Source organism: Rhinoraja longicauda, chromosome 32, assembly GCF_053455715.1.
Source record: "Rhinoraja longicauda isolate Sanriku21f chromosome 32, sRhiLon1.1, whole genome shotgun sequence".
Classification (NCBI taxonomy): domain Eukaryota; kingdom Metazoa; phylum Chordata; class Chondrichthyes; order Rajiformes; family Arhynchobatidae; genus Rhinoraja; species Rhinoraja longicauda.
The window spans coordinates 13,102,935-13,161,226 of NC_135984.1; the positions used below are offsets into that span (position 1 = coordinate 13,102,935).

A 58,292-nucleotide genomic window follows, 5' to 3' on the forward strand; every position below is an offset into this window, starting at 1 on the left:
TGGAAGTCACAGTGGCGCAGTGGCAGAGATGCTGACTTACAGCGCCAGAGAACCAGGTTCGATCCTGACTATGGGTGCTGTCTGTGCAGAGTTTGTACGTTCTCCTTGTGACCGTGTGAGTTTTTTCCGAGTGCTCCGGTTTCCTCCTAGATTCCAAAGACGTATAGGTTGTAATTGGCTTCTGTAAATTGTAATTTGTCTCTCGAGTGTAGGATAGTGCTAGTTTACGGATTGATCGCTGGTCGGCATGGACTCAGTAAGCCGAAGGGCCTGTTTCAATGCTGTATCTCTAAAGTGAAGTCCAAAGTCAGGATTGAATCTGGGGTTACTGCAGGCATGAGACAGTAGCCTGTACACTACTGCTCACTATGCTACTGAGAACTCTGCACAAAACAAACTTTTAAACTGTTGGGTCTATGAGAATGTGAGCACAATTCTATGTAAACATATAATGGATGTTAATAGACTCTGCAGATTTACTTTGGGAGCAATGTGAAGTGTTGCAGTAAATTCTCATTTGTTTTAATATACAGAGTATTTTAGTCCCTTGACTTTGATTAGTGCCTTGGACACTTATCTCTCGTTTCCACACCCCTTGTTTCCTTATCCCTTTGCCCGTCTCCCCTCCTGATCCTACTTTTCTTCCACACCTCTCTCATAGTTACCATATCAATACACCCAGTTCTCTTTACAAATCTTTCCACAAATATTAACTCTGCAAGAAACACAATGATCATCCCTTGATGCAATCATAAATCTGATGCGTTTTGTTTTGCTGGACTCTACATTGTTGTGTTGACAGATACCAGAGGTCATTCAACAAATAAATAATGCCTAAATCAGTCATTCCCATCGAGATACCTAGCATCTGCCGACCCAGCACAGTGGAGCAAGCACTAATGCTGACAGAGATTTTATCCTTTATATTTCATGTTAAATTGAGGCTGATACAGATTGCATGGCACCAGTCAGTAATCAGGAAACCTCCCTGGTCAATGTCTGTTCCAAAACAGCTTTGCTGGTCTTTTACCGAACTGTTGTGTTTGGGAACTTGCTATGTGGTTCTCCAGTAGTCTTGCTCTTCATCTTGAATAACTGGGATGTTTCTGAGAGATATGCTCTGATCCTTCACAATGGACAGGAACAGAATGAACAGACAATTTGTGCTAATCAGCCCATTCTCTCATGAGCATAAACCGTAGTCTGAATTGCATATTCCAGATCTATTTCCACAATTTGTCATTTTTGCCCTCTCTTTTATCTTTGCGTCACTTGGAAAGCATTCTGGATTTCATTTCCTTCCGGCCAAAGGTTAAAATAAACAAAGCTCTTCCTGCAGGAAGACGGAAATGTTCAGGAGCTGGTGTAAAGGCGTGCCATCCACATAACAAGGCATCTGTTGTTTGCTGTCAAACTCCTAGACCAGAATCGGCCATGAAGGAAGTGAAATATAGAACAATCAGCAGTTCTGTCACAGACAAGAGGTTCAGACATACCCATTGTGCCAAGAAAAATAAAACTGCCTTCAGCTGGACATTAAAAAATGTCATGGCACCATTTTGAAGAAGATCATTGTTCTATATTTCCAAACTAATATTTATCTCCGATAACATCACGAAAAACATAATCCGATCGCTTTGCTTTTTGTGGGAGTCTGCTATGTACAAATCAGCTGCTGCAGCATTGAATAAAATGTTTAAAAGTTACTTTCAAAGATCTTTGATGAGTCCTGAGAACACGAAACTCATTACGTATAAGCAACGTATTTATTTAATTAAGTACACGGAGGTATTGTAAACCACTGTGGATTTTGGGGATGCGTTGACCTCTGAACACTCTGAACAATCATGTGTCAAATTTCAACAGACACAGTTTCTTAATCTTCCTCCGAAACCTGAAAACGCAGAGGAAAAATAAGGATGTGTAGAGCAAGCAAAAAACCATTTGAGTCATTAATCTCGTTCCCTCCATACCACATGTCTGTTTATTTTCTCAAGGATTTTCCACCAATTTTACCACCAGATTTATACCAATGCAACGTAATTTCTTTCTTTGCCTTCTTTGGGAAAATAATCCAGTTATTCTGTTATCATTTTTGTGATCCTTGCTCACTTCTCAACAAATCTATATACTAAAACTCTTGTTTGTTTGTTTGTTTGTTCCTGAACTACAGCCAAAACGGTACACAATAGCGCGACAATTTTAGGCCCACCTTACTCACCATCGTTCCTTTGGTGCTAATGGAAGAAGATTAGTTGAAATCAGTGTTGTATTTTTTAAGTTATTCACATTTTAAAGTTTAAATCTATCTCCTAGGGAGGGAGGGGGGGGGGAGGATAAGGGGGTTGAGGGGGATGGAGTGCGAGGGAAGGGGGAGAGGAGGGGAAGGGTGGTAGAGGGAGGGAGGGAGGGGGAGGGGGGTCTTCCTATTGTTGGTTGGGGTCAGAGGACCATTCCCTCTTAGTTTTTGGTGGTTACTCCTTTAAAGGAATGCATATGGGAAAGGATTATCCTGTTTCAAAATGTAACTGGAGGGTGGAGGGGACTTGGTTAAGACTCATACCCCTGATAATTCATCAGGCCTTATAAACCCCTCGCAAGGATTTTTGCAGCATGGAGGTGCTGCACTGTTGACAGTACCCTCAGTTATTGTTAAATTGGAGAGTCACAGTTCACAAATGATCCCACGGGTCTATTCAAAGAAGAACAAGGGAATTCACCTCAACATCTGGCCAATTTTGCACATTTCCTTACTGTAATGGCAACTTCCAGACTTTTCCAATAAATTATTTTCGGCAGCGGTAGAGTTGCTGCTTTACAGCGAATGCAGCGCCGGAGACACAGGTTCGATCCTGACTACGGGTGCTGCACTGTAAGGAGTTTGTACGTTCTCCCCGTGACCTGCGTGGGTTTTCTCCGAGATCTTCGGTTTCCTCCCACACTCCAAAGACGTACAGGTATGTAGGTTAATTGGCTGGGTAAATGTAAAAATTGTCCCTAGTGGGTGTAGGATAGTGTTAATGTACGGGGATCACTGGGCGGCACGGACTTGGAGGGCCGAAAAGGCCTGTTTCCGGCTGTAGATATATGATATGATATGATATGAATTGCCATTACTACACAGGGAGTCGGAGTGAACTTACGCAGACCCAATAGAACAGATCTTCCAGTTCTTTTTCCAGTTTCATTAGTTGTTTATTGAAGTAGTTGTACCAACAAGGAGATGAACATACCGGGCTATACTTATTTCGCATACAAGTCGTAGCTGGCTGCTCTGTCCCAGTCTCCAGGTTTTTCCAGTCGCAGGTCTGTCCCCAGGTTTAGTCGCAGGTCTTGGTAAGAACTGTATACTCTCCCTCCCTGTATCTGACCACTCCCAGTCCCTTATGCCCATATATACACCGCCCTATTCATCTAATGACCGCCCCAAGTGTCCAAAATAATACAGCAAGATATATCTAGACAAAATAATATAATATGCCAACAGCAGCTAGCCTAAACATAAATGGCTCTGACATTTACAATATAGAAGGAAGCCATTTGGCCCATCAAGTCCATGCCATCTTGCAAAGCAACTCCATTCCCCTGCTAATATTTAATGGTCAATCAACTTCACTGAAGCAGATTACTTGGCTATTCAATAGGGAATTGGATAGGCAACAAAACACTACGGGTAAAAGAATCAAGGAAGCCCAGAATGGTTATTGTACAGAAGGAGGCCATTCAACCCATGGTGATTGCACTGGTTCTCTTCCGGAGGAGCTAACTAGTGCCACACTCAAACCCTATCTTTGTAGCTTTGCAACATTTTCCTCACCATACTGTATATTTATCCCTCTTGAATGGAACCTTCCTTGACCATATCTGAAGGCTGTACATTCTGGAGTCCAACCAAACATTGAGTGAAAAAGTTCCTTCTCATGTCACACATCTTTCTCTTTATGTATCTGTCTCCTAGTCTTGAACCCAAAGGGTCCAATTTTCTACTCACCACTCTGTACTGACCCCTCTTCATTTTATATGTTTAGTTTAGTAGAGTTTAGTTTTGAGACATGCCGTGGAAACAGGTCCTTCGGCACACCGAGTCCCGCCGACCAATGATCACCCTTGCACACTAGTTCTATCCTACACACCAGGGGCAATTTACAGAAGCCAACAAACCTATAAACCTGCACATTTTTGGAATGTGGGAGAAAACCAGAGCACCCAGTGAAAACCCACTCGATCATAGGGAGAACGTACAAAATCTGAACCCAGGTCTCTGGCGCCATAATTCAGCAACTCCACCACTGTGCCACAATGCTGCCGTATCTTCTATGCTTCTATCAAATCTCCCCTCTGCTTTCTCCAAAAGCAGCCCCGGTATCTCAACCCATTCTCGTAAGTGTAGTCCTCATCCTGGAATTCATTCTTGTAAATCTTTTCTGGACCTCTCTAATATCTTCACATCCTCTTAAAGAGGTGATCAAACTTGAACACCATACTCCACCATCCATATTTTCTAAAGGTTCACCAAGACAGCCTTGATTTTATACTCAGTATATTATTTTCTCAGCTCCACCACTATCAATGACTTGTGCCCCAGTATTCTATATTTTCTATATTATTAAATTATTATAATATTATTATAATATAGAACATATTATTCTATATTGCTTTTTCTCATTCTTCCTACAAAAACATCCACATTAAACTTCATCTGATGCATAATTAATTCAATAGGCTAAATGATGTCCATTTGTGCTGAAACAATTGTTTCATTCTGTAATCTTACACCTACTTGTGGGGCCTTGCTGTCCACAAAGTTGGCCACTATGCTCGCCTACAAATCAATATCAATGCTCAAATTAATTACATTTTGAAAATTGGCTTTGAAGCATATATTAGAATATGCCGAAGATGTAAAAGTTCAAAATAAATATAATATATTCCTTTCTTTAAATGAATCTCATTTTAAACATGTTCATAGTCCCGAAGCCAGGAAGTAATACACCCCTTTAAGTATTAGCTAATGTTTATCCACATTAAAATCTGTCTGCTGTATCTCATTCGATCGATGCAATTTGTCCAAGTATCCCTGAAGATAATGAATCTCTTTTATTTGTTATCTACCCACATTGCTTCACGTCACCAGCAATGGTAATGCTTTTACTGCCAGTCTGAGGGATGTTGCATTGCCCTGCTCTGTGCTTACAGACATCCTTCTCCATCCTGCTCATGTCACTGAAAAGAATGGAATAGCCCCAGAACACAAAGTGATGGAGTAACTCAGCAGGTCAGGCATGATCTCTGGAGGACATACATAGGTGATATTTTGGGTTGGGACCCTTCTTCAGACTGATTGGAGTAGGGACGAAAATGCTGGAAAAGGGGGTGGGATAAAATCTTGATGGGGGAGTATTGATTATTTAATGTTAGGCAGAACACTTTCCATCCATCATCATCTTCTTCATTTGTTAATTTCAATCCATATGGATCATTTACCATGTACTGTATGAACTTTGATAGCATGCAATGGGGCACAGTGGCACAGCAGTACAGATGCTGCCTTACAGCACCAGAGATCCGGGTTCAATCCTGACGATGGGTACTGTGTATGGAGTTTATATGTTTTTCCTGTGACCACGTGGGTTTTCTCTGGATGCTCTGGTTTCCTCCCCATTCCAATGATGTGCAGGTTTGTAGGTTAATTGGCCTCTGTTAATTGTCACTAGTGTGAATGATAAAACTAGTGTATGGGTGATCACTGGTCGGTACGGACTCGATGGGCTGAAGGGCCTGCTTCCACACTGTATCTATAAGCTAAACTGAACATGAAGATCTTGGGCTCGATCATTCCATACACAAGCGATCATAGATACTGGAATCTTGAGCAAAAAAACAATGTGGTGGATGAACTCAGCAAGTTAGGGGGGGGGGGGGGGAATGTGGAGAGAAATGGACAATAACGTTTCAGGTTGGGATCCTTCTTCAGACTTTGGGACCCTTTCCCTCCACAGGTGCTGCCTGGTCTGCTGAGTTCCTCCAGCACATTGTTTTTTGGACTCAATCAGTCCTACTTTTGCCTTTTTGTCTAATTGATGGTGAAATGTTAGGGAACCTTTAACATCATAATACATTGGCCTAACAAGTGAAAAATAAATGTGTTGGTGATGGGATATACTAAGCAATACCCCAAGAGACAAGCGGACAATATAGCAAAATGTTCTTTAGAAGCACTTTCATCTGTCACCATAAACTTAAAATCATCCAAAACTCTATCTTCCATTTCCTAAATCGCATGGAGCATCATCCTTCCTGCCCTCACCGCCCGTACCTCTGGTTCCCTGACTTCACATACCTTCATTCTAAAATTCTCTTTCGGGTTTACAAAACCTCCTTAGCTCTGCAATCTTCTGAGATCTCGGCCCTCCTCCCTACAGCTGTCTAAGACCCAAGCTTCGAATACGTTCCCTCAAAATCCTTCTCCTCCTCCTAAGTTGCACCATAAATATTACATTTTTGGTCATTTGTCATCTATCCTCAAGAACTGTTTCTCAAGTAGAATAGTCCAGAGGGTCAGTCACTGAAAAGAGAGACTGACTTATTGCTCGGATAGGAAGAACACCAGGTTGAAGAACAGCTTTTACTGCAGCAACCATCAGGCTCTTGAACACAGCACAACACTTACCTCAGCAACTAAGTTCTGATGGACTGATTTGCATTGCACTACAGACTTTGGTTTTTGTGCTTTTATAGTTACCTAGTGTAATGGTTATTATATTTTTATTAAATATTATCAATGTATTATTGCATTTACAAGCCTGTTAAACTGTAGCAATCAAGAATTTCATTGCTCCATTGTTGGGACATATAACAATTAAGCTCTCTTGACTTGTCTTGAGAACTGCGAATCTTTGAAATTCTCTTCACCAGAAAACGTCAGATACTCCATCTTGAAGACAGAGATCAATAGAGTTTTGAACCTACAAGATGTGTAGGAAGGAACTGCAGATGCTGGTTTAAACCGAAGAAAGACGCAAAAAGCGTAACTTCTTACTGATTCTGACGATCACTATCTATCTCCCAGTTAAGGTTACTCAATGCATGATCTCTGTGTGATCCCTGCCTCCAAGTGTCATCAGCCCTCCGGGATTGCCCTTATGTCTTCTTGCACCGTGACGCACACTGGGTGCCGCTCCAGAGGCCGTACGAGGGCCCATTCCGGGTGCTGCAACATGGGCCAACCACCCATGTGCTGGACATGGGGGGCCGGTGTGAGACTGTGTCGGTCGATCGCCTGAAGCCGGCCCATCTGGACATCGACCAGCCGGTGCAGGTTGCCCAGCCTCGGCCGTGTGGGCATCCTCCTTCTCGGCTTCCTCCACCATCGCCTTCGCCGGCCCCTGCGTCGGCTGACCAGCGCACGCGATCAGGTCGGGTTGTGCGCCCGCCAGTCCGTTTCATGCCTCCGGTTCTGGGGGGGGGGGGGGGGGGTCCTGTGGTGGCTCCCAAGGGTCAGACCACTCCCATATCGAAGCTTCCAGCACGGTGATGGACAGGTCTGGGGGCGGCTCCCAGCTGCAGAGATAATCCCGGGGCGGCTCCCAGCTACACAGATAGCAAAGATTTTGGCGTGAGCCCAGTCTTCAGTCTCTCACTGGAGCGGAGAGTAGTGTGCTGTGCTCATTAAAGCCTCTACAGAATTTGCCTGGCTCCTCGCCTTCATTCCGGGCTTTCTCACGCACCCGCTACAATATAACTATTATTTTCTGTATGAGTGACCCACTCTCGTGGTTATTCTATACGCAACTTCACTGGGTGTGGATTATTCAGTCTGTTTTGCTCTCTCGTTATCAGTCAGTCTATTGTGACACAGTTGTGGTTTTTAATTATTCTATGTGTGACCATTTCTATATTATAGATCAGTCGGCAAATAACCGAGACACAGCAGAGCAGCAAAAGATGTTTCTGCCTTTAAGATCTAGGGACTTTGCTCTGAGCTCTACCTCATTGTTGTTGCATAGGATTTCATGTTCCCCCGTTGACTGTGGATACCAGCTGAGTTATTTCCTGTGTCCAAAAGATGTATTTGTTATCCCTTAGGTGTGGATATGTAACCAAAGAATCAAAGGGCATTTGAGAGAGAATAATTTCAGGGAAATAAGATGGGCAGTAGGACTAATGGGATTGTTCAATTGAGTGCTGTCATGGGCCAAATGGTCTCCCCCTGTGCCATATTAAGCAAGTGACTCCTGGATATTTCTGAGTGATCCTCTCTTGGATATTTGTTACTGCCAAAATGGCTTGCAAACTTTGCTTTAAACATTCATGCTAAATACTATAAATGGGTCACATTTGTGTACATGTTTATATATTTATGTTTTTGAGTGATGTTTAGAATGTTCCTCTTGGGAATACTGTGCATAAATCTAATTAAACTGTTGTACTTCATTGATGGAATGAGTGTAATATTTAATTATGACGATGCAACTGGAGCTTAATCTGCTTGCATAAGCTCTGTGCTTTATAGCAGCGTCCCCAGAGAATGGGAAGAAATATTACTGACATGCCGAGCAGCCCAGAAGTTTATGGATCCTCTCCAAATGCTACCATTAGTTTCCACTCTGATTTGCATTGCTACCAGAGTAGGAAGATGCAACATCTCATTTCAACGTGGGTGGTAAGTGCACCTCTCAGGCAGAATCTGCTACCTACTGTGATTTCTCTGTTTGAAAACTTGCTCTCAATAGTACGCACAACATTTTTTTGCTTACTAATTCCTTTCCCCACATGATCAGCCCAAATTCTTTCCAAAAGAAGGGAGGTCATAAAAAGTGTCCTTCTTTCCCAGTTGGATACTGTTCCCCAAGAACCTACACTGTACATTTGGGGACATCCCATTGAAGTTCTCTGCAACAAACCTTGCTCAGAAATGGGAGCATTATGTTCAAGATAACAATCTATCTCTTCTGCTTATATCCAAGATAACCAATAACTAGATATATATTACATACAGGACAACTGAAAGCTAGATGCATACTATATACAGATAAACAATATCCAAATAATATAATCTATAGTCAGATGCATTGTACAGAGCAGCTGATAACTAAATGAATGTTATACACATGACAACTGATTACAGCCAATAACTTGAATTGATAACCAGGTCCATATTATATACAGGGTAATCACCAGATTGCACACAGAGGTACTTCCACCCTCTCAATTAAAATATTATGATACAGGAGAAAGCTATACAGATTAATGTGCCTGTGGTGGCTCATTTATAAAGCGATTAAATATGTTGCTCAATTCAATCCCCATAGGTTGAAAATGTTGCTCCTTTATATACTTAGCAATTTCCCTTCTGAATATTGCTAGTTTATTTGCCTCTACCACCCTCACTGTTCATTCACAGGTGATAGTGTTTCTGACATGGACAGCATTTCTTGTTCCTCCCGAATTTCGAGAAAAAGGGATACAGTAGGCAATTATAATTCATGTCGAACAACTAATGTGGCTTCCGCAGCGTAAATGGAGAAGTACAGTTGCTGTCAAAAAGTGAAGCAGGGTTAGGAATTTAACTTTGGCTGAATGGTACATAAAATGGCAGGTATGATACCCATGGAAAAAAAATAGTCAGTTACTGGAAAGCTCTGCAGATCAAGCAGCATCTCTGGAGGGAAATGTACAGGCGATGCGTCATGCCATGAAAGAAATGGACAGTCGATATTTTGTGTCACAGACTCCTGGATCTGCAGTCTCTTGTGCCAGATATTGTACCCTCATCATTTTAATAACTCGTGTAATAGTCTCCTTTGTGGTTTGCAACTATCTGATGTTAATTTAAATTATGCCGCAGTTATTTTCCACCATTCACCGTTGGTAGTCCAGGAATTGAACATTATCTTTCATCTTGTGTTTTGAAGCTAATTCAGTTTAGGAAATTCAGAAATGAAATGAATATTTACAAATATATCTGCACCCTATCTCTGTGCACAATTCAAAGACAGTTGTTGGCGGAACTCAGCAGGTCAGGCAGCATCTGTGAAGGGAATAGACAGACAACGTTTCAGGTTGAGATCCTTCAAGAAGAGTACTCACTAGAAATGTCGTCTGTTCATTTCCTTCACAGATGCTGCCTGACCCACTGAGTTTCTCCATCACTTTGTGTTTTGTTCAAGATTCCAGCATCTCCAGTTAAACATGCCACCAACAGCCTCTTACTGCTCCCCAGTGCATCTCACGATTGGCAGGATTCCCAAAAGGTTTTTGTTCCCAGCTGTAAATTAATATGTAATTATATCTGTAATTATGGCTTGGTTTTTGTATGACTAATGTATCCCACTTGAGAACATCTATTTTGTAGAACCAACAGAGGCTGCAGCACTATCAACGACGAGAGACTTGCTGAATGGTTATCCTGGGAAACCTAAGGTTATTTGAGAGTTGGGCAGAGGAAATCAGTAAGGAAGGAAGAAAATATATTTTTATGCAGCTCTATTGACATCCCAAAGCAACACAGTGAGTTGCTTTCAAGAACAAAAGCATTTGTTAAATAGGTGAACATGGCTGTCAGTTTGAACATGGGCTTGTCCCACTTACAGCAGGGTGATAACTGAACAGCGATTGGTTTTAATGTTGGTATTGGTTGAGAAATGAATTCCGACTCTAATAAAGGTATTTATCAAGAGATATAGGCAGGAATTTAAATACTAGCATATTGAAGATGTTCCAGTATGTTCCAGAATCACAAAATGCTTGAGTAACCCAGTGGGACAGGCAGCATCTCTGGAGAGAAGGAATGGGTGACTTTTCGGATCAAGACGCTTCTTCACACCTGAAACGTCATCCATTCCTTCTCTCCAGAGATGCTCCCTTTCCTGCTGAGTTACTCCAGCATTTTGTGTCTACCTTCGATTTAATCCAGCATCTGCAGTTCTTTCTTACACATGTTCCACAGTCAGTTAAGTTCTTTCAAAGTATAAACATTGGTGTTTTGTGGACAAACAAGACATGCTACTTAGTGAAACTAGGTCCAAGAAGCAAGATACATGATCAGGTAATCTGGCTTTTGGTGCTGCTGGTTGAAAAAAACAATTATCCGGCATATGGGGGGAATTCCCTTGGGTACTCTGGACACTAAAATATTATTCACTCCAGGGTGCAGAGAGGGTGTCTGTCTAACGTTTCATCAAACAACTTCATTTCTGAATGTGCAACTCAGCCACAGCACTTTGAAGAGAATGGGATTGGTCTAGGGACCAGCATAGACTCGATGGACAGAGTGGCTTTCATCCAGTAGGCAGACATTTAACAGCTTAAAGTTGGCATCTTTAACACTCCCACGGTACAGCACTGAGGGGGAGCCTAAATTATGGAGCCAAGTTCTAAAACAATCTCAAATCTGCCACTTTACCGCTCAGAGGTGGGTGAAGAACCACTGAATCATATCCACACACCCGGATGTCAGTCATAAAGGGATCACAAATGTTGAAAGTATTTTGCAATACAGTTACATTATCCCTGTTCTTATTATTCATGATCTTCAAGCTCCCGGGAGTTAAAACTCAAATGTTGTTAGCTATCAATCCCTGGGTCTTTCCTTAGGGTTATTAATATGGTCTCCAAGCAGGGTACTGACAGAGATGCAATTTTCCTTGTTGCTTTCCAGAAAGCAATACCAGCTCTTAAAATAAAACACTTCTCCAAAGTTCCACATTCTTAATCACTAGTACTGAAAAATGACTCAGAGCTTCACTGAGTAGACCTGGATATGAAGTTAAAAATGTCACACCAATTTCCAAGCTGGAAACATAATCGGACTGTTTACAGCCTGATAAGAAACAGACATTGCAGCAAGTCCAACCAACACATCTTTTTAAATAACTTTTTTGCACACTGGTTTTGAGACATAAAACTAGGTTTCACACCTTGAGGGGTACTGCAATGTCATTAGTTCAATGGGCAGATATAGATGGCAAACCATGGGAATATAAGTAAGGATTGATAGTGATGTGAAATAAATGCAAATTTGCTGTGATTGCAAGTAATTGCAGCATGTGGCTCAGATATAATTTCCAAAGAAAGACTGTAAACACTGGTGACCATCACTGACATAAGATACCACATGCTGTCCACTGAAAAGTGAGTCAGAACCACACAGAATCTGCCAGTCGTGTTCATTCAAAAGAGATTGATAAGATTTCTGGACATTAAGCGTATCAAAGGATATGGGGATAGTGATGGAAAAGTAGAATCTCAGCCGTGATTTTGTTTAATGGTGGACCAGGCTCAAAGGGTTAATAACCTATCCCTACACCTAGTGTCCTTTTGTAAAATACATCCATGTGATAGTGCAGAGGCCTCAGACTCCATGCTGAGACTTGCACTCCTAATGGTTTTGTGAGTGATCATCAATGATCATAAGATATGCTCAAAAGCTCAAATTTTAATGAACGAAATGTAAGATGCAAGACCCGTGATGACATTACATTCATGACTCAAGCTGTTGATAATCAAACCTTGGGAAACCATATTTGTATTAAATTTGCAGGTGAAGATTTCACAATCTGATCTGATTTGTAGGCCGTGTTGACCTTACCTCTGGAAGCAGTAGGCTTCAATGAATCATATAATTTACTCAGACATAAATATCACTGCATCACTAGCTGGACAATGAAAATAGGAATTGCCGACTATAGAAAAGTTACAAAATAGAGAATTATAAAGACAAATTAGGTATAGGTTAAGGAAACAACAATTTATTGACTCCAAGCAAGTTATTTGTCTTTTCCCAAAGGTTTCTGTGTTTCCAAAGGATTTTCTTACTATTCAGTCAAACTGCCTCAGGGCTTGGTAAGTCTCCTGAGCCTCGTTGCTGAAATCTGGACTGGCAGGCTCTCTGGAAATAAACAAATATGGATAGTAAAACAATTGTGCGGGTTCTGTACTTAATCCGTTTTCTGCCTGGGCCCATCATCTGTCCAATGTGCAGTTCTGTATCTCTTGCCCCTCACACTGATATTGGGAAATATAGAACATAAAACAATACTGCACAGCAACAGGCCTTTTGTCCCACAATGTTCATGCCAAATGTAATACCAAGTTAAAATAATCTCCTCTGTCTGCACATGATCCACATCTCTACATTCCCTGCACATCCACGTGCTTATTTAAAAGCCTCTTAAATGCCACCATTGTATCTGCCTTCACCACCATTCCCTCAGCACATTCCAGGCATCCATCACTCTCTGTATAAAAACCCTGTCCCGCACATCTCCTTTAAACTTTTCCCCTCTCATCTAATATTAATTTAGATTTTTGTTTAAGAGATATTGCATGGAAACAAGCCCTTTTTGTCCACTGAGTCCACGCTGATCATTGATCACTTGTTCATACTAGTTCTGTTATCCCACTTTCGTATCTACTTTCTCCATACTTGAGGCAATTTACAGAGGCTAATTAACCTCCGACCCTGCACGTCCTTCGGATGTGGGATGAAAGCAGAGCACCTGGAGGAGACCCATCCAGTCACAGAGAATGTCAAAATCCACTCAAGGTAAGGATCGAATCAAAGTCTCTGGTGCTGTGAGACAGCAGCTCTATCAGCTGTGCCACTGTGCTGCCCAGCTTAAAGCTATGTCGCCTTTGACACTTTCATGCTGTGAAAAAGGTACCATCGACCCTATCCATGTCTCATAATTTGATAAACATCTATTAGGTCGCCCCTCCACTTCCAACACTCCAAAGAAAACAATGCATGTTTCTCTAACCTCTCCTCATAACTAATGCCTTTCAATCCACGCAGTATTCTGGTAAACCTCTTCTGTACCCTCTCCAAAACTTTCACATCCTTCTTGCAATGGGATGATCAGAACTGCACACAGTACTCCAAATGCAGCCTAACAAAGTTCTGCAAAGGTGCACATGACTTCCTGACTCTTATACTCAATGGCCCGACCGATGAAGGGAAGCATACCATACAACTTCTTTACCGCCCTATCTACTTGTGTTGCCACTTACAGGCAGCTGCGGACTAAGACATCAAGATCCCTCTGTTGATCAATGCTGTTAAGGGTCTGGCCATTATCTATATTACTTGCCTCTTACATTTGACCTCCAAGTGCAACACTGCACACTTGCTCAGATTAAACTTCAATCGCTGTTTCTCTCCTGCTTCTGTAGCTTATCTATATCCTGCTGTATACTTTGACAACTTTTTTCACTGTCTGCAACTCCACCAATTTTGTTGTGTGCAAACCAACCTCTCTATATTTACGTCCAAGTTGCTTATATACTGTATATCACTATATAGCGGAGGCCCCAGCAGAGATCCCTGCAGAACTCCACTAGCAACAGACCTCCAGCCAGAATAACACCCTTCCACCACAACCCTCTGTCTTCTATAAGTCAGTTCTGAATGTATATGACCAAGTCACCATAGATCTCATGCATCATAAACATATAGATCATCTTAGCACGAGGGACTTTATCAATTACCTGACTAAAATCCTTGTGGAAAACATAGACTGCCTTCCCCTTATCAATCACCTTTAGTATGTGTGTGCAATACTATGTCACACAGTTCTAAACCATACATTTCCCTGACAATATATTATAGAAATTGAAAAATGGACACACGTTTTTGAAGATGGCTATGAGGCCTGGAAAACAACAGCCCCCTCTACAAGATGGTGGCGTGTGGTAGAGTTGCTGCCTTACAACGCCAGAGACTCGAGTTCGATCCTGACCTTGGGTGCTGTTGGTACAGAGTTTGTATGTTCTCCCTGTGAGTGTATGCATTTTCTCCGGGTGCTTGGGTTTCCTCCACATTCCAAAGATTAGTTAATTGGTTAATTGGCTTCTGTAAATTACCCCTGGGATAACATAGAACCAGTGCACGGGTGATCGTTGATCAGCGCGGATACTCGGTGGGCTCAACCGTCTGTTTCCACGCTGTATCTCTAAACTAATCTAAGACGAAGAATCGCATTGTATTCGACTAATTTTTTTTAAACATATTACAGGGTCTCTGGGTTAGCAATTGTAAATTCCCTCATGGTAGAACAGAGTTATCCAGACCAGAATTCCTACATTCCCAGATAATCTTGTCCAAGTAAGTATTTTTCGCATATGAACTGAGTCGGTGGATCTCAATAGGCTGCTTAATTTTGACTATCTGTCTCATCCAACAATCAAACATTCCCAGTTAAGGGAGGGAATTTGAATTTTTCTCCTGCATTGGGAATGGAGGTGGGTAGATTGTTTTCCGAATTAAAATAGTTTGTCCGAGCAGCTCTTGTTTAATTATAACACCTTCCTGGTTAGTACACTTGAGATGTCACAACAACCGTGAGGTGATTGATCCACACCTTTCAGGAAAGACAGTGAAATGAAACAAAAAGTGTTACAATTTATATCACTGGTGCAGGCTGCAGAGAGAATCCATAGCAAATCTATTGAAATATCTAACCACAGACAATCATGATTTTGATCAATGTAAAACTGTTACTAATCCAAAAAAGCTCACCACTGCCCTAGGTATATCAATCATACCATCAATTCAATGTGGTTTCTGATCCATGGCCAATGCAGAGTTAGTGAAAGGTAAGATGATACCCATATTAATATGTGTTTTGTATCTAGCTGGTTGCTTTGTATGAATTTCCTTGACATGAGGTGCCTGGACTGCCCAATGAGCTTATGATGGATGTGTTCTGAATTGGTTATGGTCTGATGTATACACATTAATTTTTCATTATGGGTCATTCAAGAAAAATCAAAACCACATCTGGTTTATTACCATATAACCATATAACCATATAACAACTACAGCACGGAAACAGGCCCGTTCGGCCCTACCAGTCCACGCCGACCACTCTCTCTGACCTAGTCTCATCTACCTGCTCTCAGACCATAACCCTCTAATCCCCTCTTATCCATATACCTATCCAATTTACTCTTAAATAATAAAATCGAGCCTGCCTCCACCACTTCCACCGGAAGCCCATTCCATACAGCCACCACCCTCTGAGTAAAGAAGTTACCCCTCATGTTACCCCTAAACTTTTGTCCCTCAATTCTGAAGCTATGTCCCCTTGTTGGAATCTTCCCCACTCTCAAAGGGAAAAGCCTACCCACGTCAACTCTGTCCGTCCCTCTTAAAATTTAAAAAACCTCTATCAAGTCCCCCCTCAACCTTCTACGCTCCAAAGAATAAAGACCCAACCTATTCAACCTCTCTCTGTAGCTTAAGTGCTGAAACCCAGGCAACATTCTAGTAAATCTCCTCTGTACCCTCTCCATTTTGTCGACATCCTTCCTATAATTTGGCGACCAGAACTGCACACCATACTCCAGATTCGGCCTCACCAATGCCCTGTACAATTTTAACATTACATCCCAACTTCTATATTCGATGCTCTGATTTATAAGTGGTCAGTGCTGAGGTTGCGGCTAGGCAGTGTGTTCCTCGTGATACATCAACTGAAGTAAGCACTGGGCAAGGAAACAAAAAGAGGAATTTGGTTTTGAGTCATTTCATAGCACACACTGCTACATTTACCCACTGGGGCTTTTAAAAAAGCTAATGCTATTAGATATTTGTTCTGCTTTGGCGAGTCTGCCGTTCCTGAATCTGATTGAAGATATATAATGCTCAAGGGAGAGTTGAGAATCCCAAAGCTGCTCTTTCAATGGGACCTGGTGCAAATACTATTGTTCACCTGAGACTCATTCTTAGGGAAATTATTGAACTGAGTTTATTTGGCATACTAATTAAATTAATGGAATGTGCAAAGCTATTCTCTGAAACATTAGTAACTGTAGGTCTATAAAGCAATTCTGACATTCTCCTTATGAGTACATTCCTCTGAAAAGGAAAAAGGAAATATTTTTTAAAAACCTAATCTCCAAAAATAGAAAGTTTGGCAATGGATTAGGCAATTTCCCATTCCCATGCACGGTAGCGCAGCGGTAGAGTTGCTGCTTTACAGCGAATGCAGCGCCGGAGACTCAGGTTCCATCCTGACTACGGGTGCTGCACTGTAAGGAGTTTGTACGTTCTCCCCGTGACCTGCGTGGGTTTTCTCCGAGATCTTCGGTTTCCTCCCACACTCCAAAGACATACAGGTATGTAGGTTAATTGGCTGGGTAAATGTAAAAATTGTCCCTAGTGTTAATGTACGGGGATCGCTGGGCGGCACGGACTTGGTGGGCCGAAAAGGCCTGTTTCCGGCTGTATATATATGATATGATATGATATGATAAATGGAAGGCCTTGAATTAAACTCGCCACTTTTTCTGAGGACCCAAAAAAAGGCTGCCTGATCTCACAATATCGTGCAAACAAATGACAGCAGTTGCAGAGGACTGGCTGGCAACCTGATATTAACAGTTTATGTACATTGAGATTCGGTAGATTAAAACCCTTATTGTCAGAATGAAGCATGATAGCAGTGAAAATCTTGAGATGGGTAGAGTGGATGGAAAATCAGATGGACAGGTGCAGGCAAGGAGAGCAATATGCACAGAGCAAGATGCACATTAACACTGGGATGGTGATCTGTTCACACTGACACAGAATCAGAAATATGGACTGACATAGAAATAAGTACATACAGCACAGAGAATGTCCATAAACTGCTGCCTTACTTGGAAAGAGTATTTGAGGCTGTGGACAGTAGAAAAGGAAGAGAAGGAGGGAAAATGTGTTGCATCTCCAATGGCTGCACGAAAAGCTGCCATAGAAAGAGGACAGCAAAATGATGGAGAAGCATGTATGAATCAGAATAATTAGTAAATCAGTGTGGAACCTGTCTTGCAGTACCTTTAAGAGATGGATGGACAATGTAGCTGGTGATTGCATTATGCTGTTGTGTCAGAATTTGGAAGTGATGATTTTAAGAAGTGTGGCTGGTGGGGTGAAAGACGAGGACAAGGGAAATCCTATCCTGATTCTGGGATTGGTGAGAATTGCGCAAAATGGAATGAGTTTGACCAACAGTCCTGTCAAACCAGGAGGAAGAGGAATCAACAATTCAAGACCTATTGAAGGCACTGATATAAATCATAGCATCATCAGCAGAGATGCAACTGGGAGAATGGAATGGCCGCTACAGGATCGAAGGAAATCTAGTCAACTTATCTGTGGACTGGCAGATGGAAAGCCATGGAAAGGAAAAGAAGAGTCAGAGATGGATTATGTGAAGATGCAATCAGGGTGGAAGTTGGATGATTACTTTTTTTAAGTTCAGTGAGATGATAGCACAATGGATCAGCAAACATACAATTCTATGTGATGACCATTATCAACCGATAGGAAAATATGGGGAAAAAATACATCCTCATTTGTTAGCGCAGAATGCATAATAACGTGGTGACTGTGTGGTACTCTTGAACTTCACTTCCACTGTATTTCAGATGTGTAGAACAATGTGGAAACACTGCTACACCACATGCATGTACAAGCCATCGAGGATGAACTTCCAACTACTGCCCTCTTTCTTCTCAAATGAAATGGGATGTAAAATGAACTGAGTAAATATCTAATTTGTCAATACCAGTGACAGCACACTGGAATTAAATCAATTCAATGTTTATTTATTGTAACATCAATATACACTTACGGTTGTGATTGCATGATTTTCTTTGGTTTGTATGGAAGAGCCACTAGCTCTTTCTGGAAAAGAAAATGATTAAATGTTTTGAGCCACTTGTGTTCAACCCTCTGGAGAAAGACCAATAATTTGATGCTTCATCAGAATAATGGGTGGGGATCTTTAAGTGAAGGCAAATTTCATTATAGCCCTGCCTTCTTGTATTGAGCAACCAGAGTGGAGAGGAAATGCCTGTTACATAGGTTCATAAGTTCATAAGTGGTCGGAGCATCAAGTCTAATCGACCATTCATTCATGGCTGATCTATCCTAACCCCATTCTCCTGCCTTCTACCCGTAATCCGTGACACCCGTACTAATCAAGAATCTATCTCTGCATTAAAAACTCATAGACAATAGACAATAGGTGCAGGAGTAGGCCATTCGGCCCTTTGAGCCAGCACCACCATTCAATGTGATCATGGCTGATCATTCTCAATCAGTACCCCGTTCCTGCCTTCTCCCCATACCCCCTGACTCTGCTATCCTTAAGAGCTCTATCTAGCTCTCCCTTGAATGCATTCAGAGAATTGGCCTCCTCTGCCTTCTGAGGCAGAGAATTCCACAGATTTACAACTCTCTGATTGAAAAAGCTTTTCCTCATCTCCGTTCTAAATGGCCTACCCCTTATTCTTAAACTGTGGCCCCTGGTTCTGGACTCCCCCATCATTGGGAACATGTTTCCTGCCTTCTAACATGTCCAACCCCTTAATAATCTTATATGTTTCAATAAGATCCCCTCTCATCCTTCTAAATTCCAGTGTATACAAGCCTAGTCGCTCCAGTCTTTCAACATATGACAGTCCCGCCATTCCGGGAATTAACCTAGTAAACCAACGCTGCACGCCCTCAATAGCAAGAATATCCTTCCTCAAATTTGGAGACCAAAACTGCACACAGTACTCCAGGTGCGGTCTCACTAGGGCCCTGTACAACTGCAGAAGGGCCTCTTTGCTCCTATACTCAACTCCTCTTGTTATGAAGGCCAACATTCCATTGGTTTTCTTCACTGCCTGCTGTACCTGCATGCTTCCTTTCAGTGACTGATGCACTAGGACACCCAGATCTTGTTGTACGTCCCCTTTTCCTAACTTGACACCATTCAGATAATAATCTGCCTTCCTATTCTTACCACCAAAGTGGATAACCTCGCACTTATCCACATTAAACTGCATCTGCCATGCATCCGCCCACGCACACAACCTGTCCAAGTCACCGTGCAACCTCATAGCATCTTCCTCACAGTTCACACTACCACCCAGCTTTATATCATCTGCAAATTTGCTAATGGTACTTTTAATCCCTTCATCTAAGTGATTAATGTATATTGTAAATAGCTGCGGTCCCAGCACCGGGCCTTGCGGTACCCCACTAGTCACTGCCTGCCATTCTGAATTGATGGCCTCCACAGCCTTCTGTGGCAATGAATTCCACAGATTTACCACCCGCTGACTAAAGAAATTCCTCCTCATCTCCTTCCTAAAGGAATGTCCTTTTATTCTGAGGCTACGACCTCTGGCCCCAGATTCTCCAATTAGTAGAAACATCCTCTCCACATCCACTCTATCCAGGCCTTTCACTATTCGGTAAGTGTCAATGAGGTCCGTCCCCCCATCCTTCTAAACTCCAGTGAGTAGAGGCCCAGTGCTGTCAAACGCTCATTATATGTTATAAGAAAATAACTGCAGATGCTGGTACAAATCGATTTATTCACAAAATGCTGGAGTAACTCAACAGGTCAGGCAGCATCTCGGGAGAGAAGGAATGGATGACGTTTCGGGTCGAGACCCTTCTTCAGACTGATGTCGGGGGTGGGACAAAGGAAGGATATAGGTGGAGACAGGAAGATAGAGGGAGCTCTGGGAAGGAGGAGGGGAAGGGAGGGACAGAGGAGCTATCTGAAGTTGGAGAAGTCGACGTTCATACCACCGGGCTGCAAACTGCCCAGGCGAAATATGAGGTGCTGCTCCTCCAATTTCCGGCGGGCCTCACTATGGCACTGGAGGAGGCCCATGACAGAGAGGTCAGACTGGGAATGGGAGGGGGAGTTAAAGTGCTGGGCCACCGGGAGATCAGTTGCGTTAATGCGGACCGAGCGCAGGTGTTCAGCGAAGCGATCGCCGAGCCTGCGCTTGGTTTTGCCGATATAGATAAGTTGACATCTAGAGCAGCGGATGCAATAGATGAGGTTGGAGGAGGTGCAGGTGAACCTCTGTCTCATCTGCAAAGAATGTTTGGGTCCTTTGATGGAGTTGAGGGGGGAGGTAAAGGGACAGGTGTTGCATCTCGTGCGGTTGCAAGGGAAAGTGCCCGGGGTTAGGGTGGTTTGGGTAGGAAGGGACGAGTGGACCAGGGAGTTGCGGAGGGAACGGTCTCTGCGGAACGCAGAGAGGGGAGGGGATGGGAAGATATGGCCAGTGGTGGGGTCCTGTTGTAGGTGACGGAAATGTTGGTGGATGATATGTTGGATCCGCTGGCTGGTGGGGTGGAAGGTGAGAACGAGGGGGATCCTGTCCTTGTTGCGAGTGGGGGGATGGGGAGCAAGAGCGGAGCTGCGGGATGTAGAAGAGACCCTAGTGAGAGCCTCATCTATAATGGAGGAGGGGAAGCCCCGTTTTCTGAAAAACGAGGACATCTCGGAAGCCCTAGTCTGAAACACCTCATCCCGGGCGCAGATGCGGCGTAGACGGAGGAATTGGGAGTAGGGAATAGACTTTTTGCAGGGGACCGGGTGGGAAGAAGTGTAGTCCAGATAGCTGTGCGAGTCGGTGGGCTTGTAATAAATGTCCGTCACTAGTTTTTCTCCTGTGATGGAGATGGTGAGGTCCAGAAACGGGAGGGAGATGTCAGAGATAGTCCAGGTATATTTAAGGGCAGGATGGAAATTGGAGGTGAAGTGTATAAAGTCAGTGAGTTCTGCATGGGTGCAAGAGGTAGCACCAATGCAGTCGTCAATGTAGCGGAGGTAGAGTTCGGGGATGGGGCCAGTGTACGTCTGGAACAAGGATTGTTCGACGTACCCGACAAAGAGGCAGGCGTAGCTAGGGCCCATGCGAGTGCCCATAGCTACGCCTCTGGTTTGGAGGAAGTGGGAGGAGTCAAAGGAGAAGTTGTTGAGGGTACCGCACTCATTCCTGGGATCACATATATGCACATTTTAACACCATATGAAGCCATTTTGTAAAGCAATTATTAATGCTACACTAATTGGCAGAATTAAAGACAAAGGTGGTAAGTTGACCAGATGATGCTTTTGAGGTGACGGACTTTAGCTGGATAGACACAAAAATGTATGGCAATGTGCTCCTGAGCCCGACGGTATGGGAACAATATGACAATGGACTCATTGGGCTTAGAAATGGAATGACACATCCCATACACAGAATTCAGGGCACGGATTTTATGTAACTCCGGATGGAAATTGACCACATTTCCTTTATGCAGATACTGATTAGTTAGCTGGGAAAGAAAATGCACAAAAGGTGGTTTTGCAGGAAACATGGCACTGGCAGATCTAGGCATGGGATTGGGATTTTAGTTCTGGGACTGTTGGACATTAGTTAAAAGGATTTACTGATCTTCATATTAAGTATCCGCAGCTAGGGTTTTAGTAGAGCAGGAAATTTCCTGACTGGAAGCAGATAAAATAATGGAAAATAAAAATATGTTGTTTTCGTAGGGGACTTCAGAACTAGAATAATAGTCCTGCCCTGGAGGTCTAAGAAATTTTATCATTGAAAGAGCTAAACTATTTGGAATTTTCAACCCGTGATCTGCAGATAGGCAAATATTGAATATGCTTATCGCAGAAATTGATAGATTTTGGGATAATAAAGCCTTAAGAGGAAATTGGGGTAGGTCAGCCAAGATACTGAATAGCAGAGTAGGGTTGAAAGACCAAATGGCCCGCTCTTACTATTTTGAAGTCTTTTTTGGAAAGAAAGAAATTTATAAAGGTGTTTCTTAGGAGAAAGTTAAGAGAAGTTGAAAGGTGGTAAAGGGAAAGTGACCAATAGGGACTGGACAACTGGCAGATATTAAGGAGGCTTTTTAAAGATGAGAGACTCAGATGGGTTCAGGGGCAAATTTAGCTCAGGTGAAGATAACTGATATATACAGTAAATAATAGCTGATAGAGCAAAGGGTGGAAGAAGAGAAAAGGCTCCATTCTGCATGAAAGCAAGAACTCAAAGGAGAAATTTGAAATGAGGGTTATCAAATAGGACCACAGTGGTACAGGGCGCTAATGGAAGTAGGAAAACATGATGGGATTGTAGGAGTTTGGTTATTTTGGAACAAGTGTTGAATGAAATTGAGGAGACTAAAGGGGAATCCTGGAAAACCAACAAAGTACTTCTGCAAAAAAAAAAGAACTCAGTCAGGACAAACTCTCCCCAAAATATTAATACAGATTTACGAAGTGTATATGTTCTATTTACAGCAAAAGGGTACATTATGCATTTCCACAGCTTCTTGTAGTTCAAATGTAAGAAATATTTTTGCACCAGAGCAAATTATAAATTATGCACCCCAATATTGCTACAGCTTTTGAGGCTGCATTATTATGTGTATCACAGAATGCTTATTTAATTATAGGGGCTATATAATGTATGAAATAAATTCACAAGCTTTGTGGCTGTAAATAGTGCATTCAAAGAGCGGTGGCAGCTGTTTGTCCTCATATTTTCAGTCAGAAGGGCTTTCCCTAGCCAATGAGCACCATTGGAGAGTAGTTAAAATACTCCTGTACATTATAGTATTAATTTTCAACATTGCCTTCATTTTTTGCTGTAAGCAGCAAAACGTACACATGAAGTAAATGCTGAATGAAAAATTACATTTTTTTAAAGAATGACAATCAAAGATTTCTTCAAGAAAATTACATTCATTGATTTTTCAATAGTGTAACTGTTTCACTCAGGATTTTTTTAAACCGTGATTCTGAATCACTGCACTAAATCTTGATGTTCAATAAAGTGCTGACAATGCCTGCAGAGCTAACTCATACTTCAATGCAATTGCTTTTATGTTGAAGATTATTTCTCTTCTATTTAATCTTTCTCTCCAACTGGTGTATCAAGAAATTAGTATTTAGATCTTTATTTCCTTAGTTTGCTTTCCTGCAGTTGCTACTAATGATGGTGCCCATGTCCTGAGCATCTAACAGCTCTTAAATGCCTATCACTCATGTACGTTGTCAGAATAATCAACTGCAGAGGCAACATAATAGGTTGAGCCTCTACAAATAATACTAAATTATTAACCAGCCATCAAGCATGATCATTCTGGTTAGTGGGAGAATAATAGGCATACTCGATAATACTAGACAATTCAAAATGGATAGCAATTATATATGGAACCTTCAAGTCTCTAAAGCTCAGTTGTATACTTGTCTGTCAATTATTGAATTGCATGACAATTGTGTGGAATCAAAAATCTTTCATTAATGTATTCTCAAAAGTGTGCTAGGCTGATTGACACCAAATTGACATTGTCAGGCCATGTATGGGCAGGATCAGCTCCAGCATTGTCATCTCTGTAAAAAAACGAAGAAAAGGCACTTGTACCATATGCCATATCACGTAAACCTATTATTATGAGTCACAAATCCAAGCAGAATCTTGTTTGAAGGCCACCCTAGAATGCTGTCATACATTATTTTCACAAAGTAATAAAACATGGTTCTGCACCAGAAATGCCCTTTGCAATCTCCTGATTTCACTGAAGTAGTCGGCTATGGCTGCTAAATTATCCTTTTTACTTGTGAGACAGATGCTGGATTTATCCATCCTAACTATTATTTTGCTTTTGATAAAGAGTAAGAGAAGAATTGAGGAGAGTTTTAAATCCAGCAATACATTATTCTCAAATAGAATGAAAATTGAAGTCTAGGCAAAGAGTATTGATAAAATGGTGCAGGGAGTGGTGTATAATTCTGAGGTACACCCTAATCTTAGCTGCTTCTAATTCTAAGTGATCCTGTACAGTATGGTGATTGCACCATTATTTATCAGATTGCACCATTATTTATCCGACTACGCGAATATGGGATATTTTCAGTCTGGTGCAGCAGGGAACATTGGACTTGACATTTGTATAATTTTTATTAACTTGTGTAATTGGGTGCTAAACATTGGGCAAAAATATATTTTTAGAAGTCAATAAAGAATAATGCTGATTAAACTGTGATATTTTTCTTATAATTATAACAACATAAGAGATGATTCAGCCCATCAGGTCAGGTTAGCTACCAATGAAGCAATCCCATTAGTTCCACTCCTTCTCTTGTTTGGTGTAACCATGCAATTTATTCTCTCTCACACCTGCATAACTATTTTTTTTTGATTTTTTTGCTGTCAGTTAAGGGATAACTTGCAGTAGTGATTATCCTACCAGCATATCTTTATGATGTGGCAGGATGCTGGAGCCCATGTGATCACAGAGAGGATGTGCCAACATCACAGTGAGCATCCCAGGTCAGAATTCAACCCTGAATCCGGGTGCTGTGGGGTGCAGCACTTACTGTTGTGGTTTTATGTTACTTTTGGTAAACATATTGTGACTCAGCATTTGTTTAGAGCTGTCCAGAACAACATCCAGCCTGGCTTCTGCATTTTGAATATTGACTATTGATTATTTCATGCATTCCAAAAGATCCTCCATCAATCTGTCATTTCTCTTACCTTTATTCTTTCCTCCTTTTGTTTCTTGATTAAATCTAAGATCTCCATTCGTTTCTGTGCCTGCAAGAGGAGGGAACGATTAAGTAGTTATTCATATTACAGTCATACAGCATGAAAACAGGCCTACACGTTCACACAAAACAGTGGACACCAGTCTGTATTAATCCCATTTTCCAGCATCTGGCACAAAGCCTTTTAAGTGCTCAACTAAACACTTAAATGCCATCAGCATCTCTGCTTCCACTACTCTCCTGGCAGTGCAAAGCACTCACAATTCTCTGAGTAACAAAGGACCCCTCAGATCCCCTCTAAATCACTTACCCCTTTCCCTAAAATCGATGTTTTCAGATTTCATCTACCTCTAATATGGAATGTTTTCTGTGGTCTATTCTATTCATACTTAGTTTAGTTTCCTTTAGTTTGAAGATAGAGCATAGACACAGGCCCTTTGTCCACCGAGTCCACACCAACTATCAAGCACCCCTTTGCACTAGTTCTATATTATCCTACTTTCCCACTCCCTATATACGAGGAGCAATTTACAGAGGCTCTACAACCCACAAACCTGCACATTTTTGGAATGTGGGAGGAAACCAGAGCATCCGGAGAAAACGCACAGTCACAGGGAGAACGTGCAAACTCTGCACAGACAGTACACAAAGTAGAAACCAAACCCGGGTCTCTGGTGCTGTGAGGCACAGCTCTACCAGATGTGCCACCCTCTCATAATTTTATATACCTCTATAATGTCCAGTCTTAACCTCCTCCACTCAGGGAAAAGAAATAAATAGTTTTTCCAGTTTCTCTTCATAACTGAATCTCTTCTGTATCCTCTCATCAAAGCTATCACATCTTTCCTATAGTTCAAGTGTTTAATTGCCATCTGTACCGACAATAGAACAATAAAATTCTTACTTGCAGCAGCATAACACGAGTGTAAACTCACCAACCAGAACTGCATGCAATACTCCAGCTGTGGCCTAACTTCATTGCTCTTGTACTCAATGTCCCAACTAATGAAGGTCTGTATCCCATATTCCATCTTTGCTATGTCATCCATCTGCTGCCACTTTCAAGGATCATTAGACTTGCACCTCTATATCTCCTGGGAACTTACTATTCATAATGTATCTTTCAGCCTCATTAGTGCTCTCAAAATGCCTCACCTCACATTTATTGGGATTAAACTCCGTCTGCCATTTCTCTGTCCATTTCACCAACACATCAATATCAACCTGTAGCCTAAGACTATCAACAACTCCACCATTCTTTGCATCATCTTGCAATTTTACTGATCATAGCCCCTCCATCCATATTCAAATCATTCTCAAACATTACAGAGTAAAATAAAAGTAATTACTCTGTTTATCCCCTATCTCAAATAACAATTCCAGACGATAGCTATACATTCCATGCTCACTTTCTGCTTTGGCAGTGTGAAGTAATTAATAAATCCTTCTATCCATTCAGCATCTTAGCTCAATACTTCACTCAATCAATAACTTTCAAACATCAGTGAGCTGTGTGGAGACATAAGTAGCAGCCTATTCTAAGTAAAACACTATACTTGCAGTCATGGATATAAATGACCAATTAACCTGTTTTGGGTTGAGCTAAACAAGGAAATGCATGGTCCATCTAAAACAATGAAACAGTAAGACAACACAGTTTAAGACCTCTTCCAAAGGATAGCAGCTTTGACAGTTCATCTTTAGTAGTGCCCTGTAATGTCAACCCAATTATGATTATATTCGCTGAGTTTAATCCTGGCCTCTGGTGCTGTCTGCGTGTCGTTTGTATGTGCTTTGTGTGACCATTGGGTTTCCTCTGGGTGCTCTGTCTTTTCCCCGCATTGTATTGATGGGTTAATTGGTAACTGTATTTTGCCCCCTTGTTTGTAGAAATGTGATTGTCATGAAAAGTGTATTTATAATATATAGGTATAATACAAGAGGAATCAAGGGATATGGAGAGAAAGCAGGAAAACGAGGTACTGATTTTGCATGATCAGCCATGAATGGCGGTGCTTGCTCGAGGGCCGAATGGCCTACTCCTGCACCTATTTTTTATATTTCTATGTAAGAGTGAAAACACTTGCGTCAAGTTAGCACAGTAGATTCTTATTTACTACGATGGAAACGATTGAGTTCCAGATAATATTAGATACTGCAAACAGACAATTTCCCTTTAACATCAGTGATCCACATAATGTTTATCAGGGTAGAGATAATTTACATAGCACGTCATCAGTACCACGTTATAATATGATTACCAGGAATTACACTTTTACTTATGTCTGGAGTCAAGAATCAGAAATTCGATAGTATAAAATAATTTATAATTTTTCACCTCAATCGCATTTCCAGAATGCAATATTTGATTTGTGCTCTGATTTCTTTCTGAAGGATTAACTAAGAATGGGTGCTGGTAATGTGCAACACAAAGCCATTTTATAATGAACACTCACAAAGTCAGAGTTATACATTAGAGAATCGGGCACTGCAGGTGACCCAGTTGTCAACCATCAATCCTCCTTTTACATTAATACTATTTTATTTTCCCTCATTCCTATCGGCTCTCCCCAAATTCCACTGCACACCCATAAACTAGGGGACAATTTTCAGTGACCAATTGACCTATCAACATATGGGGCAAACAGGAACATCCAGAGCAAACCAACATATTTGTATAAAGAACATGCAAAGTCCATACAGACAGCACCAGAAGTCAGGATTGAACCCCAGTCACTGGAGCTGTGAGGCAGTAGCTCTACTAGCTGTACCAAAGTGTTTAGACTGTTCAAATTATTGAAGTGAAAAGTTAAATTTAGTAGAACTTTGATCAGAGTATTCAATGTAGTCTAGATGTTCTGTAATTTCTTCTTATAAATTTTATATAATTCTATAAATTGGCCTTTCAAAGTACTCTCATCAGATCATTGACTTGAGATTAATTCAGCCTAACACTTATCTATTATACTTTGTTCTAAAATAAACCAAAAGCATGTCCTATTTTAAACAATATATGATTGAAAGTGAGTAAAAGGCTCTAATTGAATGATACTTCAAAACAAATTCACATTTTATGGTTTACAGTGCAATCCAAATCCATCAATTAAATTATTTCTAATTCTAATTAACTCTTTATCTGCGCTGATTTTTTTTTATTTACTGAAATCAGCTAACGGTGCCAATTACAGACAAGGCAAACATTTATGACATTCATAAGTGTGCATTTTGCAGCAGCAATGTTTAAAAATAATCAGGAGCAAGTAAACTGGTTGGATTCACCCCTTCGTCCCCCATAGTTAGAAGCTATTCATTTGAACTACTGAGATGCAGAGGGATTTGGATAGCTCAGTGCTAAATTCACAAAAAGCTAATACTGAGGTACAGCAGTAATTAGTAAAGCCAATAGACTGTTATCTGTTGTAGGGTCTGAAGAAGGGTCTCGACCCAAAACGTTACCTAGGGTCTGAAGAAGGGTCTCGGCCCGAAATGGCACCTATTCCTATTATCCAGAGATGTTGCCTGACCCACTGAGTTACTCCAGCATTTTGTGTGTAACTTCGGTGTAAACCAGCGTCTGCAGTTCTTTCTTACTCTAGTCCTGGACTTTCCCACTACTGGAAACATCCACTTCACACCCATCCCTGTCAGAGACAAGAGTTCTGAAATAAAGTTGACTGCTCTCATTCTTGAGCCCAACCAAACAGAACAGGGTCTTCCTTTGACAATGCCAGACTTGGATATCTGCCAAGTAATTGCTAACCTCCATGCTTTGAAGACTGCAAACCCTCCCTATTCTCCCAACAACATGCTCAATCCCACAGCCAGCCAAGACCCAAGTGTTCTGATTACACCACGATTTCCCCAACCTAAATCGCCATCTTTGAAAGTTCTGTTCGTTGGTCATCAACAGCCACATCCTACCACCACCAATTCCCTCAACCACATTCACCATTTCCAGCTACAGCACCAGCCTGATTCCTTCTAAGGTAGACAACCTTCTGATGCCAGCCTCAGAAGAATTCTGGCTGTCACATTTTCAATAGAGGACTAGCACCCTGAACTTGCACACATCTGCCACATCCATTTACAGTGGACTAGCATTTTTCTATAGTGTAAGACACATCTTTCTTCCCATATTTTAAATGTGCTTTTACATATTTCATAGTTGCCAATTGGTATTATTTTCTTGGTATATTTTGACATGTAGGTCTTGATTTGTCATATCCATAGTTTATATTTTAGTTGATTTCTAGCTGCTCTGGATTGTTTTACGTTTAACAATCCATGAAAATTGTGTCATAGGCTGAAAGACATGAAAATACATGATTGTGTTTCTCGCTTCTGGACAGTAAAATTAAAGATCAATGTTTGGGATGTATAATGATCAGATGTGGTTTAAAGTTGTACACCAAAAGTGTTAACTCGTCTATTTCTCTTTGCAGTGGTTTCTGCTTTTATTTCATCTTCTACCTGCTTGAAAAGATCCTCAATTTTTTTTCATCTTTCCTCAATCACATTTCTCAAAGTAGGTTCTGTCAGTTAATATTCCCAAACTCTGCAGGATTGTATCATTTTCTGTACATTTGATCTGGCAATCCTGAAGAGCTCTGACTTCTGCTACCAAAGGATTAAGTCCACCATTCAATCACTGTTCTTCATTCACACGCTCAGAAAGGTTCCAAAGGTTAATTAGTCAGAGTTTCTGAGTGAGACTGATCCTTGACTCTCTTGCTGCTGTTAATTGCTGAGTATGTTCTGTGCTGTGGCCCCTCTGGGAACTGCATCCTCTCTAGGCACTATAAATCCCTGAAATTGTAGCTGAGTGCAAACCTCAAGTCAATCAGATATTTGACAGCATCGTGGAGCATTTATGCAAACTGTTCCAATTCTTAGATTGCGATCTTCAGAAACCTGAGTGATAGCGTAATGGCCTAAACCAAAATGACACAATTGCCAGCTCAAAGTTGGTTCACAGCTTATCTGCTGTAGTGAAACTGCACACAGCACACTCCGAAGCACAGACAGATACATTCACCAAAACAGCCTATGCACATTTTATGCTAATAGATTGCTGACTAAGGATGGGATCAGTGAGCACTAATGATCCACAAACTAGAGAAGCAGCCATTTAGCTGATAAATGCTGTTGAGTTGAACTGAATAACACATATTTCTGCATTTCATCTCCGATTCCAGTGACATGGTTTCATACAAGGTTGCATCTGAGGTGCTGTTGTTGCCCTCAATGTTCCAGTTGAAGCAGAAGGAAGTGATTTGGAGTGAGATGGTTGTGTGGTTGGTGGTGGTGATGGGGGGGGGGGGAGAGGGGGGGCAGGGGGAGCAAAGTGAGCAGGGTTCATGGTCCAGTTTACAACCCAGTATGTTAAATTTGAAATGTCTTTAATTTATCCTGCAAGGGCAGACAGTAAGTGCATTATGAAAGAAACATAAATATAAAGCTGGCATCAGGTCCTTTCTAGAGCCAAACACTGGACAGTGCACATTTGAGGTCCCCCATTGGCCCTGGGCAATATCCCTATGCTACCAGTTATGGAAAAGTACACATTTTTGAAGTTTACTCATCTAAATCATGCCCCATAAATGCACATACCAGAATTTATGCCAAGTTGTATTGGACATCAGATGATCCTTGTGATGAGAATCTATTTTCTTTCATGATTACTCATCTGTCTTTCAGTTTCAATCACATGAATGAACACTTGCGAAGCTTTACCAAATGCATATTATGAAGGGAGAAAATAAAACTAATATCATTTTTATTCATTTTTACCAATCACTTGCAACTCCAGGTATTTAAATATATGGTTCTTCACCAACAGGAATTCTGCACAATATCACACATTCCCATCATCCACCTTTCAAACCTAATATATAAAGCTAAAAAGATAGATAGCTAGCTAGCTAGCTAGATAGCTAGCTAGCTAGAGCTGGGGGAGGGTTGGCTGGCCCAGTATCTGAGCGTGTGCAGTTGGGGGAGGGTTGCCAGGCCCGGCGGCGGTGTGCCCAAAACGAATGAAGGGACGGAATTTGAACTATCTAGCGTCACAATGGGAACCCAACGGGTCCACGGGTATCCGCGTGTGCGCAGTTGGGGGAGGGTTGCCGGGCTCAGTGGCGGTGCACCTGCGCAGCAGCGCCGAGAGGACCGGTGCTCGTCCCGGCATGCCCCATGCCTGACCTTCCTCCCATGGTGCAGCGCGGCGGCAGAGAGAAGGTCAAAGAAGATAGCCGCCAGCAGGACGAATATGGGGCAGCGCCTTGCAGCTGCTCTCCTGCTGCTGGCTGCCGCAATGGCCGCCCGGGGCCAGGGTGAGTGGCTCCCTCTCCTTTTGCCCACCCACACTGTCACAACGGGGCCCAACGGGTCCACGGGTTATCTAGTTTCAAATAAAACCACCAGTGCCATGTTAAATTGGTTTGTTCAACCTCTGTTATTCTATGTAATTTTAAGTTAAACTCCGCGTTGTGAGATTCCTTGACTGCATCGTGTAAGTGGCGAGGATCCTCTATGCCGAGGTGGGTCACTTGATTCACACTTAAATCGTTTTCCTCTTGAAAGCATAAAATGAAAGTTTACATTTAGTGTCCTCCTAAAATCAATGGAATTCATAAAAAGTGTTATTTTTGAATATTTCACCATAAATCTTTCTCATAGGACAATATTTTACACCTCAGTTGCACCAACTGGAAGTTGTAAATCGATTGTCCATATTGTCATGGAATTTGAGAAATGAAATGATTATTTCACCAAAAATAGTGACCTAACTCCTAATCAGATTGCTATGGAAGATGTAATGGATGCTAATGGATGATACGCAGTGTATTGCCTTATTAATCAAAGCACAGTACTGCTGACGAGGGTGCTTCTAGTGTCGGCAAGCTGCAAGTCTCAGCAGCTTTCTACATTCATCCAGAAAGATTGCTTGTGCTTGGCACCATTCCCAGACGAAGGGAGTTTTTCTGCAAATGAGGCACTGTAGTGTTAAAAAGCAGTTACTAATTTCAGGATGTAAATATATTTATAGCACATTTTAAAATTCCAAAATTGTCATTTACTTGGAAGATATTATCAAAAACTAATTTACTAATCATTCTACAATTTAAAGAATAAAAACATTGGATTAATATTATTATTTTCAAATATTTCCATAGAGTTGTTATTAAAACAGCTTCTACCATCATGTCCTTTCCCTTAATCACTTTGATACCAGACTGCAGATAGCCAAGGCAGGCCCACTGTCAATACAGCTTCATTTAAATATTGACCAAATGGAGGTGGTGTGGATTGGTGCTTGTAGCAGGCATCCACTATTGCTACTAAACAGATATGTGGTCCATGCTTCTGGGATCTCCCTACCTTTATTCCATCGTAGATACTGCTTCCTCCCCTGCACTTCTGTTGCAACTGTCTGCAGTCTTTCCAACCCTATCTTTTGTTTCTATACCTATCGTATTACCATCACGTTTGCCTTGCAGCTTCTTTTGCCCTATCACAGATTCTCTCACTGATTCGCTTAAAAGCTAACAACGTTTGGTGCCAGTTAATGCAGTGAGCTGAATGCAAACTCTGTTTACCTCTCCATTGCCTAACTGGATCTCTTGAGTATTTATAGGAATTTGGGTTTTTAATTTAGAATGCCACGTATCTACAATATTTAGACTCTATAAGAGACACTAATTTAAAATGGGTGACGTTTCGGGTCGAGTCCCTTCTTCAGACTGATGAAGGGTCTCGACCCGAAACGTCACCCATTCCTTCTCTCCAGAGATTCTGCCTGTCCTGCTGAGTTACTCCAGCAATTTGTGTCTACCTTCGATTTAAACCAGCATCTGCAGTTCTTTCTTACACTAATTTAAAATGTTCTTCTCTTTGTCTTGAATGTATATCCCCTCAGACCTCTTCACTGTGGTGAAGCCTTCCCATGCCCTCCATAATTCTGTTTGGAAATTAGAAATAGATGTTAAGAAGTCAGAAAGCGTACATTCCTTTATTGCTCTGGCAGAGGTTATGCAATAATTATAGAAAATACTAGCTGGCTTTAGAATTAGAGTTATGAAAGGATGTTATAATACTACAGTGGATTGAGAAGAAAGTTATGATGATCTTACAAGTGTCAGAGAACCGTAGTTATAAAGACGGAATAAAGAAACAGGGGAGATTTGATCAGATGCATACAACTATGAAAGGACCACACAGGCTGATCAAATAAGAGGATTAGGAGTAAGGCCGGTAACTAAAGAATATAAATTTAAAGTAGGTCGATTGGAGGATAATGGGGGACAATGTTTTAATGCAAAGAATTGTGGGAGGTCTGGTACTAAATGCTAGATGAAGGCAGAAACCCTAATAATGTTTTAAAATGACCTGAATGGATGAACATTGGAGATGCCACACTATTGGTCGACAGACATTCTACAAAATGGGAGTCTAAAGTTAGGCAAAATAACACTTTTTTGGCTTGCATGGGCAATGTGGGCTCCTTCAGTGCTACAATGTTCTATGCCGATGCAAGAGAACAGCCAAGAGATCAAGAGAGGAAGGTACCCAACCATCTCTGGATGGTTATACGAATTTACTACCCAATCCCAAATTTGACAAGTTGAAAGAGCTGTAAGGGAGGGAACAAACTATAGTTGAAGATTTGTTTGTTTTCTAATTGAAAAATTCACAACCTAAACGTTTTTGTCATTCATATAGATAAGTATTATTCAGAACACATCTTGATGGAAGCATAGCTCACCCACTGACCATTGGCAACAATTTTTCCCTGAGACACCCATTCTTTTTTACAGGCATATTGGATGTGATCAAGCTGTAATACGGTAATGTTTCCTTTGATTTTTTTTTCTTTCGTAGCAAAATAAGGCCAGGAACTCAATAAGAACTCAGCAGAAGGAACATTGAACAAGGTTCCATGTGGAAAGTAAAATTTTGTTGCAAAAAAGAACTACTGATCTTCAGGTTTCCACTTTCCCTGCCTATGAAACACTCTGCCTTCACTTGTCAAATAGGCAACGGATACCATCCTGAATGCAGAATTAACTATTGTTGGTGATGATGGGGAATGGCAGATAAAAGATGAAATACAAGTTTTGCATCCAAGTTATAGCGCATTGTACTAAATTCAATCAAAAATTTGACAGGTTAATTTGTGTAAAATTATTTTGTGGTCAGAGTTTCCAGATACATTGGTTGCAAAATGCACTCTCTAATCTAAATAGAAACTGAAAACCTAACAACTCCCTGGGCCAGTGCATTATTTGTTGTCTACAACGGTTACACAATATTGTTGGAGGCTGACAGGCATCTAAATATTTCCTCCTTCCAGATGGAGACATTTTAACAAGCTGTAACTCTCCCTGACATATGACAGTGCAAGGCAGAATCCAGTGAACTAAATTACAATCTAGCACAAACACCTGCTTCTTATAAAGCAACCACCGCCATACATCTGGAAAATCTGACCCAAAGATAAAATGGGAAATAACATGGCAACCAGCAATTTTTTACACAGCAAAAAGACACTGGTTGGAATTCCTCTGTGCAGAATGTAATCAACACCTGGCAATAAGAACAATACCAAAGATAGACACAAAGTGCTGAAGTAACTCAACGGGTCAGGCAGCATCTCTGGAGCAAAGGGATGGGTGACGTTTTGGGTCGGTACCCTTCACACCCCACAATACCAAAGATTTATTTTTAAAATAGTAAATGATGAATAATTCAAACTGTGCCAAATTTCACAACTTGGAATACTAGAAATATTTGGGACAGACAGTGGGTGCCATTGATGGCAGATTCAGAAAAGATTTCCTGGGCAATAAATATCTCATTATAGAAGGAAGGGGTATTAGATATTTAGGACAGGGGTTTATTTGAGAATCCTACTTATGCTCATACTAGTTTATAATTTATAGCCACAGATATCTGGAAGAATGCCTAAATCCCATTTACAGTGGTTTTGTAGTTTATTTGGCACAAAGGTTAAAGCGACTAAGGTAAACCCCAGCTTCTGACACAAACCCATCACTGACATGGCAGCTAACACTATGGGAGTAGAAATTCATTCACACAACTCCAGTCAAAATAAGTACTCTGTCAATAGTCAATTTATTTGTCACATACACATAAATGCACAATGAAATGAAAAATTACCCACAGTCCAACAATAAGACCAATAAAAATAAGCAATAAAACTAAGCAATAACACACACAATCATAAACCAACACCAAACAAAAAGAAACATCCATCACAGTGAATCTCCTCCAGTCCCCTCCTCACTGTGATGGAAAGCCAGAATGTCTTTTTTCTTCCCCTGCCGTCTTCACCCGCGGTCAGGCTGTTGAAGTTGCCGCGTCGGGGCGGTATATATTGTGTTATTGCAGATAAAACTATTTTCCACACATTTCTGGGTATCTGCTCATTTTTAAATGGGAACTTCACATTCAGTGGATCTCATTGTTTCTAATGTGAAATTCAGTCAAATGACATCAATGCAGTGCCCAAGAGTCTCCATTAATGAGATTTTCAACCACATTTATCTGAAAAAACATCCGTCATCATTCACTCACAAATCAACCAGCTTTTAGGAATGCCTATTGTTCAGAAACAGCACTATTTAAAAGATTAATTACAATCAACCTACTTTCATAGCCAGACAGCTGGCTGGCAACTCACTCTGCACATTGCTTACATTGAAGACCGAGACATTCTGGTCTGTAACAATGAGGATTTATCTAAACGACAAGCTCCTTTTGATAGATGGCATGGACCTGCAAGAGGCCTCTCTGCAATACACTGCAAGTGTACATAAGGCCACAGCTGAAGACTCCATCCAGCCAGGGACATGGATCCAATGTTCTTTTCTGCACTTCTCAAAGGAGCAATATTTACACAGAATACACTTCCACAGGGTTGATATTGATGCAAACTCTAATCTCGTAAAATTTTAAAAGAAAACAAACACACACAAGCCTGGATTGATCTGATATTTAAAATCAAAATAACCTATCTCAACTTCCTATCTAAAGATCATTCCAGGTTGTAGCTCTTGATATGTGCCACATCTTGCCGATTACTGTTTGGCACTGCATTAGGGAGGTTATTGACAAATTCTGTTCTAGATGGGGAGGATTAATCTTTTTGTCTTGCAGCACGTTGAATCACGCAGACCAGGCTTCCCACTGTTCAGTCTACTTAACAACACGCCTTCACCATCCAGATGTGAAGTCCTACTGTGTTTATAAATCCTGTGCCTGTCGTGTAGCTTCTAGTCCCTCACTGCCACCTCTGTGAGATGCACCAGTATTGTGTGCAGATCTTCCATAGCAACAAGTTCAGAAGAAAGGAATGGGGCATTGACTGGGTGTGTGATAGAGAGATACAGGAAAAGTGACAAATAAAGAGACGGTCATCACGAGGAGGAAAGACAGAGAAGAGGGAGAGAGACACCGGCAGTTCTGCAGTGCAACGGTAGTAGAGAAATCATGGCAGAATAGTAAAGACATGGTGGGGACACAAAGACCTATGGGACAGTGGCTGGAAGTACAAGCAGAGGAGCAATGACAAATGATAGGTAAAGTGCAGAAGGGAGGTTGAAGAAATTTGTGTGCACACACAAGAGTTGTATGTAAAGGTTTTGGCAGAGTATGATTGAAAGTAAGAGCTTAGAAGGAATGAAGATGTCTTTAATTGTAAGGACACATCTTGATAAATCTTATGAGACCATCAGCACTATAGGAAATGTTGTTCCTAATTGAAACCTCCACAGTAAATTCCTGCTTGTGTCTTTAGGCAACCAGCTCTGGTGTATCATTGAGGCCATAACGCACAGAGATATCCCCCTATGAGTGATATAGTTTCTCTCAATATCTGCAATTTCTCTGATTTCCTTTGACTTAAATAGATTGTTGTTCCTTCAACGCTGGAACTTCCATGCAGCACTGTGACATTATTCACCAGGAAGATTGCGGCAATTTAAGGAAGTGGCATACTGCCACCTTCTCAAGGCAAACGCAGGACTTGCTGGTAATGCCCATACACTGAAAAATGAATGAATACAAATAATGGTTCCCTAAAGTTGCATGAAGTTAACATTATTCCCCTAATAATAGTTTATATATCAATTCTTCTGCTGGATATTACACAATAAATACATTTCTTACAAAAGAATGAACCACTGAATAGTCCACTTGCTGGCAGTGGTGCACACTGGCCAATTTGGGCTATAATTTACCTTCAATTAAAAGCCTTCCAGCTCTTGCCAAAAAGGACCTGGATTCTAGAGACTGACAACATTCCTCTCTATGCTGATAACACGAGTGGTGAAAATAATAGAAGAAAATCGATCAGACGCCCAAACAAGATCAATTTGGATTTTTTTTTTAAAAGATAGAATGACGTTACGGTTAGAAATCTGTTTGTCCTTCCAATGCTATGTTCCTATATCTTGCTTGGATCGCGTTCACGAGTGCAGAAGGGAACTGGTTCCGTTAGCAACTTGCCAACAGTCATTTGTATTCCAATCACCCAAACACTTGGATTGCCAAGGCATAAAAGGCCAGGGAAACAGTTGATGGTAAATAGTATTCATACTTGATAGCTGGAATGTATACAGTGTGTCAATGAGCCAGTTTCTCTACAGTATGTGTCTGTGAATCATTTTCCAGCATCTATATATCCATAGGCAGCTTCTCTGAAGAGGATAATACACAATTTTAAGAACAGCATGCAACAGATGCTAGAGAACAGACAATGATGACAGAAGAATCCAATAGAGTTCCTGCCATCTGCTTCCTGTGCACTGCTGAGCTCCTCTGCACATTGAGATATCCACATCTCATGTTTTAGAGGGAAAAAAACATTATCCTTTGCTCTCAAATGGAATAATTCCAGAAACTATTAATTCGCAAAATAACCATACCTTAACTAATAAAATCAACAAAGGCAGAATTTTGACCATTGCTTATTTCTGTTTTTAATTCAAGTTCAGCTTTGAATATTGCTTCATCCCATTCCAATGATTGAAGCCATAATCAAGGTAGACATATCAGAACAGCATCACAAAATGCCAGTCTGTCAAATTGTTCTACTTGCCTTTCAGGTGAGAATAACAAATTCCTAAGCACCATTTTGAAGAGAACCAGGGGATATCTGGCCAATATTTATAACTCAACCAACAACTCCACTGCAGATTATCCAGTCATCACCATGGTTATGTGGATACTTAGTGTGCGCAAATGGGTCATCATGCTTCTTGTATTACAGCAGTAACCTACTCTGCAAAAGCACTTCTCATTGGCAGAGGTCAATAAATGTTCCTTAACAAGATACATTTGTTTTTTTTTGGTTTTTTAAAAAACTATTACTTTTAGTTTATGAGGAACTATTACATCCTTGGTTTGTTGTTGCGGTCCCTCTGCCACAAAATGATTGTTTAAAATAAATACTACATCAACGAGAGAAATCCCAAGGGCTGAAGTCAGGAAGTCAACATTTACAAACACTGCAACACTGGAATTTTATTTCAGTGAAGCCTGCTGGGTGGCTTGAAATCAGTGAAAAAATACTGAAAGATCATGAAATTTAACTCTTTCAGTGCTTGGAGAATTACGTGTTGGCGGGCTCAGCAATATAATTTAATAGTCCAACCATATCACAGTTGGAAAAAAGCACAGGTAATGAAGTACTTAATGATCAGAAATAAATGTTCTGTCTCTTCTTTACTTTGTACCGTATTCCATTTTGGATCTTGTACTTTAATTAAAGTAAAGACTTTCATTTGGTGTAAGCTTCTTCCAGATTGGATGATGAGAAAAGGCGGGATTCTACGCCATTCATTGTTCATCCAATGAACAATTTTACAGCCCCTTTATCCTTAAGTTATCCAATAGTCAGACAGACAAAATAAGAACTTGAATATTTGAGACCTGAAAATGTTCAAAGCACTTTACATTCAATGAATTACTTTTGAGGGATTGTGACCATTGTTACAATCCCTCATCTGTCTATATTCCACAAATACTCATTGCAGGAGTTCCTTCTCCAGAACGACTACAATCGGTTAAGGGGGCTCACCAACACCTGTTCAAGGGCTATTAGGGATGAGTAATAAATGTTGGCCTTTACCAGTTATGCCCTACTTCCAAAAATGAATTTAAATAAAGCAATGAGAAAAAAAAGATTTTGTTTTTATGGCTTTGAATGAGATATTTGCCAATAAGTTTAAATTCCATTTGGAATATTTTGGAGGACCAAGAACCACGAACTAATAGATCTCAGAGAATGTAGCGCCCCCTCAGTGCCCAAAACATCACCCTAAATTATGATCTTAACAGTTGAAACAGTACTGGTGTCTATGACCTTTGACTCAGAATCCCATGAAACTCTGCCAAACTAATATTTGAAAGTGAATAGATTCTCTTGTTCTTAGTTTCACAAATTATGTCATCTTTTAAGAGCAAAGAAGCCCAATTTATTCTTGGGAATCAACCAAACTAGGGTGAATCTCTATAACCAGGAACCTAAACCACCATTTGCATTGAATTGAACTGAACAAATGCTTATTCTGCCTCAAAACTGATGGAAGCACCAAAGGTCAAGAATGGGACCTTTAATGTAGTCAAACAACACGATCGGAAGACCAGCACAATGCTTGTTGTTGCAATTAAATGTTAAATCAGCTCTCTTGAGGTATCCATTTAATGATTACCAATGAAATCCAATTATGTTTAATTAATTTAAGAAACACTTTGGATTAAATAGACAATTTCATCAAAATCCTCCTTAGTGTGATCATAAGCGAGCACCAGGCTATTTCTATTGATCCAAATTGACTTTTATGCAGCACGGATAATTTAATTCCTGCATTGCTGCAGTAGAGGATATGAATTACCTTAAGCTTCCATGCCATCAGCATAGTTTTAAAATATGCAACGAGTACCCTAACATATTCTTCAGGCTCTGTGTTAAGAATCCAAAGGAAAGGCAAGAACTTCAAAGTGTCTATGTAGTAAGCTTCCAATAAATCAGTCATCTTGTCTCCTCCCTCAGGGTCTGCATGTGCCACAGAATATGCATAATAATTGAGGAATGGAGTCAAAAATCATATTGTGCCAGATTTTAAGATTAAATGAAAAAAGTGCTAATTCTAATTAAATGTGTTAAGGCTGGATTTCATATTTAGATAAAATCGAGAGCCGGTGTCGGGAGGTGGTCTGCTTCCTAGTGTTTTGGGGACCTCAGGACCAGGTTGGCATCTTATGCGTTGGGTGCCAGGTTGATAAATTTCTCCAAGCAGGATATGAGTGTATTTCTAGCTGGAGTAAAATTTACACCAGTAATAAATTAAGTTGGTATTCAAGTGAGTTCCTGAACAAACTTTGATCATATAGGGGGGATAGAAAGGAATTTCCTGGATTTTCATTTTTCCCAGTCTGGCCATGGTTTTTACCTTTCCTGGAGAAATTTATGGGATCAGGTTGGATAGATCAAAGCATGTGACCTTTCTTTTTTTTAAATTTGAACAATAAAGAAAATTATTTAGTTGACAACTGCTGGACATACGCAAACATAAATAAGAAGAGACCAAATAAAAATATTCATCACTTCTTTCAGCTGCACTGTGAAGAATTAAAGCTGGTTCCGAAAATAAGCTCCATAAACGTACAGATGGATGACAAACATTAAAACTCAGTGTCCATAAACAAGATAACTGATAGGCTTCACACAAGGGCAGAGAGAAATGTCCTTGCAGGAACTGTTAATTTGTTCTAGTGTCCAATACAACCATTAATCCCTGAAGATGTAAGGCCATGTACAAAGAGGAAAGTTTGCTGATGGCTACAAGTTCTGTTCTCTCTTCTCCTCATCTCCGAATGGAATTTCTAATCATCAAACTGAAATAAATCGGTGACAGACTAAGTGCAGCCAAAGCACTTCTGTTTTACACTTTCTCATATATCAGTACCACGCAGAAAAAAACAGATCAGCAGATGTAGTTACAAAGGGGCAAATGCTTGAATTTATATAGTATTTTTTCCAATTGTAAAATGTCCCAAAGAGCTTCAGAGAAGCATAACCAGACAAAAATTAAAACAGAGCCAAAAGAGAAGATACAAGAAAGAGCAAGTTAACGATTTGTCAAATGCATATGTTTTCTGACGACTCTGCCATCGTCGGCCTCATCACGGGCAACGAGGACAGGGCATACAGAGAACTGATCAAGTAGTTTGTGGACTGGTGCCAGCGGAACTGCCTCCGGATCAACGTGGGGAAAACCAGGGAGATGGTGGTAGATTTCCGCAGGCGCAGCCAGGTCCCCCCGACGACGGTGAACATCCAGGAAATGGACATCGAGAGGGTGGATTCTTATGTACCTGGGTGTCTACCTCAACAATAAACTGGACTGGACTGAAAATACCAATGCACTATACAGAAGGGGCCAGAACAGGCGTTATCTGCTAAGGAGACTCAGGTCCTTTGGATTGCAGGGGGCACTCCTAAGAACCTTCTACAACAAACATGTCCAAAGTCCGGCCCGGGGGCCAATCGCGGCCCGAGGTCAGATTTTATACGGCCCGCAGCTTCCATCTTATAATGTATTATTTATGGCCCGCCAGCACTGTCTAACAGAATGAAGGTAGGGGGAGGGGGAGAGGGGAGAGGGCGACTACACCTCCAGGCGGTCAGCGCTTCCCGACCTCCCCCCCCCCCCCCCCCCCCCGCCCCGAGCGGGAAAGGCGACGGCGACTACACTTCCCGGCGACGTGGTTGAGGGCGTGCGGAGGGGGTCGGGAGAGCAGCAGCTGAGCTCTCGTCACCCCGCACGCTCATTGGCAGGCACTCCCGTCAGTCAGGCAGGTGCCGCATCCCCCCCCGCCCCGAGCGGGAGAGGCGGCGGCGACTACACCTCCCGGCGGTCAGCGCTGCCTGATCTGTGGATTGTCAGACGCGAGGTCCGGGGGGGGGGGGGGGGGGGGGGGAGCGCATTAGTTAAAGGTCCGGGGGGAGCGCATTAGTTAAAGGTCCGGGGGGGGGGGGGGGGGGGCATTGGCCTTTGGGTATTTTCACATTATCAAATCTGGCCCTCTTTGAAAAAAGTTTGGACACCACTGTTCTACAACATGGTGGTTGCATCGGCCATTTTCTATGGAGTGGTCTGCTGGAGCAGCAGCATCTCAGTGGCGGAAGCCAGCTCTGTCCTGGGTTGCCCCCTCGACTCAATGCAGGTGGGGGGAGAGAGGAGGATGATGGCAAAGCTAACATCACTGCTGGACAACGACTCCCACCCCATGCAGGACACTGTCACTGCACTGAGTAGCTCCTTCAGTGACAGACTCCTTCACCCCAAGTGTCTGAAGGAGAGATATAGGTCCTTCCTTCCCGCTGCTGTGAGACTGCACAACCAGCACTGCTCCCAGCAGACGAGTCAACAATAACAGTTAAGAACACACAGAAAACTGATGACAATTTATGTGTCTTTTATTTATAATGAATGATCTCTTGCTCTCCACTTTGCTGCTGTAACACTGTAAATGTCCCCGGTGTGGGACGAATAAAGGAATATATGATTATTATTATTTTAAGCACATCCAAGCTCTTGGTAGTTAAAGTAAGTTATGGAAAGGTCATGGAAAAGATTTGAATGCAAGAATGCTAATTTTTTTAGATGTTTTGGTTGATCTTAAGTTTATGAAGAGGAGCTATGAATGGAAGATGGATGGTTTTTCAGGTGCAATCGATGCTAATTAATATGAAATTATGGGCTCAAACCACAATATCTAACTTCCTGTTAAGTAATGCATCAGTGCAGAAATATATACCATCAGCTTTAAACTATTTAAGGCAGTAATAGCTGTGGTATATTATATAAACCAGGCCAAAAAGATACTCCCACTACATCACATACTCACTTTCTCCAAGTATCTTGCTTTTTCATCTTCTTTCACATGCATATAGGCTTCAATTAGTAGCTGCTTGGATTCTGAAAGGAGAGAGAACTGTTAGAAAGGGTTCATTACTATTATCTCATATATATGTCAAACCACTTGACAAATTATTCATCATTTTTAAATTCTAATGATTACTAGAAACAATGATTTTGTTGGTGTAGGTTAAGAAAAAAAATCTCATGATATTGAGATGACTCATTTATGATTTGGAGATGGTGAAGGGGGATTGTTGCCAGGACAACAGAACACATACAATTCTTCACACAATACCAAACATCAAAACAGTCAGGTAGAAATGTAGCTTAACATCTTATGAATACAATTCCTCCAACAACATCCCATTACCACGCTGGCATATCAATCTTAGGGGCCTGACCCCACAATCTACTAATAAAGAAAAAATGAGCTAACAACCGATCCAAACTGACACATGGAAATTCTACTTCAGATTGATAACGTTATCATAGGCACCATGTAATAATAGAATGAGATTACATGTACGATCTGTCACAAAATGATTTTTAGCCTGAATTGTTTTATACTGGGGATGAAGTCAGGAGAGTTATGAGTGTTTAATTGTCACATGTACCGAAAATGCAACAATTACATTCTTACAACACGTCAATTGTGCCACATTGGATTATGATTCCATAAGCATTCTGTAACTAAACATAGCACAAAAAGTAAGGAAATTTGTGTTTGGTAGATTATATCTTTGTTGTAACAATGCTTCTTGGCAATAAATCTTATACCGTTGGAAAGCCTGTTTATTTCCCTTTTAAATGGTGCCACATTTGTAAGGAACATGCATTTGTGGGATGAGCAGCAGAGCTGAGTATATGGGTTGCGCCCATGAAAAATTTGCCAAATCTTCTCTGCCAATGCCAAACAGCTTATTCTGCTGTTGCTGTTGACTCTTGTTTTGAGCTTCTGGTACCCCCAGGTGCTGACAAGAATGGGATGCCATCCCACAACAGTGTGTGACCAGGCTGGTGACCAGCATGAGGAGGAGGTGCCAGGCTGTTATGGCTGTGTATGGTTCTTCCACACGCTACTGTGGCTCCTGTTTATTAAATGAATAAATTGTTAAATTGCCAATATGTCTTGTTTCTTCAGACTTCAATCATCCAATCCACCAAACAACACCGAACAATAGTCAATGGCAGAATAAGCTGTTTGGCATTGGCAGAGATTTGGCAAATGTTTCATGGGCGCAACCCATATACTCAGCTCTGCTGCTCATCCCACAAATGCATGTTCCTTACAAATGTGGCACCATTTAAAAGGGAAATAAACAGGCTTTCCAACGGTATAAGATTTATTGCCAAGAAGCATTGTTACAACAAAGAAATAATCTACCAAACACAAATTTCCTTACTTTTTGTGCTATGTTTACTTAAGAGGCCTAATTCAGAGTCTCAAAGCTCAAGGTTAGAAAAGTTCCGAATTGTGAAGCTGGAAGATGGAATGTAGGGGAGGGGGAGGAGAATGGGAGAAGCCTGTGCAAGGTCAGCCAGGATTCAGGGGAGGAGAGTTGTGGGGAGTAAAGGAAAAAGGAAGGGAGGGGGTGTTTGTAGAAGTTACCGAAAATTGGAGAATTCAATGTCAGTTGAATGAAGGGTTACATCTAAAGAGCCTGAACGGTTTCAAACCAAAATGTTGACTGTCCATAGATGCCGCCGAACCTGCCGGGTTCCTTCATCTGCTCTCCTTTTTTTTTAAATTGCAGATTCCAGGATCTGGGGTTTCTCATGCCTCATTTTTGAATATTAAATTTTGGAGATCACAAAATACTAGTAAGGGTCTCAACAGGGGAAATTGCAATTTCACTTCCTTTTTGGAAAAGTTAAGTGGAAAATTCTAAGGATTTGCCATTCTGAAAATCCTACTTCCAATTCGAAGCAGCAGCTATTCAGCCCAAAAGCAGTTTAGTCATTCTTCCACAGCATTGTATACAACTTGGATTTCAGACTGCACCCTCTGGTGGTGTTTTTGTCAAATTCACAATTTGGTGCCCAAACAGGTTTCAAAAATACATGCATAGATATAGGTTGTGAAATTTATAACTCCAAGGTCCTCCAGTTCTCACGGAAGCTGTGCAGGGATTCTTCCAGGTTTCTTGTCAAGATTATAAAAGGAATGATTGGCATCATGGAGGCAATCCTGACACAAGCAGATCTCTCAAAGTCAGTCTTGCAATTGCCTAGACAATTGCCAAGAAAAATAATCAAGATTAAAAGAGAACATTTTTGACCTGGTCTGCAGAAGAGACAAATGTTATAGTAATGAAGCAAGCAACTTTGGTGAGTGGCAGGGTCCAAAGCACTAGACAAGTAAGCTTCAAGATGCAGATACTGTATGACAAGGGAAACAATATAGTCAATGGCAATAATTTTCATTATTACTTCAATCTTCTTTATGATTAGTTGCAAGGTGCTATGCTGCTCATGACTTGACCTAAATAAATTTGGTTGTCTCCATTCAGGTACTGAGCTACCAAGTGTGTATGTTCTACTGTTCGTTTACTGACTCAATCAGCAATTTGAACTCCATTTTACAGGTAAAATATACCTAGAAACTGGATTGTAAAACATCACAATCACAATAAAACTTTATTAGCCAAGTATGTTTTGCAACATATGAGGAACTTCATTTGCCATACAGTCGTAACAGTAAAAAGCAACAGGACACACAAAATACATTTTAACATGAACATCCACCACAGTGACTCCTCCACATTCCTCACTGTGATAGAAGGTAAAGAACAGTTCAATCTCTCCCTTCTTTGTCCTCCAGCGGTCGGGGGCTCTAACCTTCTGTTGACGGGATGATCTTAATTCCATAGCCGGCGGCGAGCCTTCCTCGTTGGGGCGATCAAGCTCCTTCATCGGGGGGGATCTCAGCTCCCCAGCGCCGGCGATCTACTCCGGGTCGGGACCAGTTGAACCTCGTGCAGCTTTTGGAGCTTCCGACCGGTCTCAACCCAACACTGTGAGCTCTGATGTAAAAGTCTGCAGGCTGCATTGGAGCGTCGATCCTAGGCAAGGGATCGCAGGCTCAGATGATAAGTCCACGCCCCCGCGGGGACTCAAGGTCAGTCCCAGGCAAGACCTCCAGCTCCGTGATGTTAGGCCGCAGAGCGACCAGAGATACGATCCGGAAAACAATCGCATCTCCGGCAAGGTAAGAGAATGAAAAAAAGTTTCCCCCGACCCCTTATCCCACCCCCCACATAAAACAAACCAGAGAACATTTACACAAACTTTTAAAACTTATCAAAAATAACAAAAAGAGTTTGAAAAGGACAGACAGACTGTAGGCGAGGCAGCCATCGTGCGCCGCCCCCTGGTGGTCACTCTCCTTGACACAGCAACTGTGCAAAACTTGATTTTATCTGATCATGCCAGCATTCATTTCTGGGTGAAGTCATGAAATTGGACCAGGTACATCTAGCACATCAGCATGCCTGGCATTTTCCCTCTTTAGACTTCACTATTCATGCAATACAATTAGTTCATAAATTGGAGCTCAATACTCGAAAAAAAAACTATCATAAAAAATCAAAGTCAAGCTATACACTTTTTTCTTAAAGACACACTCTTTCAATATTTAGGTTGTTTGGATCACAAGAAGTAATTTTTATGCAAATGCATAGTTCCAGGGAGCACACATCACACAGGAGGATGTCCAAATTGCTGAATGTTTCCCTATGATAACCCCAAGAAATGAATCCATGAGAGGTTGGGGGAGCAGGAGGGGTGGAATAAACAAGAGCTATTGTCTATATCTCTGGCTTCTTACGCCAGCTCTCAAACTACAACAGCTGAATGCGGTGATAAGTGCCATGCAAGTACTGGGATCATACAGGAAATGTCACAGGTGTCCGGAAGGTAAACCTTTATTGCCTGCATCATTCTGTGATTGCCTTGCTGTATATGCTAATTGTATGTATGCAGACTTCATGGTCATCTGCTCAATGCTACACAATTCCACCAATCAAGGATTTCCAATGCTCCATGGAGGATCAAGAAGACCTCATCGGCAGCAGGGCTCATATATATTTCAACGGTCACAGTATATCAGATAGTATTTCTCTAGCATCTAAACTCCATGACACTCATTCCACAAATGCCTCGGTAACTATTCTGCTGGTAGGACTCCATTATTCAAAGCAACATAAAAGCCATGGTTGATCACAGAGTGGATCAACAATTCTTGGCCCGGGAACATTTATTAGTGAACAGCCTATTCCCGCAAAGTCTTTAGAGCTGCTACATCCAACCTGGACTTCTCTGATGAACAATATATTGACAGGTTCAGATTTTCCAAATTCTATTATTATTAAAATGTGTGATTTTCTGCAGGAAGATGCAGACTGAACATTAATTGGCTAATGTAAATTGCCCTTGTGTATGAAGATTCAGGGGTAAGTTACAGGAAAAAGTGAGGAATGAATGGCTGTTTCTACATTGTAAGAAAATAATGAATCTCCAACCCCTTGTGTCTGCGTTGTTCTCTGTATGGAGACTTGATGCTCAACTTCCTCACCACAAAATTGTTCCAAGCTGTCAAGCAGGTGTACAGACTTGCCACCTGGAATGTGCACATTGTACATCTTGCCGATTGAAAACTTGTTGTGCTGGAGGAAGAGAATTATGTTCCTCACCTGTTTTAAGTAATGCAACATCCAAGGTGGAACAGTGGCAGAGTTGCAGCCTGACAGCACCAGGGAACCTGGTTTGATCCTGACTATGGTACTGTCTGTATGGAATTTATACATTCTACCTATGACCACTTTTCTTTCTCCGGGTGCGCCGGTTTCCTCCAACATTCCAAAGATGTGCAGGTTTAGAGGTTATTTGGGTTCTGTAAATAGCCCTAAGTTTGTAGGATGTGGAGTGTCCAGTCTACAATAAGCGGTGCCTGTTCCAGGCAAGCCCCAGGCTGCTGCGGGTCTCCAGCCATTGCCTTTCTTTGGAAATGCGGGTCGAGCTGCAAACCAACGTTTCTCTCCTTGCCCATCCACCTTTGTGCCCCAGGGGTGCCACCCACAGTCGACCTTGAAGGTGAGGGAGGCCAGGTCCCGGTTCACTCTCCTCTCCTACCAGTCTCGCTCCTCGCATTCGTCATCGCCGGCTCCATCCTCCAGGTCTCTGGTCTTCGGGGATGAGCACGGGTCGGCTCAGTGACCGCGGTCCGCAGAGTCTTGCATTCGGCCGCGGAGGATTGATTTGTTGGCACTCCCCTGTAGGCCATGGTGCTCTGGGAGCTTCTGCCGTTGTGCGCGAACGTCCGGGAAATTCTGGGAGAATACTGTTCTCAGCATTATAGCGCATCAGTTCCATAGACAAAGTCCAATGTCCACAATAGGATACAGGTGAATTACGAAAGGATCGTTTAGAAGCCTGATAACAGAGGGGGAAAAAATGCAGTTCCCGAGTCCGGTAGAGTGTGCTTTCAAGCTTCTATACCTTCTGTCCGAGTGGAGCAGGGAGGAGGAGGACTGAGGCAAGTATTTGATTATGTTGAGTGTTTTTCTGAGGCAGAGTGAAGTATTGATGGAGTCCAATGCTATGAAGTCTGGTCTGTGTGATGGACTGGGCTACCTCTCTGGCTACAATGCTCTGCAATTTCCTGTGGTCCTATTCTGAAGTATTCCTAAACCAAGCTGTGATGCAACCCGACATATGTTTTCTATGATGCATCTGCAGAGGTTTGAAAGAGTTACTGGAGACATGTAAATTTCCTCAGTCACCTCAGGAAGTAGAGGCATTGGTGTGCTTTCGTGGCTATGGCATCAATGTGTCAGTATAAACATCAAGGAAATTGAACCCCCACAACCCCAAACCCTCCCCCACTTCTAGTCTTCCCTCCTGCTCACCAGATGATGTTCTGGGGAGAGGGTGACAGAGGGCACCTCCTGATATGATGCAAAGACAAAAATGGGACTTGTGGACTCATCGAGTGCATCCAAAACTGCCCAATGGTGGTGCAGCAGCATAAATGATAAAAAAGTTGTCTACTGCAGACCAGGAGCGATGCAGTTAAGACAATAACAATGTAGATGGAGGAAGTAAGTATGCACGTGCATGCTCATTAAAATGATCATGAAATTTCCTTCGACATTGGTGCTGGATGCAGGCCTTTTCACTGCTGGTGGAGACAAATGCTAATAACATCTACCAGGTTCATGTATGGGCTATCATGGCAAGACTGCACGTTCTCTAATCATCTAGCTTGACCACTCGAGACCTCCACACTGATATGCATTTTATGAACCAGGCTGTTCAAATCCCTTTGAGCAAATCTACAATTTCTTCACTGCAGTCTTATTTTTTCCTTAATAGCGACCTCTGTTGCTGCTGGTTGGCTGGCTGGCTGCCTACTATGGAGGACTGGTACCTCATAAATGTGATATCTAATTGCTTGGCTGGTGCACTATACTGGGTGTGCTTCATTGAGAATCCTTCAAGTCCCGTTTCCTTATTTAATTCTGATATAAACGACAAACCACCCTAATCAGAATAGTCACTTGGATCAATTTTAGAATTGCTTCAGTGGTCCTGCTTGACCACTGTAAACAGGCAGTTATTGCCTGTAACCACTAACACCAGAGGTTGGTGAAATTAACAAGTGGACATGGCGGTCGGTTTGGGTGGTCAAAAGATACAGAACTCCAAGCTGCACATACACAACAGCAAAGTGGTGCAAAAGTATTTATGAGACGCATGGAGGCTAACGGCATCAATGAGAAACAGGCTTACTATACAAAAAGACAAGGTCAATAACGGCGCATGTACTTACTGATGTCTGCCTCGCTCGGATGGCATTGACAACATTGATCTGGAAAACCAAAAACATGCTATTTCAGGCAAGAGATGAAACAGGGGAGGGAAGTGGGCGGTTGGGAGTGATGGACGTCCGGCTCATCCCCATCTTCCTCCACACCCCATCCCTTCTTCCTCTTACCCCCCCCCCCCCCCCCCCAATCCTTTGGTCCTCCTCCCCCCATTCCTTCGTCCTCCTTCTCATCCATCCCTTCGTCCCCCCCACCCTGCCCTCCCATCCCTTCGTCCTCTCCCCCCCCCCCCCTCCCCTCCCCTCCGTCCCCCTCCCTTCGCATCCCTTCGTCCTCCCCCTCCCCTCCTCTTCCATCACCTTTGGAGGGCTTGCACCCTGCGGGCGGCGCCGCCTTCAGCCGCTGCTTGATGTCTCCCGACACCAGACGGGACTCGAGCGGCGGCTGCAGCGACAGCGAGCTCCAGAACACTTTGGCGTAGGCAACGTCCTCCGGCGAGGACCCGGCGAACACGGTGTAGAAAGAGCGAGAGTCGGCGTCGGTCTCGGCCTCAGCCTCGGGCTCCGGCTCCGGCTTGGTCCCGGCGTCGGCCGGCTGCTGAACCTCGGCCATCGCTCGCCGCCGCTCCTCACCATGGCAACCCGGGGGGGCGCGCGGCCGCTCCTCACCATGACGACCCGGGGTGCGCGCGGCCGCTCCTGACCATGACGACCCGGGGGGGGCGCGCCGCCGGTCCTCACCATGGCGACCCGGGGGGCGCGCGGCCGTTCCTCACCATGACGACCCGGGGTGCGCGCGGCCGCTCCACAACATGGAGACCCGGGGGGTGCGCGGCCGCTCCTCGCCATGGTGTCGGGAGACATCAAGCAGCGGCTGAAGGCGCCCGGGGTGCGCGCGGCCGCTCCTCACCATGGCGACCCGGGGGGGGGGGGGGGTGCGCGGCCGCTCCTCGCCATGGTAACCCTGGGGATGCGCGGCACAGTGCTCCGGCCGTGCCTAGGACGACCAATCACCGAGCGCGTCTCCCACCCAGCGGCGGGATGGATCGTGTGGCGGGCCGTTCCCGTGGCAACGGTCTCCTGGGGTGATGGCGTTGCCGGTGTACCACGTGACCGGGGTACCCGCGCCGCAGTCTGGAGGGAGGGAGGAACTGCAGATGGTGGTTTACAACGAAAACTGGCACAACATGCTGGAGGAACTCAGCGGGTCTGGCAGCATCTCTGGAGAAAATGGATTGGCGACGTTTTCGGGTCGAGGTCCCTCTGACTGAATCAAGAGAAAGGGAAACGAGAGATAGGCTTGGATAGAATGGATGTGGAGAGTGGGGGAGTCTAGGACCAGAGGTCACAGCCTCAGAATTAAAGGACGTTCCTTTAGGAAGGAGATGTGTAGGAATTTGTTTAGGCAGATGGTGGTGAATCTGTGGAATTCATTGCCATAGAAGGCTGTGGAAGCCAAGTCAATGGATATTGTTTAAGGCGGAGATTGATAGATTCTTGATCAGCACGGGTGTCAGGGGTTATGGGGAGAAGGCAGGAGAATGGGGTTGTGAGGGAAAGATAGATCAGCCATGATTGAATGGCGGAGTAGACCACGGGCCGAATGGTCTAATTCTGCTCCTGTGTTCTGAGCTTATGAAGATATAGACGGTAACATCGAGAGATATAATGCAAATGAATGATATATATATATATATGGAAAAAAAGTAACGATGATCAAGGATCATTGATGATCATTCACTCGTTTTCACCTAGCCCACAGCAAACAAAGTACTGTTTCCTTGATCATCGTTACAGATATTTCATTAATTTGCTCTACATCTCTCTTATTCACCATCCATATCTCTCGTTTCCCTTTCCCTTGACTCTCAGTCTGGAGAAGGGTCTCGAGTCGAAACGTCACCTATTCCTTTAATCCAGAGATACTGTTTGATCCTCTGGGTTACTCCAACTTTTTACGCCTATATTGGAGCCTCTGCCGTTTATGCAAATGTCATGTATAGATCTATGCATCTATACGTGCATAGATCTGCAAAGGCTTTCCAACCATGTATCAGGGTACGAGTACGAGTAGGCAGGCGATGAGAGTTCGGTTCCTTGGAGAAACCTGTCGTTGGGGTTCTTTTGCTAAGTGCAAAGTTAAATTTGCAAAGGAATGGAAAGAGAGTAGGAGAATGAATAGAACGGGGCCACAAGGAACAGCAGACGCCGGAATCTTGAGCAAAACACAAAATGATGGAGGAACTCAGCGGGTCAGGCAGGATCTGCGGAGGAAATGAAGAAGCGGCTTTTCGGAACCTTTCTTCAGGCACAATGAATAGTATGAAGGGATTGGGGGGGGGGGGGTCTTGGGAAGTTGCAAAATAGAGGCAGGGACACGATAACTGATTGACTACTGAACTGACCGCTCAGAAGCAATGGTTGTAGTCCCGATCTCCCAATTAATCACAATGCGGCCCTTGCACTTTTTAAAACATCTGCACTTACTCTGCAACTGCAAGCTGTAACGTTGTAGCACAATATTCTCTGATTGCTTTTCTTTTTGCACTACCTTGTGTATTAAAGATGGTAGAATTTGACGCACAAATACGCGACGTTGGCTGTTTAGACATCAAACTACCGTAGAAATATTTTGGCAAAATATGAAAGAATCTTTATTTGCCATGTGCACCGGATATGAACCGGGGCAATGAAATTCTTACTTGCTGCAGTATTACAGGCATATAAGACACATCTACAACATTAAGAACACAAAAACAAAATCAGCTATTCTACGTTAACTTGAAAAAGCGGGGGGGGGGGGGGGGGTGGGATTAGTAGTGCTAAGTCGCTAGTGGTTTAGTATGGTTAGATTGGGTGAGGTAGAGTTGTGCAGAATGGTTCTGGAACCTAATGGTTAACGGGAAGAAACTATTCTTGAACCTGGAAGCAGCGGCTCTCAGTACTTTCTTTCCCGTGGTAGCAGCGAGGAGAGGGTGTGGGCAGATTGGCGAGGGCTCGGGAAACTAACTCCAGGGAAGAACATGCAGTATTTTGTTTGTGTGACGCCGCGTAATTTTAGCAGTAATAGATATTTTCCTATCAATGAAATGTCAGTGAACATTACGTTCCATTATTTTACTCACTGTTTGGTATACATTGTTTATCTCTTTATCACCCAGGGCCCTCTGAATTATAAAATATAGAAACTGGTTTTATTGAATGGTTTGTTTCTTGAGGTTTAGCTTCGTGAAGAACAACGCGAGTGAGGATAAATTGCTTCAAATAAATATGTATATATATATATAACGAGTGCATCTTTCTCCACTGGGCTGTGACACGTTTATATTGACGCGTTCTGTGCATGAGCAGTCCGTGGAACTTATACTAATACAATGAGTGCCATGAAAAGGAAGGAATGAGGAGGAACCCGCCGCCCAGGCAGTATCTGAGGAGCGAGAAACATTGTTAGCTTTAAGCCGGAAACCTTTCATCGGGAAAGAGTGCAGGGGTGATGGCAAGTTCGCTTTTCTTTGTCCCTGGTATAAGCTGGGCCCAGCCATAATTTATCCTTTTATAGGATACATTAAAAAAAAGTACATTGGCATTAAAGTGGCGCACTTTTGAAGTTGGGAGTAGTTAGGACAGAATCAAGACTTTTTGTTTACATTTAAACCATCCCAGTCGCTCGGCGAATACTTGATCTTGTTAATCGGGAAAAGAAAAAAAAATGTATTTCACTCCCGACCCGCACAAAAAAAATAGATACAAAATGCTGGAGTCTGAAGATGGGTTTCGACCCGAAACGTCACCCATTCCTTCTCTCCAGAGATACTGCCTGTCCAGCTGAGTTACTCCAGCATTTCGTGTCTATCTTCGGTTTAAACCAGCATCTGCAGTTCCTTTCTACGCACTCACAAAAACAAAATCAGCGCAGTGGTCGAGCACGGCCGTTTGAGATAAGAACTCAGGGGTTACATGTTAGCCCGCAGTTTCGCCGCTTCGCTTCCACTATTTCCTGAAGGAGCAGGAAAATTCGTCAGGTACCGCTGCTAACTGTATTCGTCATATAATCTCAGGGTTAACGGCGTTCAAGTCATTGCAAAATGTGTCCTTGATTTTGTTTTTAGGGAAGGTTACCAGTTTATGGTTTGCCCGGAGCACGAGCACACCGCACTAAAATAAGATCGAGCTATGCAAAGAAATGCCTCCAAAAGCCCAGACCCGAAGTGTCCCTCCACAGATGCTGCCTGAACCGCTGAATTCCTCCTGCAATTTGTTTGTTTTGCTCAAGATTCCAGTATCTACAGTTTTTTTATGCATCCAAAAGAATGGCTGGATTCCCCCCGTCTCTCGAGTCTGCTCCCAAAAACAGGAATAAATCCATGTAATTGGCTGCCTCTGGCCATTCGGCTGAAGCGATCCCATCCTCACATATTAGAGTTGAACCCGAGAAATTATATACCCAAAGATAGGCACAAAATGCTGGAACAACTCAGCGGGTCAGTCAGCATCTCTGGAGAAAAGTAATACGTGACCCTTCTTGAGACCCCGATACGTCGCCTATTCCTTTTCTCCAGAGATGCCCGTTGAGTTACTCCAGCTTTGTGTCTGCCTTCGGTGTAAACCAGCATCTACAGTTCCTCCCAACACACGCTGATATATCTAACCCTTTCCTTCTACCAACATATTCGTGGAATCTGCAATGGTAGTCTGGAAGACCTTGGCCTCAAGAACAATAATCAGAGAAACAAGTCCAAAAAAAGTTTTATTTAATATATACAGAAACTCAATATGCATCGAAACGTTTAAAGTGCTAATTACGATGGTCCGGGTATTAATCGAAAGCACGTGATCATAAAGTACCGTGTTTAACTTTATCAAAAGCCACGTTAAGATTTAACAAGTTAAAATGTCCACCGTGTTCAGTTCCTGGAAACAGGCATTAAATCTTTCGCAACCCCTCCATTGGTCCTTATTGTACCCAACTCAAGATGCAATTCTGGCCTTTTTGCCTGGCCGTGTGGTTAGTGATTGCTTAGTTATCAGTTACCAATCAGCTAACTACACTGCCTAGCAACCAGGCGTGTAACAAATACAAACGATATTCGATTTCAGCATACGAGTCCCAGAACTCAGTGGCCAGAAAATAAACTGCGACGAAAACAAACATAGAAAATGCATCGCATAACAAAAAAAACTCGTGTAATAAACGTTTTGTTATCATTTATTAACGGACTCCAGTTAAACGTAACGACTATTTAAAACAATTTAGGATTTTATCAAAAGAAGCTGTGAACGAACATTGAGTGAATGCGGTGTTAACCGATTCCAACAAGTCACCCTATTCCTTCCCTCCAGAGATGCTGCCTGACCCGCTGAGTTACTCCAGCATTTTGTGTCTACCAACAAGTTATTTCATTGGCCAGAAGTTCACCAAAAAGACCGATGCTTCTAACATCCATAAATGAAGCCGAACTTACACACTATTTCAAGCAGTGTATTTCAGTCTATTTCAAATAATCATTACCAAATCCTTAAATGCATTTTTCTCAGATTCCAATTTGGCTTATTTTGCGATTTAGACCAAATAATATTTGATAGATTTAAGGTGCAAACCTTAAATCTATCAAATATTATTTGGTCTAAATCGCAAAATAAGCCAAATTGGAATCTGAGAAAAATGCATTTAAGGATTTGGTAATGATTATTTGAGAAAGTTAAAGCGGTGGACTCTCGCCGCAGAGGAAGGGCCACCAATGGCGAATATCAGACAAGGTGTTGGAGCAGCCGACGTAATGCACTGGATGCAGTTAATGCGAACACCGGACTGCAGGAGGCGCTGGTGGCGAGGTGCGGCCTCTTTTGATGGTAGTGTAAGTAGTGATTGGCCGTCATTGTCCGCAATCAGCTAACTACACTGCCTTCAAACCGAGCCTGGCCCTTCTGTCCGAAAGGAGGTGGGGGCAATCGTCAGCGATGCTAGCCTGGATGGGCGAAAGGAGGAGAGATTAGTACGAATTAACATTACACAACTATTCAGAAGTATTCCAATCATGTCCTCTGCACATTTCCAAATCAAAATTTTAAACCAAGAATACAATTTAAATGAAAACGTAACCTTAAATGTCACAGTTAAGTTGAAGAAAAGTATTTTTTTCCCTTTTATACCAATTCAGTAGTCGTTCCAGTTAATAAAATTTGGGTTTAAACAAATTAGTCAAAAAACGACCTAATCAATTATTCCCCGGATCTTTAAAACAGATACAGGCAACGTCGATTAAAATAACATCAAATTAATTAAATGACGTTTAACCTTTAAATACGGGGACACAACAGAAAAAAGTTCAACTCTCACTTTGATAAAGAGAGATTACTCGATTGAAATACCAATACGAACGCGAATTTATGTCTAGCGAGTTCTGGACGTTAAACATAAAATGAACAATAAAACGAGGAAACGAAATACAGTTTTAAAAAATGTTCCTAAACCTTCCCATTTGCTTCCGTGGGACGAATCGAATAATCGTTTATCGAGAGTTCCAACTAAAATAATTATTTTAGTGACGAACCTGGTATTTTTAACTAATTATCTGGTAATTGGTTGAACTGTACCTGGGTACGGAGAGAGTTTGCTCCAAGTTGCAGGAATCTGGCAAACGCTGGGTAGAGGCTGTGTGTACAGTGTGTAGTCAGGGGGACAGTGACGCGGGTCGTTTCACGTGGCTACACCGCTACCTGTAAACATCAACCCAGGCCGATCTTATACCTGGATAAGGTGTGGCCAGCCCTGGCCAGCCGTTACTATGCAGGATACGGTATTACGGTATCGGGTTGATTCAATCCACAAATGTTGGCACGGCACCCCCCTCATTAACACACGTTTGAGGCAGGACTTTGGTCAGCTGTGGCCTTTGGCTTAGAAAGGGCGTCAAAACTTACGGGGAGAAGGCAAGCGAATGTGATTGAAGGGGGAAAAGTAGATCAGCCATGATCGAATGGCGGGCAGACTCGATGGGGCGAATGGTCCAATTCTGATCCTACGCGGTGTCATTACCACCTCGAGTTGGTGCGAATTCAAAGCTTGAACAGACACCTTGGGTGAATCTATTCTTGGGAATAGGAAGTTAAACCGAGACTTCAAGACCAATATTGGTCCTTTATTCATCATTAAAAACGACTCATCATTTTCGTTAGACTTTGCTGCGAACAAATGGCGTTTCCTCCATTATTAACGACAAGCCGACCAAATTACTGAATTGGTTGGAATGCGCCCGGAACTCTTGAAAGGCGCTGACCAAATACACGCCTCTCTTGTTGCTCGTTAATGCAGTGACTGACATTTCCCTGTTAATATACAACTCGGTCATTATATCGGCGATGGACTGGTGATTAAATGGGAAAAAATAGCGAATATTGACTTACTATATTGATTAGAGAGAAAATGAACGGAAGAAATGAAAAGGTGGGCATAAAATGGATATACAGCACCATGAAAGCGCAAAAGATGTTACATAGATCGCATTCTTGCTCATGGAAGTTATCACAGTCGCATTGTAACAGCAACTACAATTTAAAATACTTTGAAGATAGACACAAAATGCTGGAGTAACTCAGCATCTCTGGAGAAAAAGAATAGGTGACGCTTCGGGTCGAGACCCTTCGTCAGTAAAATACTTCGCCTGTAAAGCCCTTCTAGTCTTTAAAGTGACGCAAAAGGCGCCATATAAACCATCTTCCAGTTCTGGTTCTGGTCTCTTGTACATCCCGATTTTAATCGCCACGGGATTTCATCTGATGAGTCCCTGAAGTTCACCTTGAACTCTTTCACTTGAAGAACTCCCTTAAAAGGTGTTTGGCACAGCTTTTGGCCATCGGGCCAAATGCGTCCTTGTATTAGCTTGGTAACATATTTCCCCTCACGTTCGCTGGCATATTCACTCCGTTCAACTCTCCGTGTCAATGCAACTTTGACCTTTTAGACTAAAAGCCATTAAAAAAACTATTTAGGCATTTAAATAAAAACCTAACAGCGACGTAAAGGTTAGGGTTCATTATTTCCGCTTTACCCTGAAACACTAAAGCTAATCTACAATTAATTCTGTTAAGTATTGATAATACTTTTACGAAAGTATTTACACTCCACACTTGCAAATTCGCTCAGCCTTTAATTTAAAAAAATCTTTACGAACCTTGGGCTCAAAT

General features: G+C 42.2%; 1 protein-coding gene across 1 annotated transcript; it reads right to left on the reverse strand.

Moving 5' to 3' along the window:
- Window positions 1–12,756: 12,756 nt before the first annotated feature.
- Window positions 12,757–51,021, reverse strand: hoatz (HOATZ cilia and flagella associated protein). The gene is made up of 6 exons (XM_078426867.1): window positions 50,469–51,021; window positions 50,115–50,153; window positions 43,272–43,342; window positions 25,327–25,386; window positions 18,615–18,667; window positions 12,757–12,889 (listed from the first exon to the last, which is right to left on the reverse strand). The coding sequence occupies exons 1-6, from the start codon at window positions 50,719–50,721 to the stop codon at window positions 12,820–12,822; spliced, it is 546 nt and encodes a 181-aa protein (XP_078282993.1). The 5' UTR covers window positions 50,722–51,021; the 3' UTR covers window positions 12,757–12,819.
- Between the last annotated feature and the right edge of the window lie 7,271 nt (window positions 51,022–58,292).

Bases quoted from the DNA above. Each gene is read 5' to 3' on its own strand.
- hoatz (XM_078426867.1), bottom strand. From the start codon at position 50,721: ATGGCCGAGGTTCAGCAGCCGGCCGACGCCGGGACCAAGCCGGAGCCG. The intron at 18,668-25,326 runs GTAAGAGAAATG...TTTCTTTTCCAG, and splicing joins AAAAGGAGGAAAGAATAAAG to AAAGAGCTAGTGGCTCTTCC. The intron at 12,890-18,614 runs GTAAGTGTATAT...GTTTATTTCCAG, and splicing joins AAAATCATGCAATCACAACC to AGAGCCTGCCAGTCCAGATT.